At 47.9% G+C, this 71,370-nt stretch overlaps 1 protein-coding gene across 2 annotated transcripts; it reads right to left on the reverse strand.

Moving 5' to 3' along the window:
• Positions 1-16,356: 16,356 nt before the first annotated feature.
• Positions 16,357-30,940, reverse strand: GATA5 (GATA binding protein 5). 2 transcript variants are annotated; one of them, XM_084217900.1, is made up of 8 exons: positions 30,640-30,940; positions 29,530-29,583; positions 28,330-28,929; positions 26,084-26,250; positions 21,099-21,224; positions 20,177-20,264; positions 19,568-19,686; positions 16,357-17,197 (listed from the first exon to the last, which is right to left on the reverse strand). In XM_084217900.1, exons 3-8 carry the CDS (start codon positions 28,847-28,849, stop codon positions 17,051-17,053), a joined length of 1,167 nt encoding a protein of 388 aa, XP_084074026.1. In that variant the 5' UTR covers positions 28,850-28,929; positions 29,530-29,583; positions 30,640-30,940; the 3' UTR covers positions 16,357-17,050. The 2 variants fall into 2 exon arrangements, with proteins under 2 accessions (XP_084074026.1, XP_084074027.1); XM_084217901.1 differs by lacking the exon at positions 30,640-30,940 and adding an exon at positions 30,187-30,525.
• Positions 30,941-71,370: the final 40,430 nt, after the last annotated feature.

Below are 71,370 nucleotides of genomic sequence, written 5' to 3' on the forward strand. Positions count from 1 at the left end.
CGGGCAGCAGGAACCTCTGTCAGCACTGGTGATGGATGGGTTCAGTGGGAGAGAGGCCTTCAGACAAAAAGTCTCTCAAACACAGCGACAGGGAAAAGTAAAATAGACCCTGAGCAGCAGCAGCAGCTTGTGGCAAGCAGAGCTTGTGGTTCAGAGCTGCAAAGGACTGTCCCTCCTCGGGGTCACTGGATAGTCACCATCCTTTTCTGCAGGCCGTGGTGTGCATGGAAAGCTTTCTGTCTTGCCCAGGTATATGTTGGCTTTCAGGCTTTCCCACCCTTCATCCTAACCACCAAGAGCTGGAAATAAATCAAACAGCAGCAAATGTTTCTCTTGTGTGTTGAGAAGCACAGATGTGCAGGGACTGCCCAGGTGGAGGAACTGCCACCAGAGGCACAAACACCTGCCTGATGCCACAGCTCTGGTTCTGCACAAATGAACCCCCAGGAATGATGATGGTCCATGGGTATCTCCAACTAATTGTGATCAGCCTGGCTTGACCAGCAGAGAACTTTATTACGTCAAGACAACTTCTGGATGGGATCCATCTCCTCAGAGCTGTGCTATCTGCAAGATGTCACCGAACTTAAGGTGATCTGGCATCCCTGTCCAGCACCCACCCCTCACAGCCCTGGCTTGGGGTGGTGGCTTGCACTGCAGGAATCCTGGAAGAGAGACAGCCTGGTCTTGGGGACATCAATCTCTTGACTCCTCTGCAGTGTTGGGGAAGCCAGCGCAGCCAGAAGAGGAAATGAGGGCAGAGGAGAGAGGATCTGACCTTGTGTTTCTGCCTCCTTTTCCAGATTAAGCCATTTCCTTATAAGAGACACACACCCTGCAGTCCAAATATTAGCTGAGTTTCCGTTTCAGGCAATGCCATCAGCAGCAAACCCAACCCCAGCATGTGCCTATGCCTGCTCTCCATTGCATGACGCCTGAACGTTGCAACCCCATTAATTGTTCAGACAAGCCTTTCACTTGTGCCTGCAGTGCAGATGGCAAGGTCCTTCACAGCACCAGCACTGGACTGGGACAAGTGACAGCAGCCCTCTGCTGCTGCCCTGACTGCACATGGAGCAGAGCAGCTTCTGGGGACAGCTGAATTCATGTCACTCCTTCCTCCAGCACCAGAGCTGCAGGGAGCAGCCCCGTTGTGCAAGCATTTCCTTCAGGCAGGGGTTCAAGGCTGAGGACCAATCCTTTGGGAATATTGGCTGTGACCAAGGAGTAGGGGTTGCTGCTGGATGTGACTGTGCAGGCTCCAAACCCTTGCCCTTATTGCCCGTGCCACTCATTCACCTGGTGCTTTATGATGGGCTTTGCTAGCATACATGAAATTTAATTTCCGGTTATTAACCCACAGAAAGGTATTGCTGTTTTCAGAATTACACTGCTTCCAATTAGTGTTGCCCTTTGGTTTATGGTACGTTGTTTTTCTGGAAAACCTTTGAACCAGGCTGTGCACCAGCTGAAGGGCATTCTGGGGCAGTTAATAAAGATTAACTCTTTGGAGCAAATACCTGTTCTGATTCTGATTGCACCCTCTCAAGGGAAAGGGATTGCAGGAAATCCTAGATGTCTCTTTATATTCCCTTTTTTTTCTCCATATATATTTTCATTCTTCCCAGTTCTCATTTTCCTGCCTTGGCAAAGGCAGTGTCCTTCTTTCCATTGTCACAGTAGAATGGTCATGACAAAGTAAGAATTTCCTTCAGAAGCTGGACATTCAGCCACTGCACTTCTGCTAGAGAAAGACTTTGGGCTGGCTTTGCCCTCTGTAAAACCTGTACAGAGAAGAAAAACTTGTGACAGCAAGAGGAGAGAAAGTGCTTATTGTCACTTAGGAACAGTGATACACAAATTTATTTGATGTCTTGCTCACTGTTGACTCTCACTGCTCACCTTTTCCCGTGCAACCATGAAATTTTATGCCTCAGAGTCAGCTTTAGTGTTCCTGCTTTCTGTAGTGTTTCTTATAATTTACTCACCTCCTTACCTTCAAACTACCAAATACAAAGACAAAAGTGTCCTCAATGTATGTATTTTCACTCTGACTGGCCTTCAGCTTGTGGTCGTTGTTACATTACACTTCTATCATGCTGCAAAGGCTGTAGTCTCCCATGTTCATTTATTTTGTTCCTACATTGGACCATCCCCAGGCAAAACATTTAAAACCAATGGAAAAAAAAAAAAAAGAAAATTTACCTTAGGAAATGTAGCTTTCATTGCTGACTTTCAGCCAAACAGTTCTCTAGGCTTCTTGCAGCAGGAGACAGATGGTTTGCAGTGTGGGTGTTTGTGCTGTACCTCTGCAAGGCAAGGTTCTCCTCTGAAAACCCACTGCTGAGTTCTGAGAGTTCCAATGTGTGCAGAACTCCATTATCTCTATTATCAATTAGCGTAATTTGTGAACAGGTTTGATGTTTAGAAAGACCAGATCCTCATGGATTTAACTGCAGTTCAGGAGCATCTCACCCCTCAGACGCAAACCCCAGACGAGATCTATGTTCTGGACAGCTGTGGATCAATATAATCCTTGGCCATGCTCCTTCCTTATGGAAATGGGTGCCTCACTCCCTGTCTGTTTGAACAGCATGGTTTAATCAGCTCCCCTGGGCCAGCACTGCTCCTAAAATCTGCTCTATAAAGCGAGGAGCCCAAGATTCCTGAGCGGGAATTCTTGGCAGCTCCCCGCTTTCAGCGTGGCTGTGTGTCTGCAAGGATGTGCAGCGAGCTGAATGACTGCAGCCTTGGTGGGTCTGAGAACATTTATTGTGAAAAGCAGCTGGGGAACCATCAAAGTAATTGCTCTGGGCTGATGTACGTGTTTCCAACGAGTCCCACTGCAGAGGGACTTATTCAGTGTCTGCGTTATTTACACAGGACAGCACTATCAGTAAAAGGCCTTATTATCTTCTCTGTATTTGTTTCTGTATCTTTCAGTTTAGCAACTCTCAAATTCAGTGTGGCTTGTGTTTTTTTATTATTTTTATAGCTTGTTTCCTCTTTAGTGATATTATCATGGAGCCAATAAAACTGCTTTCCTTCTACATCTGGTCAAGGGAAGATTTTGCTGGGTACACGAGTCATATTTCTGTAAATGCCTCCAAGTGAATATAAAAAGCTGTTGGAAGCAATTGAGTTTACTGTTGCCTTATGTACTGTCATTAATTAGGAAATAAAGTGAACTGCATTTTATATCACTTGTAATCAAAATGTTACAGTCTTATTGTGAAGTCTTCCAAGTGCGGAGCTTCAAAGCAGGCTCTGTTCTAGTACAAATGAGCAGTGAGGAGAAAGGATACAGAGATTCTTTAAATTTTAAAATTCATGGCCCAGATTTTCTGAGTGCTACCCTGCAGGGAGGCAGTACGGAAGCAACTGCACCAATAGGGTGGGCAGGCAGGATAACTGCACCTGGATAACCTTTGCCATTGTGTTTTATTCCACCACTGCAGCATCCCAGTAGCTCTGGTAACTGGGGATGGCTCCTCTGTTGGGAGGAGCACAATAACAGAGCACCCATCATCAGCAACCATCCTTTACTTCAGATAAAACCAATGCTTTCACCCCCTAAACCTGTTTTCATAAAATTCAGAGTTTTCTTGATCCCCTTTCCTACCTCCCCGTTAAACACCGAGCAAGATAAAATATAAATACTAAAAGAAACACAAACAAAATACTTGAAAAGAAAAGAAGGCAAAAAAAAAAAAAAAAAAAGGATTTCATCAGCAACCCCTTTTTTCCTAACCTTTAACATTAGGTGCCTTTGTCAAGTCCATTAGGACCATATCTGCACTTTCCGGAGTTTGAATGCTTTCATATATTTGGCTCCATATGAACAAACTGGTGGAGCAAACATATTAGTAGATCATTTGCCATGTACATGATTCAGATACCCAGACATGTACAAAACCCAGGCAGGGATTAAGCAAGTCTGACAGCACTGAAGTGACTCCAGTTCTGTGTATGCACAAGCGATAATGAAGCAAAGGCCCTGTTTGCCTTCAAATAACACACCAAATGATTAATTAGACAGAGGGCATGAGTAATAATCACAATATTATATGCTCCACCATAATGGAACGCTGCTCTCTTCTTGCTTTGTTCCTCTAATCTCTGAGAGGCAAATATCCACTGGGTGTTACCAGCAGAGTGGGAGGCAGATTGTTGTTGCTCACAGGTTATGAGCAGCACTTCTTTCCCACTGTGATTTTATACCCCCGGGACACACAGAAAACCTCTTTGGAAAATACACGATTGCTAAAGGATTAAAGGGATCTGCAGGGGAAAAAAAGCAGAGTTCTAGCTGCAGATTACAGATTTGAACATGTTCCCATTAATTTAAATGGGAAACTTTTCTTTGATTCGGTGCTGAATCCTGAATGCTTTATCATTAAGACATTCTTTGCTAAAAGTCATAGTTTGTCCTAGACATACATAAAAGAGAGAACAGTTGCTCAACCCCTTATTTCCTGTTTATTCATCTCTTTCTGCTGTGAGGAAAACTGCCCTTTTGAGCATTTACCGAGCAGCTCTTCAGGCAGGGGTTCCCAGCCTGGCGATGCTGGTGGTGAGCTGGGCACAGGCACTGCTGGGTCCCAGCCTGGAGTCAGCAGGCAGAGCAGCAGCCTTGGCTTGCTCCTGTCTCCTTGTGCCTCCAAGGAGCAGCACGGATGGCACATTTCCAGCAGGGACTGGAGAGCTAAAGATGATGTCAGGAGCCACCTTACTGCCCAGAGACCAGGCAGCAGCACTTGCACCAGCACAGTTCCAAACTGTCTCTGCAATCCCAGCCCTGCCTCCCTACTTGGCTAAACAGGACCAGGGGATAAAATCCCCCATTAACACTCAGTGCCCTTCTGGTGTGGTCCATGCTTCTCCCCAGTTCCCCCACACACCACACCCCAGCCCCAGGGGAAGTGCACACAGGTACAGAGCCAGAAAATGTTGTCACGTTTGAAATTCAACTGATGCTAAACCCAACCACACAGACACACTCTTTGTTTTCCTCATTGAAGCAACAAAACACATTTTTCTGTATTAGATATATATATATATAACTTTGCCATCCTACCAGGTTAAAAATATTATAGGCAAATTCCTGTCTTTGCCTATTTTTAGTTGCTATTGTCCCCTCTGACATTTTGGTGCACATATTGACTTGGATGCTCGTGGAGCTGGCAGAGGTTCTGCAGGGGTTGTTCAGTAGGAAGTCACCAGGGAACACAAGCTGTGATGCATTTCTGCATTTTAATTCATTAATTAGAGCCCAGCCCAAGGGAAACTGGTGCACTTCCTCAAGAACCACTTTATCTTCTCCCCCAGGGACCCTTGGTTTTGGAGGGAGGGAGGGAGGAGGTGATCACACTGCCTGCGTGGGAGCAGCCCTAGACAGCGGAGTTTGCAAATGAATATTTGCTTTTTGCTACTGTATTTTCCTCCTTCAAATGACTCCCACCTCTCTTTCCTCAAACATCACCTGGCTGGGGGTGGACTGTACAAGCAGGCTGTGCTAAAGTGAAGCAGCATCAAGTTTTTCAGTCCCCAGGGTATTTTTGTTGCATCATCACTTTCTGGTGAGAATTTTTATCTAGGATTGCAAAAAGTGCTTTCTCATTCAGTCAGTGCAGTACAGTGTTTCCAACATCAGCTCTTGGTCCCTCTCTGCCTTTGGAGCACATTTTGAAGCCACTGATGGATGGTGTCAATGGAGATGTGAGAGACCCTCACAAGCTGCACCAAGCTCCTGCTTTCAGTAGAACCTGTGAAAATAAGGAGTGAAGGCGTCTACCAGACACTCCAGAAACACTGCCTGGATAAGCTTGGGAAAACTGGTAACTATTAATGATTTAACTGGCTTTGTAACATTGCAGCAACCTCTGAAACACAGAGCCAGGCAGCTCTGCCAGCATGAGTCATGAAAATCAGACTTATCCTCACCACGTCTGGATCCACATTATCCCATTCCCTGCCACTTCCCTTCCCACAGCTCTGCAGCACCCTGCACCCCACAACTGCTCTCCTTGCCAGACAAATGTCTCCCTGACATTTGCACACCCTCTCCTGTGACCAACCTCGGCAAAGTTGGAGTCTGATGCAGAAGGGAAAATATTCCCTTCACTTGACATACCTAGGTGTTAAAATGGAACAGGCTCGCACAGGGAAAAACCCTGGCCCTTATCAGTGTGACATTGTGGAGTCTCAGGAACATAATCCAATATTAGTGTGTGATAGAGGTCCTGCTGGTGGTGCAGCCCATGCTGGGGGAGAGGTGGGACCTTGTGAGTGACCTCTGCCAGGGTCACCTGCCTTAAGCCCCCAGCACCTCCGTCAGGTGGGGATTTGTGACTTTGGGAGGGGAGAGGAAGGTCTGGGACACCTTCTTCCCAGTCACTGCCCTTGTGCTCTGACCTTGTGCAAGCCATGGGAATAATCAGATCTCTCCTACGTGCCCCAAAAGCTTCACAAATTTACACCAGGAAGGAGTGTGGGAAGTGGGGAGAACTCTATGCTGGAGAGGGGCTGAAGAGGAGGTTGGATGCAAATCAGCGTCTCTGTCCATCAATCCAACCACCAAACCCACCCTTTCCCCCACTCTGTGAGCCACAATCTCAGCTGGGTTCCTGCCCTTTATTCTAGAATTTCTCAATTACTCCAGGTTTCAAGGACCTCACCTTTTTGGCACCTGGATAATCCATTCAGGGGCAATCTCTGCACTCTGTGCACAGTGATGGCAGCCCTTGGCTCAAAGGTTATTGTGTGAAGCAGTGTTTGGCCCCTGGTCATGCTTCTGGGTAAGGATGTTGGACATCAGGAGGCAGCTTTCCATGGTCTCTCTCTGCTCTGAGCATGTCAAGGCTTTGCTAAGAAGAACAAAGCTTAAGGCCATCAAACTCCCCCATCCAACTGGGATCCACGAAATTCACCTTGTTCCCTTATCCTGCCATCAAATCCCAGCCAACAGGACCCAAAGGGACTCTGAATATTTCCTCTTTTTGAAAACAAGGCATTGTACTTGGATGTGAACCTGGAACAGCCCCGTGCCAAATAATGGCTCACAAGCATTAAATCTGCTGGGAGGGCTGCACTTCAGTCCCTCTGGCACCCTGGCATCCCCCAAGACTCCCCCAAAGCCCTGCCTGTAGCTGTCAGAGCCAAACTGGCCACATGTGCCTGCTCATGTTTATCTTTCTCTAATCACTCTGGCTCAAGGAAGGACATTTAACATGTCAGTCATATTCCCATTACTGTAGCACTTCATTAGTGCCGTGGAATGAAATCCTGAGAGAAATTCTCTTGAAGGAAAGGGGTGGAGAAACAGGCTGGGGATTCTGCAAGGTTAATTCCCGGGGGAATTGCTTTATTTTTTAACTCAGTGCAAATTCAATCACGTTTGGCAGCTATTTGAAGGAAAAAACAATTACCTTGGGTGCTAAGACCCCATGGAGACGAGGATAACTTGGGACTGGTTTGAGTTATATCCCTAAATAAAAACCAGATTAAAGGTGTTCCAAACCAGGGGCAGGAGAAACAGGACAACAAATGGCACTGCTCACACAGGCAGCCACACACCACCTCCCCCAGTGGTGAGACCTAAACCTAATATTAAAGTTTAGTGTGACTGTGGGTAGATGATGCTAGAAATCCTTCTTTTCCTTTATTTTCACAGTCTGTACCAGATGATTCCATCAAAACAGCACCCCCTGCTTATTCACACCCCACCCAGATCCATGGGATGCACAAGAGCTCCTCAAAGCCCAGCATTTGTCCCTGGCCCAGACTCCAGCAGCTGCTGAGAGCATCCATTTATAACAGAGACAGTGGAGATCCCTCTCAGCGCTCCAGAAAGGCTCTTTACGTCATAAATTGTGTTTAAAGACTCTTTCAAGGAGACAAGCAAATTTAAGAGGGCAGTTAGCTCCTGGCACTTAGATGCATAACTTTATTTGAGTATTCAATTTCCTCCTTCATTCATAAAGTAAACAATCTGAGTTATCTGAAAGTGACTGTATACTCCTGCAGTGTTTTCTTAAAAGAGTCAATAGGAGCAAGGCGACATAAAATGCTTCAGAGAGCATGACACAGGAAAACACCAGCCTTTAAATTATACACATTCAGGAAACGGTTGAATTCAGCATTTTAGATGGAAAGGTTAAAATGTTTGTGCTGAATTGTATTAAATCTTTCACCAGTAAATCCTGTAGGAAGCAGAACATTTGAAGGAACCTACTTATTCCCAGTGTCTAGGAAAGACTCCCAGAGTTTCAAAGGAAAACGTCCATTAATCTCATTGGACAAGTGCAACCTAATAAAAGCTGTTGTTAAGTTAAGGCAACTTGGGTAAGTGTTTTCCAAATTTAGGTTATTCCCCCACACCCCCAAAAAAATCCCTTTTTGGTCTGAAATGGAGAAGCTTTGTTGCTTTTCAGACTGAAATGATCTTTTTTAGGAAGGTTTTGCCAGTCCTTGGGGAATTACAGCTGGGTGCTGGCAGGGGTGGCCAGGGCTCCTCAACAGCAGCTCAGCTCCACTCTAGGATGGGTTTGTGGCTTCAGGTCCCTCAGCAGGACAAACCCACTGTCCCCCAGCAGTGGTTTCACCTCTCAGACACAATCCAAACTTTATTACATGGGTTGCTTTTACCCCAATTCCACAACAAAACCCAGAGCCAAGGAAGCAGGGCAATTTCTGCCCCTGACCTCCTGCTGAACCTTTTCCAGGTCACTTTGCCTCGTGACTTCCCAGTCACTGACGAAATGTGGATGTGACAGATGACTTCTGACATGAGGATGACACCAGAAAGTGCCCTCATGACTACAGGGTTAAAAATGGGGAGCCAAGCTTGAAAGTCTGATAGAGTTTAAATATTTTACCTCTGTTTGACCAAAAATCTCTCTGGGGAAAGGAAGGAAATCAACAAGGCAGCATATTCACAGCCTCTTTCCAAATTAGAACAGAATTGATAATTTCAGTGGAGGAGTGAAAATGCACAGCTATACTTTTTCAAAAGGAATTCAGCACTTGTGGAGTCTGGAGTGCCTGACGATCCAAAGCAGAAATTTGTGAGCTTCCCTATGGTCAGTTCAGCCTTGGCTGGGAAGGGAAATTCTCAGCTTTCTTACAAAACAAACTAAAAGCAAAACAAACCACTTTTCCTGGTGAGACTTTCATTCAATTCAGCAGACTCAGGAAGCTCCTGAGATAAGGCTCCACTCCAGGGATACACTCCACACTGAAGCCTAGACCTGACCTGGCAATCAGCAGGAGCAGAACATGCTTAATGAGCTACCACATTTGGGCAGCCTGGCTCAGGAGGGAGAAATAACCTAAACCTTTGCCTTGTGTTTTCTGCAGTTCAATAAAAGGCATCAGTGATAATGAAAAGCATGTCAGTCTCCCAGGAAACCTTCTGAGGAGTTTCCTGCTTCTGAGCAAGATTGAGACATCACAGGGATTTCTCCCTGACATTTTTTTTCTTTAACTCCTAGTTTTGGGTTTCAGTGAGACGTTCAGAAGCACTTAAATACTGAGTTAGTTTAAAAAAGCTTATAAACCTCAGATCAGATTCTGGTTTTGTTTGGATTTGTTTTCTGATTAAGAGGTAAGTAGATTTTTGTTTTATCCAAACCAATTTGCCATGAATTAGGGACTGATCTTTAGCCAGTTGCTCTTTGAAAAAATCAAAACTAAATTTAATTACAGGAGTGGAAGCCAGCTATTTTAGAAATTGTGGATGCTATTGTGGTTTTATTTTTGGCTTTTGCCTCTTGCAAGTGGAAGTGGGTTTGGTTGCCATTTATCCAGGCTGCCTTTCAAAACCAAAACCAACTCCATCTCCAGTGAGCTCGCTCAGCTTTCTCCAGATGTGTCTGATTTTGTGGTTGTGTTCCAAGCCTCACTGACACCACTGTGGCCAAAATGATTGGTGTGGCACCAACCAAGCCACAAAGGCAAAGCAAGCCAAGAAAAGTGAAGAGGTATCTACATGTCAGAGCAACTGTAGGCTTCAGAAAGTCAAAGAAAACTTTTAGTGTGAGCAGAGATCTTCTGAAAGCTGGGGCTCCTGAGGAGAAGGTGCCAACACCTCAAGGCAGCTCGTGGTGCCTCCAGCCTGCCCTGGCTGTCCCAAAATGCTGTAAAGCAGTGCTTTGTAAAAGTCCTGTTTGCACTTTGGTTTAGGTATGTCTAAACTTTCCAGGGGCAGGAAACAAGGGCAGGTCCAGCCCCCACGAGCAGCCCAGGGCGCTCCTGCTCTCCCAGCTTGGCCACCTCCAGGTGATGGGGCAGGTGTGGCTCTTGTCTGCCCAGGTTTGGTGCCATCATCAGAGGTGTCACTGTCCCTGAAATGGGAGTGCCCAGGGCAGAGCAGGGAGAGGGGGAACACGAGGCCACAGCCCTGCATTCCTGTCAGGAGGTGAGGCAAGGTCAGAGTCAGTGACCTCGAGCACAGCCCACCCGAGGAGGGGCACTGTGATAAAGCTGTCTGCTCAGAAATGAGCTACCCATTATTAATATTTTAAACTGCTAAATCCTCTCTAGCCGGGTGTTAATATGAGGCAAAGCTGCATGATTTAAAAGGAAAGCTCAAGCCACTGTCAATCAGTCCTGGGCACGTGGCAAAGCATGCTGCAGGAATACTGATGGGACCAACTCTCCTTCTGGGAGAGATGCTTCTGGAACAGCTCTGCTGGGTCCTCAGCCTCCTTCCAGAGAAGGTGAGGGATCTTTCCTGTGTTGGGACTGTCCTGTGACCCACAGACACTGCATTCCCCCTGAGAGCAGGGCGCAGGACAGGGTTTGCACACCAGGCTCCTGCTCACAGACCCCTTCCTGTGGAGGTAGGGTTGGATTTAGGAGCAAGCTCTGCAATGAGCCGAGAGAGAAACACACCCAGGAATGGTGTCACGTCCCTCCACTGTCTGTTTTTATCATGGGCTTTCTACAGACACCCATGGAGCTCCAAGATCCATCTGGCACCTCTGCACAGAGGAAGGGTTTCCCCAGGGGCAAAGCCTGGTTTTGGGCAGGAACTGAAGAAACCCAACTGAAGACAGGAAGTTCTGGGTTGCTGTTGGCTGGGATGAGTGTAGAGGTGGAGGAATGACAGCCTGTATTTATAATTTTTTCCTCCTGAAGGAAGGTGATGGCAACATGTTCAGCTACACCTGGGTGTCAACTCAATCCCAAATCTTGGCTCCTGGTTATAGCTGCATTATTTAATAAGAAATATACACACATTATATCCGTGATGACCTAATTTGTTAAAAATGCTTTAGCACAGCAGAAAAGCCAGCTCACAATGCTTCCTAAGCCATTCCCCTGGAGTGAGGCTCAAACACCACCATCATTCCTGACTCACCAGTAGCTATCAGCTTCCCTGTAAGTGCCCTGCTCCTGTTTGGTGCTGTGACATTATCAGCCAGGGAGGAAAGATGTCAAGGTCAGGCTCAGGAGTGGCAATCACCCTGCAGCCCCCAGGCAGTGACGGCCCTGCCAGTGACAGAGCACCCACAGCACAGGAAAGGTGCTCCCACAAAGCAAACAAAGGTGGATCTGAATCAACTGCCTCCCCAAAAGGCACTCTCTGGTGCCCTTTGAGCAGCAGCAGCTTCCCTGTAGAACATTCCCTCTGCAGATCCCTACAGACACACTCACAGAGTCTGTTACAGCCTCCAGGGGTAAATGATTAACACCCATTCCACCTTGGCACTCACCTTAGTCCTGCTCATGCAGGAGGGGTGGGGGCTCCAGCAGTGGGTCCCAACCCTCTGGCTGAGACCACAGCACTAAAAGTAGCTCCAGCACCCCCCAGTCAGGTGTCACAGGGGACTCCTGGGGCTAAATTCCCATCATTTCCACTCTTTTAATGAGCTGGAGCTGTCCTTACTGCAAGCAAGGAGGGAACAGATGGCAGGAATGACACCAACACTGCAATAACAGTGACAAAGGGCCCTGCTCCACGTCCTGTCTGTGCCCACTTCTCTTTTCCTCCCAACAGTTCTCAGGTGGTCCCACAGAAGGGTCAGCCCTTCCCTTGGAAAGGGAAATGTGAGCACAGGTGAACCTGGAGCAAGGGCTGGAAGTTTCCACCAGTGTTTGCTTAGAGCCATTTGCTTGGTTGGGAGGAAAAAAATTACAAGATGCATCTAACTTTGCTGTTTTCTCTCCAGCTGTCCCCCCATGTGTGCTTATTTGCACTCATCCCCAATACAAGGGCTTCCAAAGCTGTCCCAGGCATGAAACAAAGGGTTTTGCACCCAAACCAAGACAGAACCTTCTACTTGGATGATAAAATTTTCCTACTTCCTCCTGTTTTCTTCTAGGTCATCAGGAAATGCAGATGGCATCCCCTTTTTGAGGATAATTGTTTCTAGGGAAGAGCTGCTGAGCAGTATCACCTTGCACCAGCTGAGAAATTGGCCCTGGAAGCAGCTCAGCCTCCAACATCTTCAAACAGCACAATGATCAAATTCTGCTGTTGGCCACATTTAACACTGCTGTGAAAATACTTGCTAGAGAATCCTTTTTGAAGTTCCAATATTAATGCATTTCCTAACGGTGTTAAGGGGAGCCTGCAAGTACAGGGCAAAGTACAGGGCAGTCCCAGGGCATCAGAAAAGTGCAGGTGAAGATGCTTTTTTGCCAAGTTTGACCATAAAAACTGCCCAAAACTTCTCCCCATCCTTCTTCTTAGCACCTGCTGCATCCCTGGCGTGTTACCTGTGATGGTGCTCTTGGGTAGAAGTTTTACTGGAACATGGAATTTCAGAGAAGACAGCTGGATGAGGAAAATCTCCCTTTAACAAGAGCCTTTCTGGAATGTGCTGCTCAACGAGCTCCCCTTTGAGGAGGGACTTCTTTGAAATAAAATCACTTTGCAGAAGGTGTTATTGCTCCTCATTAAGTGTATTCTATGTAAATTTGATGCTGAACAGAAGAAATTCTTGGGGACACCACCTCCTACCAATCCCTGGCCACAAAGCTTTCTCCAGGAAGGACCACCTGATGTGATGAAAGGACTGGTGTTGTTTGTTTTCTTCCTCTATGCATACAATGGTGAGATTGAATATTCAGCTCTGCTTTAGCTGCTGCACAAGTAAATAGCCTAGATATTTAATTACTGCAGCACATTGACCTGGAAAGCAACGTGAGTTTTTTTCCTGGCTGGCACACGACACCAACTTGGCAAAAAAACCCCAAAACATTGGAGAGGAGCAGTGAAACAGTGGGCTGGGAGTGGGAAGGAACACTGAATTTACCTCTGTGTATCACCAATCACTTCCAGAGAGATAAAAACCAGCAACAGAGCCCTACACCCCTTCATCCCCTAGAGCACTGCTGTGCCTGGCTTCCACCTTCTTTCCAGGAGAAATCTCTTGGATCCAGTAATGCTTCACAGATTTTTCAACCACAGGACCAAGGAGAGGAAGTTTGATGCCCCCATCCCTCATGACCATGGTGGGGGTGTTCCCCAGCTGGCACAAAGCAGCCAAAGCAGAGACCTGGTGCACAAACCAGAGACCCGGTGTGCAGCTTCTCCTGGGGGCTGTGTCCCCCCAAGGAGCACCTGGGCAAGGAACACCCAGAGCCCTCACCAGCTGGGTGGTGTTTGCAGCTTAGGCAGAGCTCAGGCAGCAGCTGAGCTGCCACACAAGTTGTGCTGAACATTTCTGTGTGCAGCACAGGAAAAATGATGGTTCTGTGCTCCAGCATAAATGATACCCCATTAGAGAGTCTGGGGCTCTGGGGGTCCGGCAGACATGAAACCACAACTTTCCATTTTCCATGCAGAAACCTAAAAGAAACAAACTAATTTTTTTTTTTAAGCAACTGCTTGGGTGAGCAATGATTTTATTGTGCTATTAATATGACCATAAACAAGAACAACATGTGTTTATAGGCTCAAGTGCTTCATTACTCCCTCGCTGACATGGTAGAAATCACCGTGGCATCAGTTTAAAGTGCAAAATGGAGCAAATCATTGTAGCCACGTTGTAAAATCATCTGGGCAGGCAACCTTTGAACAAAGGCAATTGATAGCTCTGAGGCAGCTGTACAACAGCAGTAAACAGAATAGTTGTCCACAAGCCACCAGACCTGCAGGAGAGCAAATACCCCCCATACCTTGGAAGGGGAGGGAGCACCAAGGGGGCAGAGAAGGGTTTGGGAAAGAGAAGTAAAAGTTGTTCTCTGAAGGTGACAGAGCTGCTGTTGGCTCAGAAAGTGGGCAGAGCCCAAGGCTGGAGCTAGGAGGGGTGGGACAGTGCCTGCTCTGGGGGTCAGCTGCAGGGTCTGGTTCTCCCAGACCTCAGTTTTGTGTCTGATCTCCTCCAATCCTGCCACCCCAAACATTCAAATTCCTGTGACAAACTGTGTGGGCTGAGCTGGGCTGTGCCACCAGGAGGCTGTAGGAGCAGGATTCAGGACATACCCTGAGCTGGGAAGACCCAAACTTTCCCATGGTTTTTATTCACACCTTGCTGGGGCAAATGCCCCTTTTTGCCATGCAGTGGGGGGTACAAAGGGACGTGGATCCCCCAGGGAAGGACTTCAAAGTGGAATCTGGGGGAAGAATGGCTAAATATTGCGTGGATCCCCTGGATGTGGGTCTGCAAGCCGGGGACTGGCACAGGGGTGCTGGTTGCTCTGTGGGTGCCAAGACCTGGAGGGAAGGAATTTCCTGTGTCCCACAGGGCTGGGCAGATGCTGCCTCTGCCACGAGGAGACCAAGGGACAGAAGCCTGCAGGAGTGGCTCCTGCCCTGGGAATGGGAGTGAAAGATTGGAAAACGCTGCCAAGAAGTGAAAAACCCACACTGTGGGTGATGTCACCAGCGAGGGCAGGGAGTGAGCAGGAAGGAAAAATTACACATGTCCCAGTTGTTTCACTTCTTGTCCCTCTGCCTCGTTTCGTCTGTCACCAGCCCCCGGCGCATCCTGACGCTCGCTCGACGGTTACCAACAGGCAATAAATAAAACCTCTGGAGCCACTGGTGTCAACATCTTGGCATTGTTTAGGTCTCCTTGTTTGCCTTTAAAATAACTCTCCTCCTCGGGGTCACGCAGATGAAAAAGCGAGGACCCCCTGCCATCATCCCTAGAAATCATCCTGCCATCATTGCTGCTGGGCTGCCTTCTTTTCCTGCCTGCAAAGTTTGGGGTTTGGGAGCTGCCTGGGAGCTCTGCTCATTACCCAGGGCTCTGCTGCCTCTTGCCAGCCTGAGCTGGGGTCACATCACTCAGGGCTGGATTTGGGATGGTGCACCCTGTGCTGCTGGCTTATCTGCTGCCTGGCTGTGCCTGGCTCTGCTGCAGATGTTGGCCGGCCAGAGAGTGGAAAAACAAACGGTGGAGATGTGGATCCGTGGTCAGAGCTGGCCCTGCAAACATGGTGTGCCACTGGTGTGCCTGGCACTGGAGGGAGGCCATTCCATGACAGCCTTTGCCCTGGCACTGGAGCTTGGCACCGTGCAGGCTGCTAATGAGGCTCTGGGGGCACAAGAAATCCTCCTCCAGAGACAGTTTTTGTCCGTGGGCTGTGATAAAAGGCTGGCTTGAACCCCCACCATGCCTGCAAAGACCAACCCCTGCAGGGCACCAGTGCTCCCCAGTGCCTGGAGCATCTCCTTTCCTCCAGCAAAGGTTGCATGGTGGAAAGCATCATCCTCCATCCCAGCTGAGTTGTGACTTGATGTCAGATTCACTCTCCCTGATCCTCCTTAGCCTGTTGTTTATAATAAAAATCAAGTGATCCATCTCTTCTGACAAGAGGAAGAGTTGCTCCAGGAAGCCCTGGACAGGTCAACTTCTATATAAAGGAACTATTACTTGACAGTTTCCTGGCCATAAATAGCTGTACAGCGAGGCTGGGGATTTTATTTAGAAATAACAAATAAAGTAGGCCATAAGTAACTTCATGACCTTGCTCCCCCCTCATTTCCCACCCGTGTCTCTCCTTCAGCAGGGTCTATTCCTCATCCCCAGGTTCCTTGGGACTTACAGGAGCCCCATTTCCCACTTCTGAGATGTTGCAGGAACATGCTGTTGCCAGCTTTTGGAAGTGTGGTTTTGCATCACTGAAGATTTTTTGCTACAGCTCAGCTCCAATATATTGTTTTTTACCTGACCTTCATTAAAATAATTAAAAAGCAATTTGCTCTGCATGGCTGAAAGCTGGGAATCTTTCACTCAAAACATCCCCAAAACTGGATTCAAACAATTACACCTCCAACACACCCCTTGTTTTTCAGTCCCTCAAGCCTGTTTCTTACATTTTGGACAACTAACTTCTGATTTTCTAATGCTCACACTTGGCAACATCAAAACCAATCAGGAAATACAGAAGAAAAACCCAGCATTTTAGTATTTGTTTATTATTGGGAGGTTTTGACCATTTTTGTCATGTCGTTTGCCTAAAATAATAATAAAAACCTCTTTGTTTGGAGCTGGAAAGGGAAGAGCAGCGTGTTTATTTCATGTATGACTCATCAGCTCAGTGTTGATACGCGAAACGCTTCAGAAGCTAACACTCTATAGAGATGATTGTTTTTAATATAAAACAGTAAATGTTTAAAACAACCATTCTTTTTTTTTTTCCTCTCTTTTCTTCCTGTTGTGGCCAATGAAACATAAGGCAGGCCACGTAGCTTACATTTAATAAAATTAAGTTATTCGGTGCCACGTTATTACAGTCTTTTATTGGAAAGTGGAATAAATTGCACACGGTGGAGTCATAGGAGGGAGAAATCACTGCGAATAAACAGATTCTGGGATGCATTTATTTGCTGGTTTCATCTCAGAGGAGGAAGGCTTTCCCCAGCAAATCGGAGGTCCCGGCCTTGGGGAAGGATGAGTTTTTGGGGACCTGGTGCCACAGTTGGGCCATCCCAGCCCCATCCAGCCGGCGTTTCCCATGGGCATCCTCCAAGAGAAGCCTGTCCCGCGGCCGTGCTGGGTGCTGCGCAGTCCGGGGCGCTGGGGCGGCGCGTCCCCCTGCCCGTCCCCGGCCACAAGCGTTGGTCCCGAGGCTGTCTGCGGGCTGGCGGTGCCTAGGCCAGCGCCAGGGCGCACCAGGAGTCCTGCCGGAGGGGCACGCTCAGCCCGGGCTGCGGGGCCATGCTGCCCGCAGAGAAGCTGTAGTCCTCGGGCTCGAACTTGAACTCGCCGGGCAGCGCCTCGTCCGACTGGCTCTGTGCCTGCGGAGGGGAGAGAGGGGTGAGCGGGGCGGGCATCAGCCACCGGCCGGGGCTCGCAGGGAGCGCTGGGGTGGGCTGGGAACAGCGCGGGTATGGTGTGTGGGCAGCCTCAAGGAGGGCAGAGAATGATGTGTCTGAGTCTGTTTTATCAGAAGGTTAAACATTATATTGTATTATGATGTACTGTATTGTATTGTATTGCATTGTATTGCATTGCATTGTATTGCATTGTATTGCATTGCATTGCATTGTATTGCATTGCATTGCATTGCATTGCATTGCATTGCATTGCATTGCATTGCATTGCATTGCATTGCATTGTATTGTAATATATTGTATTATATTGTATTATATTATATTATATTATATTATATTATATTATATTATATTATATTATATTATATTATATTATATTATATTATATTATATTATATTATATTATATTATATTATATTATATTATATTATATTATATTATATTATATTATATTATATTATATTATATTATATTATATTATATTATATTATATTATATTATATTATATTATATTATATTATATTATATTATATTATATTATATTATATTATATTATATTATATTATATTATATTATATTATATTATATTATATTATATTATTCTATTAAATTATATTATATTATATTATATTATATTATATTATATTATATTATATTATATTATATTATTCTATTAAATTATATTATATTATTATATTATATTATATTATATTATATTATATTATATTATATTATATTATATTATATTATATTATATTATTCTATTAAATTATATTGTATCATATCATATAATATTATTCTATATTCTATTCTACTATTCTATTATTCTATTCTATTCTGTTATTCTATATTATTTTTTATTCTATTCTATTATATTCTATTCTTCTATATGATATATGATATGATATTATATTATTCTATATTCTATTCTATTCTATTCTATTCTATTATTCTATATTCTTTTCTATTCTATCCTATTCTATTCTATTTTTCTATATTCTATTCTATTCTATTATTCTATATTCTTTTCTATTCTATTCTATTCTATTTTTCTATATTCTATTCTATCCTATTCTTCTATATTATTTTCTATTCTATTATTCTATTCTATTCTATTCTATTCTTCTATATTATTCTATATTATTCTATATTTTTCTATATTATTCTATATTATATTGTATTATTCTATATTATATTACACTATGTTATATTCCATCTAAACTGAATCTGCTCAGCACTCAACTGCACACAACTCATGACTGTCACCCGACAGTCCCGACTCACACACACACTTGGCCCTGATAGGCCAAGGAAACAAAACCCCATCACTTTGGGTAGACAATCTCCATATTGCATTCTGCTTTTGCACAAACACGGGCACAGCAAATGATAAGAATTGTTTCTCCTTTCTCTGAGGTTCAGAGAATGTGAAACCCAGAGATATTCTTGGGAAGGATTGTGCCTTGCTTTTCTCTGTGAAGAGAAATGTGGCTACAGGTGGGTTATCCCTGATGCTAAAATTCCCTTCAGAGCATCCAGAGCAGGGCAGGACAGACCCTGCAAGTAAAATGATAAAGAGGAGACATCCCAGGGCCTATCTGCATTTATTCATTGATTAAGTATGTCCAGTTTGGAGATCTTTAGGTGTGTGCATATTTTTTCAGAGCACAACACAAACCAGATTTCTTGGTTTCAAACAAAAACTTCACCCTATGTGGTGTGGCCAGTGCTGCACCAGTCCCTTGGGTGCTGGGGCTGAGCTTCCTATCCATACAGACATATCCAGCTCAGGGAGAGCTTAGACTCAGCACAGGGTTCAGCCCCAAAATTTTGATGTGTTGGTCGATTTAGAGCCTTTTTCTTCCTATATCAAGGTGAAATAGCAACCAGCCCCTAAGAAAAGCTGGGGACAGAAGGGGGGCTTCTGACAGATCACAGCTCTGAGGTCACTGAGCACCTCAGGGCTAAAAGGCACAGGTGACACATGCCCAGGGAGCCTTTTCTTGGGAGCTACAGAGGATTCCACCCTGGGCTGATCTCATCAACTCAGCAGTGTTGTGCTTTCACTGCAGGAGGTGGGAATTAACCTCAGCTCTGCACTGAAGCCACAGCAGAGCTTGGACACACCAGTTCTCCACTGCAGCATGGAAGATCCCACGGGAAGCCACAGGCTGGAGACCTTTCTCATCCACAGCATCCTGGGAGCTCACGCTCCCTGCTCTCCTCAGCAGGCTGGTGGCCACAGTGCAATGCATTAATTGCCCCAGGAGAGCAGCCAAGGAGGGGTGTGGGTCTCCCAGCCCAGCAGGAGGTGGCTCTGGCCCTGTCCCTTACCTGGGACACGATGGTTTGTCCGGGGTACTGTGAGGTTGTGCTGGGCTCTGACTTTAAAGTGACCGTGCTGTCTGAGGTGGTGATGGAAGAAGGGGAGTTCGTGGCTGAAGTCGTGGATCCTGGAAGACAATTGGGAGAGGGCAGTGGAGCAATGTAGGTGTAAATCTGCTTTAAAGAAATTTTTACTTTAACAGCGACCATGACATCTCAGAGCATGACTCCACTGTTTTCTTTCTAACACATCTGTGTCAGAAAACACTTTGTATTAGGCTGATGCTGATGGAGGAGGAGCAACCCTTTCCCAGTCTGGCAGTGTTTATTTCCTATTACTCAATTTAGCCCAAATCTGCTCACATGTGAGCACTGCTCACTGGAGCCAAGTGCCCACAGCCCAGAGGAACCTCACAAGAATATGACAACACCGAGATTTCCCACCAAGCATCTTCCTATCACACGAGGTCTGTGCAGAAATACAGACCCCAGATCTAAAGCAATCACCAAGGAAAAATTCTTATTATTTTCTAATTATCATAATCTCCTGCAGAAGAGGAAACATTGTGAAGTGAACTGTGCTCCAAGACCCCAGGATGGATCATAACAGTGCTGTACCTGTTGAGGCTTTGCCTTTGGTAATGTTTTTAGGCTTCCTTTTCCTCGTCTGGATGCTTTCTTTTTTCATGGCCAGAGGTCGTGGTACCTTGACATTCATAAAGTTTGGAATCATTAATATTGTATTTTATTCAGCTCCTTCCCACACGTGTTGCTCTCCTATTTCTGCGCTGTAGCTCATGCAAAGCGCCTAAAGTCCTTGTCCTTCACTAGGAGCTATTTTTCTCTGCATCAGGCCTTGGCTGGAAGATATATAAGGCTAACAGCTAAGGCTTTCCCACAAATTTTGTTTTTTCCTTTATTTCCTATTTTTCTTTTCCTGATTTATTAGTGACCTTTGCGACAGGGCCCCATTAATTACATTGACAGACTGAGAGAGAGGGAGTGGGCACGGGGTAAAGAGGCTTCAGACTTTTCGGAGGGATGGAGTCTCCTCCTGGGCTGGTGGACATGTCACCAACAGCTCCCATCCTCTATGGGTAAGTGTTATCACCCAGCCTCCATGTGGGCTCCTCAGCCTCCTCCACACATTCTTAACTGGGACATGGAAAAGAAACATGCTCCTTATCTCAGCCTGGGTTTGGGGTTGGAAGGGATCGTAATGATCATGTACTTCAGCTTCTCTGCCGTAGGCAGGGATACCTTCCACTACCCCAGGCTGCTCCCAGCCCCATCCAGCCTGGCCTTGGACACTTGCAGGGATGGAGCATCCACATCTCTGGGCAAGCTGAGAGCATTCCAGCATGCCCTCAGCCTCACCCTGGAGAACCCCCGCAGACTGAGCTTTAAACTGTTCAGGGAGATGCGACTGTGGCACAGCTCTGCTGGGTCCAGTCTACAGGCTTCCAGCTGATCTCCTAGCCCTGCTGGGCAGTGATCCCAGGGCCCAGAGGGTCCCTCCCGGGGTGGACAGGCTCCTCACCCCGTGGAGCTTCATGTACAAGCCGCAGGCGTTGCAGACGGGCTCGCCCTCGGCGTTCCTCCTCCACAGCGTGGTGTTGGTGGTGTGGCAGTTAGTGCAACAGAGGCCAGCACGTCTCGAGGAAGACTTCAAAACAAGCAGACAAACACGTGAGTGCACACACAGGATGATGGACTGGGAAGTTTCCCTTCATATCAGAATGAAATCTCCAAGTACACCATGTTCACGGAAAACGTGAAACGCGCAAGAGGCAAATTCAGATCAAAGAAATGACATTCAAATGAGATCACTCTAATTTGCAAGTGTTTGTTTGGTTTGGGTTTTTTAAACTTGTTTTTGCTTGGAGGTTTTGTTTTGGGTTTTTTTTGAGATTGATAAACCTGGAATATATCCTTGCAACTCATTTCACAAACTTCCAACAAATCTGCTGGAAGTGATCAGGACTCTGAGCATGGAGAACTTCCCTCCAGGCCATCCACTCAGAGGGAGAAAGAGTTGGAAAATGCCAGCTGGGCTTTAAACATATGAAGAAAACTCATGCTTTAAGTGAACTCTTCTGTTTTCCTGCACTCAGAACTACCACTAAAGTTAGAAACACCCAAATTAATCTCTGGGTTATGACAACTGGAATCAGTTGGCTGAACTGGGCAGAACCAAACTGAACTGGTCCATGATGAGACCAGGGAGGTTATTCCTCAAGTCTCACAGATAATCTGTTCTCTTACAGGCTGTAGAAACACCCTGCAGACGTATTTTGTGAGTACAGTGATTTCTGGCTCTTAAACCTTAATAATTCCAAATGGAGAAGGAAAATATTCTGGCAGAAGCAGCAAACTAATTTCTGACAACTTCCCTCCAAAGCCAATGGAAAATTCACATCTCTTTATACACACTTGTCAGCTCAATAGGCATTTCATTGGAGAGTCTTTTAACACAAGATATTGAAACTATTTGAATAAAAGTCCTCACTAAGTGTAAGATACCTCTGGCATAAGTAATAGCTCAGGCTCTCCACATTCAGGGGTCTAAATATGTTCTTCAGCCACCAGAAAAATAGTTTTGAATCCACTCAAAGGCAGACAAAAGGTGATGGAGGCAATAAAGAACTCCCTGTTTGTTTATTTTTCCATTATTGCTTGATATCCTGACTGAACAATATAACAAATGAGGTGGGAAGAGGAGGATTAAAAATTAAATGTTTTTACAAGGTTACCAGTCAAATAGAGATCAGCTTTGAATTCCAAGAGGCACAAGTGACATGACCTAGGTTGATTCACTTGTTGCTCAGCAAAGAGGTCTCAGCAACTATTTCCAAATAATGGCACCACTTTGGGAATTATTCAGCTTGCAAGAAATAACCAGGAAAAAATAACAATACACCAAAGCGTGAGCTGACAAGCCTGGCACAGAGGATGAGACAACAATCTTTGTCCCTGACATGGTGTCACAGCAAGATCCTGGGGCAGCTACACAGTGCTCTGTAGAGCCTTTCAGCTGCCAGGGCTGTGCTGCTCTTCCCTGCAGCCAGGAGGGACCTCGGCTCCCACGGGAGCAGAGGGAGGTGCTGAGCACCTGAAGGATGCAAGGATTCTAAAGTCCAACTCCTGCTGTGGGCACGGAGGGGAATTTGGAGCCACTCAGCCCTGGGATAACTGCCTGCTGCAATCTGTCCTCGCCTGCAGATGGGGAAAGACCAGGGCAAAGCCCTCTGGAAAGTCTCAAATTTTCCAGGCCACCACAGGTCCCTGTGAGGGAGTGACACACTCTCCCTGTCTCACAGAATGCTTGGTTGGCAGCTTGCAGATGAGGTGGCATTGGGACCTGTGCCTTTGGTGGCCCAAGGGCGATGCCAGCCCTGCCAGAGCCCTGCCCGCCCTGCCAGCACTGCGTCACAACCTGCTGGTGGCCTTCCTGCAGGGACAGTGACAAGTGCCCTCTATGCATCCTGAACGTCACCCTGCAGGCTGGCTCCTCCTCACGCAGCAAGGAGAGGAGAAACCAACCTACACCAGCAATATTGCAATTTAAACCTCAGAAACCCCATGAGAACGTGCCCCTCACAGAACCTGCCAGCTTAGCAAGAGACAGTCAAGGCTACCCCTGCTCACTGAAGGACAGGGTACAATACATTATTGCTGGTTTCCCAGCAATTCTCCTGAAAGAAAATGCATTTCTGCCTGCCTCCACCCCACTGCCTTTGTACCATTCTGACCTTGTTAGGAAGTTGTTGACTTCAACATTGTGCTCAGTGTTTATTTATACAAATGCACCATACACTCAAACAAAAACTCTTCACAGACCTGGCTTGACAGCCAAGTGCTGCTGATAAGCTCAAGGAATGGTGACTTGGTGCCTATTGAATTTACTGCGTGTGAGAGCTGCTTGGAGAGCCCAAAAAATTCAAAGCCAGCAGGGAAGATCCTTCTGAGGGAGACCAAGCTGTCAGGGACTTTGCTTCACCTCCTTTTCAAACATGAAAAAGAAACCACTGGGTTTCACAGGATAAAAAAAAGCACTGAACCCTCTGAGTTAATCAGTGCTTCTATGCTCCCATTTCCAACAGATTTGAGGGGACCTGTGGTTTGCAGGAAAAAAGTCAAGCAAAGTGTGCTGAGATATGTGGGCTCAACTCCTGGAAGTGGGGAACTCAGAGGGTCAGAGGCAAAGGCAGCAGCATCCTCTGAGATTGGCCTTTGTTACTACAGCTCTGGGCAAGCCTGCACCTTGGGGGATGAGGGAGCAGTAAAAAAAAAGAAAGAAAGAAAAAAAAAAAGAAACAAAAAATGAAGTAGAAACTACACAACTGCTGCTCTCCCCCTCCCATGCAGGAGCAGGCTGAGCTGCAGGACATCACTCCTGCGGTGCTATCTGGGCTGTGTTGTGTCCTCTTCTGGGGGACTTTGCTTTGTGAAAGCAGAAGTCAGGATAACTCCCAGAGCAGTGGCTACGTACAGAACAAAGGTCATAACGTAAAGGATGAAAGCGACCATTTTTTTCCCTGTGTCTGTATTTCACCTCACTGAGAAAATGGATTTCACTGTTACTACAGTCACTGCATTCACTGCTCTGCTCCCAGAGCTGGCATCCTCTTGCCCATCACCAGTAGATCCCTCTTCTTCCAAAAGGGCAGAACTTGATGCAACAAGACATTTCACATCCTCGGGAAAACCCAAGGTTGCAAAATGTTAGAATGGAAAGTCAAAATTGCAGCCTCTTCTCTAATCCATAAACCAAAATCCCCTCAAGTGTTTCAACCCTAGCAAAAAAAAAAAAAAAAACAACAAAAATTTGCTCCCCTGGACGAAAATCAGCTCTTTCATTTAAGCTTTATCATTGTTGCATTTATTGCCAAAATGATAAAAAAGTTTGGAAGTACTTTGGTAATTCCCAACAATATTTGCTCATCCCTGGGAAAAGGTCTTAATTCTGCAAACAAGTGTTTTCCATCAGAAAACTTTATTGAAATGTTTGTTGAAAAATGCCTGATGGGTGCTATAGATGAGGCTCAGGCAGGCAATGCACGGCCGTGTCTCTTCCCATGTGCTGAAATAAAATACGGAATAGCAGCAAGATGTCTCCAATTTCCTCAGGGAAAAGCTGCTCAAAAATCCCCTAGAAATTCATCCAGTGACACATTTGGATGCCAGTCTGAAATGCAGAGTTGGATTTGAACTGGTTTGCACCTCTCTGCATGCACGGGTCGTGTTTGCCCTGAAGAGTCAGCAGCGCAACTCTGAGATTTGCGCCACAGCAGCGACCGGGGGTTCAGATTTAATGTCACCAAATTTAAGGAGACAGGAGGGTTTTGAAGGGACAGGAAAATCCTGTTGGATAATCCTGAATTTTACACAAAATGCCTTGATTTTAATGTGATGAACAAAACAGGGGTGTTTTCTGTGGAGCTATTACTCATTTCATTTTGCAAATCCAGAGCTGCCTTTCCGAGGGTCAGAATCAGAATGAAACATCTTGCTCAATCTCAACTTTTTCTTTATTCCTGACCGATTTTCATACACAGGAACTTGCCACTTTTGGGTTATTGCTAATAATATGTTTTGCAATACCAAAAAATAACTGCAGGAATACACCCCTAGTGAAAGCCCAAGGAGCTCCCAGCTGTTCCCCAGAACTGTTCCAACAAACATCCTGTTTGTAATGACGGCGTCTGATGACAAGCTCTAAAACCAAAACTGTTACCACCAAATTTAAACATCCCAGAGCAACTCCGCAAAAAAATAAAAAAAGGATGTGCCTTTCCTCTCTCACCATGGGATCCCAATTGGAGGAAACCCAACATTACATTGACAGAGGGAATTAATGCTCTAACCAGCAGGGAAACTGGGAACTGCCAAACCCCAAGTTTTCCCCTTAGGCAGGAGGGTGAAGGCAATGGGGAGCAGGGCCCCATCCTGCTCCCATTGTGAGCAGCCACAAACCCACTGGGCCAGCTCAGGATCAGCCCTGCCTCCTGTGCAACTGCTCTGCCTAGACCGTGTCTGCCTGCATGGAGGACTAGGAAATAATAATAATAGTAGTAGTAGTAATAATAATAATAATAATAATAATAATAATAATAATAATAATAATAATAATAATAATAATAATAATAATAATAATAGTAAAGTATAAAGCCAAACATTCACTGCAGGGACGGAGCTAGAGGAAGCCTGCAGGGTCCCGACCACAGAGTGATTGTTCCTGCGGGCTCTGGTGCTGCCCTGGGACCTCTCCAGTCCCTTCAGCCCTGTCTCCACTGCCCACCACTTGTGCCAGGGCAGAAATCCCTCTGGCTTTACCCCATTTCCCCTGACCCCAGCCAGTTCTGTGCTGCAACACGGGTGTCCTGGCATTTAATCAATGCGAGCTCAAACAGAGCCCAACACAAGTACAGAGACCCCATCAGCCGCGGTGGCAGACCCCCAGCCCCTGCCCTCCAGCCAGCCCCGGGTGGAGCAGGGGATCCCGGCGGGGTCTCCCTCTCTTACCAGCCTTTTCTGCGGCTTGAGCGGCCGGTTGATGCCGTTCATTTTGTGGTAGAGCCCGCAGGCGTTGCACAGGTAGTGCCCGGTGCCGTCCTTCCTCCAGAGCGGGGTGGACATGGCTCCGCAGTTGACGCATTCGCGGCCGTCCCCGGGGAACTCCTCCAGGTACTCTGGAACGAACAGCCGCCGTGTCAGGGGCAGGAGCATCCCCAGCGCACGGGATGCCCCCGGGGATCCAGCGGGAAAAGGTCCCCAATCCTCTATGTCCCAATACTAGGGGAAATCCCAGTCCGGAGGAGGCTACCTCCACCCTAAAAGTGTGACCCAAATCCCCTTATTTCCTCCACACCTTAAACTTTTAATATTTTGTTCAAAGAGCCCCTATTCCCCCATCCCTTCCCCGAAAGAAGCCAAAGGGCTGAACGGGGCTGGGGTCTCCCTGGGATGGGGAGGCTCAGGGTCATCAGCGGGACAGTGCGATGTTATCCCGGGGTGCAAAAATAAATGGGAGACGGGGGAAAATGGGGCGATTTTCCTGATTTCCATCATAAAATACACCCAGCCTCTGGCCGGGGGGACGGCCCGGCCGGGGAAGGCTCTGAGCGGCCCGCCGAAAGATGCCGGGCTGGCACCCGCGGGCATCCCGGGCTCCCCAGGAGAGAATCACCGGCCGCCCGCGGCCCCAATTCCTGCTAGAGAGGCTCTTCCTCACTTTTTCGGGAAAAAAAGTCCAGGGAAGGAGCCGCAGAGCCCCGTCCGCGGTCCATCCCTGCCCCGAGCGCGGCTCAGCGGCAAGCGGGCAGCCCGGAGCGAAATCGGGACACCTCTCAATGGAGAGTCGGTCTTTTTGTTCCGACCACTTTTTACCCTCTTTTTAAAAAGATCTTATTCTTCTTGTTCTTTTCTTTAGATGAAAAATATATTTTAAATTATTTTAAAAAAAATCTTCGATTGGATTAATAATGATGCAATAGAAAGAAAAATGAAAAAGAGCAAAACTTTAAAAGGGAGGAAATGGAAAATAGAACTAACACGTAAAGAGAAAAGGTAAAAAAATATTGCAATAATTCACTGAATTAAAAAAAAAAGGGGGGGGGAAGAGAATAGTTTAGGCTACTTGAGAGAGTTTACACAATCCAAGAGCAAAAATAAACGGCAGAGAGGACGGCAGCCGCTATTCTGGATCCTAAAGCACCGAATTCAAAGTGCAGAAAAGATTTCTGAGGCATCACCTCCCTCAGCAGGACGATCTTTTCCCGCACAATGCACTGGATTTTCACAAAGAGAAAACCCTGGAAAGAAAACGCTGCCCAGCACCTCCGGCGTGGCAGGAAAAGCCGAGCCGGGGAGGGAGCTCGGTGGGGAGGGGGCCGCTGCCCTGCTCTAACTTTGTTCTTGGGGTGAAGATGAGATAATTCGGTTCACCGCAGTAAAGATGATAACGCGGCTGAGATCTTGAAGTGGCTTTTAAAGGACTTTGCAAACCACAGCCGGAGGAGGCTGGTGGAGTGCCCCGGGGTTATAAACCCCGAGCACGAAGAGTCCTGTTAAATCAAGCCCGAAACTTTATTTGCTCAGAGCTTGGTTTAAGGGGACTCTCGGCGCGGGTGCAAAGGAATTGAAGTTTATTGTTCAACGCCTGAGCGCCTTTCGGTGTCTCCCCAAAGGCCGCAGAGCAATGCAGCTGCGGACCTGTTTGGGCGAAGGCAAATGAGGAGACCGAGAGTCTGTTCAAATATAAACTAATTTACCACAATAAATTACTTAAAAGGGAGGGAGCTATAAATCTGCCCCGCTAATTTAAACACAAGGGTAAGTATTGAAGCACAGGCACAAAGTCGATATTGTGGGAAGGAGATATCGCGGGGGTGGTGGTGGGGTGGGGAGGGAAGGGGTTGAACGGCCTCTGCTTCTCTGTCCTGCGGGGGAATTGCTCTGCTTTGAAACGCGGTCTTTGCCCCCTCCCTTATCCCACCTCTGTCCGGGGTCAGCCGCACATATCCCATTCCCTGACCATCTCCCCATCCCTGGATAAAATCATCCTCTCCTCTTCCCTCGGGGATGCCAGCGGGACAGCTCATCCCGGGGCCGGGCCACCGACACGGAGAGGGGATGGGGTGTAGGATCGGGATGGGATATGGGATCGAGATGGGGTATGGGGTATGGGATTGGGATGGGGTATGGAATTGGGATTGGGATGGCTCCCACCCAGCGCCCCGAGACGTCGCTGAAGGGCGGCGGCGACCTACCGAAAGTGGACCTGCGGCCGGGCAAGGCCGCCTGCCTGGTCTGCAGGCTGTGCAGCACGCTGCTCTCAAAGTGTCCGGCCGTCCAGGAAGGCGGTATCTCGGGGGTCACGTAGGCGGGGTAGGGGCTGGAGTAGGACCCGTTAACGGAGCGCACCAAGGCGTTGCCGTACTGCTCCCGGCCCCCGCCGCCCAGCAGCAGGGGCCCCTGGTAGGCGCCGTCGCGGCCCGAGGGGCTGCTGCCCGGCGGGCTGTGCGAGTACGAGAAGCCCGACGGCGGGTGGGGGCTGCCCGCGTTGAAAGCCGCGGCCTCGCCGCCGCTCTGCCCCCAGCCCGGGGCGTTGCCGAGGTGGCTCTGGTGCGGCTCGCAGCCTTGCAGGTAGGGCAGCGTCTGCAGCACGGAGGGCACCCGGGTGGTGGGCACGTAGACGGGCGAGCCGGCCGACGAGTGGAGGAAGTTGCTGGAGTCGTGGGAATAAGCCGACTGGCCATGGTTGGGGGTGAGGGCCAGACCCTGATACATGTTCCGTCCTCGGCGGCGGCGGCTGCTCAGGGCCCGGCCGGCTGCGGCCCGGCGGTGCCGCGGGGCTCACTCAGAGGAACCTGGAGGGAGAACCGAGAGCAGCGCGCTGAGACCCCGCACACACCGGGCACCCGACGGCCCTTTCCCCGCCGAAAACGCCTCTTCCCTGCCTCAAGCGGGGGCTGAAATTTGTATTTTTTTTTCTTTGTTTTGTTTTTCTTTAAACTTTCCTCTGAGGCGCGGCGAGGAATAACCTCCTTCGAATGGGCAGCGACCCCTCCGGCACCTTCACCTTCCCCGCCGCCTGCCTGGACACCTCCGACGGGCCGGAAAAACACTCCAACAATTAATTTTTTTTTTTCCAATAGTATTTCCCTTCCCGACCTTTTTTTTTTTTTTCTCCCAAACCAGGGCCTGGAGCGCAGCTCGGGGCCTTGTTGGCGAGGACGCAGCCGGCTGCGGCCCCTCGGGTTCCCTGCGGGAGCGGGGTCCCGACGGATCTGGGCAGAGATCCAGGATCGGGAGCATCCCCGTTGTCCCCCAGCCACCAGCGCTGCCGCTTCCCTGTTAAAAAGCGCAGTAACCCTCGGGCAGGCCTCTCCGTGCGAACGGAGGGCTGCAGCCGCCGAACCCCTCAAGAGCATCCCGCCCTGGCCCGCTCCTCCCGCACAGGTACTCACATGGCAGCGTGCCGGGAGCGGAGCCGTGCATGGCCGTGGGGGCATGGAGCTGTGCTAAAACCATCCAGGGAAATCCCAGCAAAAAAGAGTAATAATTAAAAAAAAAAAAATGCAATGAAGTTCACGCGGTAGGCAGGAGAAAAAACACCAGACCAGCAGGACCCCCTGGAAGAGAGGGCCTGCCCTCCCCCGCTGTCCCCCCTGTCGCCTCCCCGTGTCCCGTGGGTGCGTCCCTGGCTGCGCCGGGCGGGGAAGTGGCGGCGGCGGCTCCGGCTCTGGCTCTTTACGGCGGCCCCGGTGCGGGCCGGCCCACGTGACGGCCGGCGGGGCAGCCCCGGTCCCGGCCGGGATTGGGCGCCTCCCGGCAGGGGGGGACGGGATAAGTCCCGGCGGCTCCGCTGCAGCGGGGGGGACGCGCCCGCAGCCTCCCCCTGGCGCGGGGCCGGGCGGAGCGGGGGCAGGATGCGGCCCCCAGAGCGCCCCGGGCCCGCCGGCCGCCCCCGCCGCGGGGCTGGAGGTGTCCGCCCGCCCCCGGGAGGGCTGGGGGGTGGCTCCCTCCTTTGCGGGCCCCGCTGCGGTTTTGGGGTTCGCTCCCACACCCCGTCTGGGGGTGATGCCCCCCCGCCCCGGGCCGCCTGGAGATGCTGGGGAACGCACCGAAAACTTCCCGGCGGGGATCTGCTAGCCGAGGATGAGAGCGGGGGGTTTTCTGCTCCGAGTGAGCGCTCCGGTTCTGTTTCGACATAAACCCCATCCTTACGGGGAAGGGGCGGCTCAGCCTGTCCCCGGCCCGCCCTGGCTCTCTCCAGCGGCCCACGGGCCCGCCGAGGATGCGGCGATGCTCGCAGCCCGCCCGTTCCGCGCCTCTGCCACGTTCGGAGAGCAGCTCCGGCCCCTCACCGTCCCGTCGGGGCTGCCCCGCTTCCCCGGGCTCTGCTGTTCCCCGGGGAAAGCAGCCGAAAGGAGGATCCTCCTCCCTGCAGCCCTCCGGCCGAGTCGCTCTGACCTGGCGACGGGGACAAAAAAGCTTCTCCCAGTTGTTCCCCGTCGGCGCGAGCCGGGAAGGGACTTCGGAGGGGAAGGAGCTCTTAGTCCCACCAGCCCGCTTACCCCGGGTAATTCAGCCGATTTAACTCTCCTCCGGTACCGGCCAGCGAGGAAATAATTCCATCGTTACCGGGATTTGTTCCCCGGAATTATCGCGCTTTTGCACAAAGTCGCCGTGCGTCTATCTCCTCCCCAGAGAAACGGGGGAAAACCCTCGGCGAATCTCGCCCGCCGCTCGCTCCATCCCCGGGCAGACAGAATTTTGTCACCCGCAGGCCTCTACCGGCTGGATCGGGCCCCGCTCGGCCCCGGGAGCGCTCCGGTAACGCGGCCGGCGCTGCCCGTCCGTGCGGTCCCGGCGCCCGGGGGAGCCCGTCCAGCCTCGCCTCCGCAGGGAGCAGGGCTGCGGGAAGGGTGGGAAATTTCAGCTCCAAAATAAACTGGAGCAGGAATGCCAGCTATTTCCCTCGGAATAATGCAAGGCAACTGGCTGGAGATGTATTTATTTGCTCGCGAAAGCGGCCGCTCACGACTCGCAGGGTATCCCTGAGTCCCTGTGCCCGCGGAGCAAAAGAAGAAAACAAAACCAAAACAACTAATTCCCCCCAAACAAACAAAGAAGAAACAAAACAGAATTTTTAAAAGGAGAAAAATAAGGGGGGGGGAAAGGGTGTTTTAATAAGTCAGAAAACCAAAAATTTTTAAATGTGAAAAAGCTATAGAAAGAGAAAATAAAAGCCCGGGAAGCCCGTGGCGGGACGGATAAAACCGTACCTACAGAAAACCAGCCCCAAAGCCTTCGTTGCTGTGGCTGAGCCACCGCTGGAGCTTTATTCGTTTCGTTTCGCGTGGGTTTCTAATTTTCACAATTTCAAAATGTTACTTAACTGTAATTTATTATATGTAATTTTTAAAAAATACGTACGAACTGCCCTCTCCGATCGCTTCTGGAGTTCAAATAAATGTGAAAACGTTGAAATAAACGAGGCGCTGCTAAATCCGGAGGGATGCACCCGGTGAGGAAACCACCGTGCGCGAAAACCTACCCGCGGACCTGTGGCGTGTCTGTGGTCACATCCATCGAGCCGTTGGGGTTTTCTGTTTAATTTTTTTTGTTTTTTAACTAGTTTTTCAACGTATTTTCTCCTCTGGTGCTGTCGGGGCTGCCGAGGCCGCGGCGAGGGGCGGCGGGTCCAAGGAGCGGCTCCTCCCGCAGCCGCGCCAGCAGCGCCCGCGGGCGCGGAGCAGCTCCGGGCAGGTGCTGCGACACCGAGGGTTCCAGCGCCACATCCCAGTCCCCCGGGCCACCGGGCCGTGTTGGTGTCACCCACGCGTAAGGACTGCGTGTGGGAGGCGCCGCGGTTTGGGGTGTTTGTAGGATTTTGGATAAGGGGGCACGCAGGGGGCCCGGGGGTCCTTCTCTGGGAGGAAGGCCCCGCTGGGCGATGCTTTGTATGAAGTGGGAGGGAAGGTGCCAGCGTGGCAGCGGTGGCAGCGGCCATGCCCTCGGGGAAGTCACGCCGGGGTGGGGGACACGGGGACCCCGGGGCTCTCCCGGTGCTCGCTGCCCCACCGAGGGCACCCCGACGTGGCGGCCGCACACCGCTGCCAAGCTCACGGAGAGGATTGGATACAAAAATCGTAACACAGCACGGGTGAGGGTGATGCCCGGCATCCGCGATCCCTCTCTGCCATCCCCGCTGCGAGCTGGGACAGGCGGGAAGGCCTCTCGGGACAGGTACCCTGGCGGTGCCTCGGGAGCTCTGAGCCCGGGGCACGGCCCTTGCCGGGCTCACGGTCCGTTTGACGGGCTGAGTCCGACCCGGCTCCGCTCTTCCCGGGGCATCAGACCACTTATTTTGAGGGGTTTGGAAAAGGACCGACCTCTTCCTAAAGGCTCCCCGTGCCCCCTCACCGCCCCGTCCAGGCACAGCTTGACTCCGGCTGAGTTCCAGAGGGGCCGGTGCGGCTCGACACGGCCCCGAGGGAGCCCTGACCCCTCCAGGTGAGGCTCCCCCGGGCCGGGACAGACTGCCCGGCGCCCCGGCCCCTCGTCCCTAATCCTGCTCCGGCTGATTTGTGAGTCCTGCGCGGGCCGGACGCGTGGGAGCGTCCTGCGCCGTCCCGGAGGGGGCTGTTAGCTCCCCCTCCCCCCACGGAAAAGCCAAGGGGGAAAAAAAATAAAAGACAAGTGGAGAGAGAAGGGCAGGAACGTTCCCGCTCCTGCTGCACCGGGCAGGGCAGCAAGGCTCACCCCGAGCGGGGAAACTTCGGTTACCTTTCCCCTCAGTGCACCGGGAGGCGACAATTGATGATGCCCCCTTTTCTTCCTCTGCTTCCTCCGGGCTGCAGCATCCTTCCCCGGGGCTCAGAGGTGTTTCACAGCCCGCTGCCCTCGGGGATGCCGGGCAGGGTGAGCCCCGACCTCCGAATCGAGCCGCGCCGGGCTTTGCCCTGGATGCCCGCCCCGCCGGCACCGGGACCCTCCGATCCTCCCCCCCCGAGCCACCCGGTGAAAAGGGAAAAAAAACCATCGCGTATTTCGGCCTTTCAGCCCCCACGGGTGGCATCGGGCTGCTCCCCGGCTCTGCTCCCAGCTCCCAAGGAAGGACAAACTGCCCGGGGGCACAGGGATCTCCCAGGAGCTGCTTCCCCTGCCTGTGTATGAGGGAGATGGACAGGAGGGGACCAACAGGGCCTGCATCTCCTGCATCCCCTGGTCCCCATCGCTGACACATTCCCAAATCCACATTCCCAGGTCTGTATCCCCCCATCCTACCCCCAGCCCCTTCCTGCCCACTCTCCAAGGGACTGCAGGTACCTCCTGCAGTCGAGGCCAGGCTGATCCCAAAGGCAGGGCTGTGATGGACACAGCCAGGGCTGGGCGAGATCCTGTCCAGCAAGAGGCTGTGGGCAAGGACTGAGCTGGCCCAGCTCAGCCAGGCAGGGACAGACTGGTTTTGTGCCTGGAAGCGTGAGGGGATGCAGAGAGCTGCGTCTCAAAAGGGTTAAATAAACAGCAGGGTCTGCCAAAAATATTTATCTCCTGTTATATGCATGTGGCTGTGGCTCTCAGCAAGGGGGGCTGTGATAGAGGTGGGGGAAAGTATTTGGTTTTTTCCCCCTCTTGCTTTGAGATCTTGTTTTCTTCCTTGGCCCACAAGGATTTCACCAGCATGGGAAATAAAAGGTGTCCTGCAGAGATGATGTTGCCTGCTGTCCCCTACAGATCCTTTATAGTGGGATGCTTCAATCTCAGCCATTCCTCCAGCCTCTCACAAGCCAAAAATGACAACACAAATCAGCCCTTTTCCTTCAATATTTAAAGGGTACAAAATGCCAACTGCAGCGCATGCCCCCCTGCATGTGCCTCCTAAAAGTGACCTTTGCTTGCATGATTTGGACCTAAATTGCTTAAAATTCATTTTCCTTCTGGGCAGATTGAACAGAAGCTCCAAGTTGCAGAGCAGTCAGGAAATCCTCAGGCTGACATGGCAGGCCCAGTGAGCACAGGAACACCCTGTGAGGGACAGACCACACCATTTTTTTGCAGATGGCCAAACTGGTCTCCATGTCTGTTGTATGCAGGGGACTCTGAGGGCTCTAACTTTGCCCCAAACCCAAAGGACAAGGATTTTACAGCCCAAGGAGGATACACAGGTCTAGGAGGGCTCAGACCTTGCAAGGGGTGAGGGTCTGGCCCCAGCTGGGAGGTTCTCCAGGACTTGTGTCACGGGAGGGAGCAGCAGGTGACTCAGGACCCAGCCATGTGGGCACGCTGGGGACGCCCTGGGTAAACGTTGGTGGGGTTGAGGGCACAGAAAGGCACCAGCCAGGCAAGGAGAGGCAAAAATCTTCTGTATTCTGTAATGGAAACTATTTCCCTGTGCAAACTCCAGCCTGGTGGGCTGATGCTGGGCATGCCAGCCCGGTCCTGGCAGATCTCTGATATCAAACCACTTCCAGAGCCTGCCCAGCCAGGCAGGGTGTTCACCGTGCTCCACGCTGCCATTATGGGCAGTAAATGGGGGAAGGAAAAAAAAAAAAAGGGCTATTTTGGTATATTAACCTCTTTGTGGCCAGGTGAAAGGTTAAATTCACATGATTCATTGGCGGCTGAGAGACAGCACTTTGTTGCTAGGATTTTGGGGAATGCGGAGGGCTCCAGAGAAGGAGTCTCGCTAATCTTTAAGGGAGGGAGCCAGGCTCCTGTCTGACGGCTGCAGGCCCAGCAGCTCTGTGTTTCATTTCAGACTGTCACTCTCCTATCTCTCAGCTCACTCCCAGCTCCAGCTTGCTGCCAGATCTTGGGAACTGTTAACTCAGACAAATTTATAGATGGAAAAAGAACAGTTAGCCATTGTTCCTGGGGTGGGGGAGGGAGGAAAGCGAGGAGCTTCGGCCACCAAAGTCATGATGTAACCTGGTTGTTGCTTGGTTGGGAGAAACGTGCAAAGGACCTTCCTCTTCCCATGCCAGGGAAGGAAATTGGGACCATTATGTTACTGCTAAATGTTGGGAGGTGTGATGCTGGTGCCCAAGTCGTTTGTACAGTATTTCCATAAAGTGGAATCTCCCAGCTGGACATCTCTGGGGTATGAGCTCATTTTCTTCATCTCAAGTCTCATGATACTGGGTGTTTTTCCTTAAAGCTTTGGGCTCTGGAGTAATGAGCTCTAATATCAACAGCAGTGTTCTCATAAACAGAGCCCCTCACTATGTGGGATGCTGGGAGGAAACTGGAAATGGGAACATGTCAAGGATTAAAAGAGAAAAATCCATCTGGCAAATAGGGAGACCCTCAGATTCGTTATTCCTTAAAGTGCAATGACTTTGAGGAAGCATTGCTGATTTCATCTACCTTGGAGAAAAGTGGCAGACTGAGAAGCTGTTGTCAGACTGGTGCTGTGGCCCTGATCTCTATCTGGATACACTTCCAACCAGCCTGCAGGGTGGAGAGACTTTAAATTTTCAATACAACATTAAACCCCAAACCTTGAAAATGAGACAGCACTCACCTTAAGGTTTGCTTTATAGATTTTAGATGGTGTGTGGCTCCTGGACATGGTCTCTTTTGGAGGTTTGCCTTCCCAAAGTTCCCAAAGAACACAGGTACAGATTTTGGTTGTGTTCACCCCCTACACAAGTGTCCCTGCAGCAAGGGGCACCTGTGTTACCTGGCTTTCTGGAGCCTTTGCCCATCTGGAATCATTCCTGGTTCTTTGAGCATTTTTGCTTGGAGGGAAGGATTGTGAAAGGTCTGGAGGCTGTCACCCACAGGTGAATCTACCTGGACACTTCTACTTGTAGCTCAGGACAGGAGTCTCTGCATCACTGTGGGATAAATCAGTGTGTTTTTTATAGCTGCCTTGAATCCTGATCTCCACTTTTTAAATCCTTTCACGTGTGTACAGAGTAGAAGGAAGCAAGAGATTTTTGATTTAAAATATAAATAGTGAGAAGTTATGCACTTAGTAAATCCAACCACTTGAGAATCTGGCTACAAAGAAGGTGGCTTCTTTCTTCCAAGATCTGAAGGTCTGCAGAAGCCTGTTGTTTTAATCAGGAGACTGCATGGATTTGATTCTGCAGGCCCAGAATACGGCACGGTCCCAAAACGTGGCTCTCCCTCATTTTACTTACTGGAGTTTTATTTAACTCTGCACTAACAGAATTTCACATCTTATAAAATTTCTGCTCTAAATAACCTAATCTACTAATGCTTGCTTTCTGCTTTATTTGGTATCTGTAACTTTCCCATTTCAGGCTTGGTGTGAAGCTCCTGACTCAAAAGCCCAGCATTATGCAGATGTGTATTCCTAAATACAGGTCTGAATGAACCCCTGGTGGAGTTGGTACTGGCGCCCTAGGGATGAATTTAGAATACTATCTGCATTATGGGCTACTTTTCATTTTACATCTCTCTCCTCATGTGTTTTGTGAGTCTAAACCAAATTTTCATGAGGGAGAAATGGCACTGTGGCTTCTCATAAGCAAGGTACTGAAAGGATGTGACGAATGAATGGTGTGGGCCTCTCTACCTGCTAGAACTAAATTTAATGTTCCCTGCATTGCTTTGCTGTGCTGTATTTGAATATCCCCGTGCCCATTATTCTTCCTGCCCTCACTCACTGCAGGCTGTGCTGTCCTTTCACAGCTTCTCTGCCACATCTGAACTGCCTGGCTTTGGGTCAGCAAATCTCTTCTACCTCATGGAACTTCCCTTCCCAGTCCCCTCTGCCTCTTTGGTTGCATCCCTGACCTCTCCCAGCCTCACTTTTCAGCTCCTCAGCAACCTCTCAGCCCTCACTGGCTGCATTTTTCATCTGCTTTGGCATGAAAACTTGGCTCCAATTAGTTGGAGAGGTGGTATGGAGAGGGAGAGGTGGAGAGCAGCTGGTTTGGCCAGAGTGGGAAGCAAAGCACCTCTTTGTCGCTCTGGGCTGCCCAAGAGATGCAGTGGCTTCCATGGTTGAAAGCTCTGCAATTGGGAAGTGAGAGATGAAAGCTTTTTATTGCTTTTGCAAGTAGAAAGTCAAGGCAGAACCTGGGCTTTGCACCATGAGAGTTTTAGTCCTGGAGCACAGCTGGTCCTGCCCAGCTGCTTTCTCCCAGCACAGTGGAAGCCCACCAGCGCTGTGGCCAGGGAGAACACAGCAAAAGGCCACTCACAATCTCCTGATGGCCCTTGAGATTTCACAGGAACAGCCTGAACAAAGCCATGTGTTACAAGAAACCCCTGGAATGGTTTTAAGAGAGCAGAGATATGCAGAAGCAGAAGTCCTGGCAAGCTTTCATTCAGTTCCCCATGGAAGGGAAGAAAATTATGAGCACGTATATCCCATCTGACTGTAGCCAGGCCAATCTCTAGGTAGAGTTTAACCATTGTCCAGCTCTTCCAAACCTTCAGCCTCACATCTGGTCAGCTGGTCCCTTCCTGCAGCCAAAAACTGGGGCTCTTCCTTTCAGGGGCCAGTGGCCAATCTGCATACAATGGGTGCTGGGGGTTGAAAGGGAGGTCACCATTGAAATCCTGGGTTTCCAGGAGTCGTTTGGCCAAACAGAATTTACAGACCAGGACAGTTATTGACAGAGCTGACAAAAGAGATGCTCCAGTGATTTACAGTCCAGGTGTGTTGTCAGAGCAATATATTTACCTGAGATCCCAAGAACTGTTAAAATTTAATCCCTGGAGACCTTCTCTGCAGCCCCTCGAAGGGTCACGCCTCCAGGACCATTTGAAGTCACCACGCAAATAGCCAAAACTTCAGGAATTTCCAGGGGAAACAAGAGCAGATACAGTGATTTAAAATGGTTTTAATGGGTATAAAATTGGAGAGGTGAGCTGATATGGGATGCCCTTTCCCTTAACCCAAATGTACAATTCTCCACAATAAAACTCTTTGAATATATACACATTAGTCAGGATTATCTCTGAATGTCTAGCAGGCTAAGAGTATGGATCCTGGAGATGTCAGCAGGAGGATTCATTAGAGGAGATGGCAAGTGCTTGGAAATGGGAAATGTATTCTCTTATAAACACAGTCTGCACTGGGGCTGACCTTAAGACTGAACAGAATTGGCTGGAGAGATGGAGAAGGCAGGGAAGGAAAACAAAGTTCATGCAAAGTTGTCTGAATTGTTTTGCAACAAAACTACCTTACTGAGGTTCCTGTAACTTCTCTTTGTGTTCCAAATTAGGGGAACTCTTACCATCAGAGCTGAGACTGCTGAAAAGGTGGTGTCAAAGCAGCCCAGGCTTATTCTTTCCTGGTGTGACAGATTTTGTAGGGTTTGGGGGTACCTGATGTGACTTCTGGAGGGATCCTCCCTCTGCTGATGTGATGGAGCTTCCACAAGGTCAAAGCACTCCACACTTCTTGTCCCACACACCAGGTAACTTGTTATTGTCTCTTAGCTCTTACTTTCCATTTCAGCTCTTGGATATCAAAGTTCATGTGTTTGAGGGAGTTCTTGTACTCAAAGCAAAAGATGCTGAATTCAAAGCTGCTTGGGCTGGTTTCCCCTTTATTGCTGCCTCTCCTTGCTCCCTCATTTGCCTACTGAGCAAAATGAGGGCAGCTAGCACGGAGTATGAAAGGAACTCAGCGAGCCAACGTTGACTCCTACCTCATATCTATTAGCTGTAAATTACTTTAACATGAGTGACATCACACTTGACTCTTGGTAAAACAGTGTTAAGTTAGTGGGTAATAAAACAGCTTGACACTAATGATGGGTTCTGTGTGATAAATTACTGTCAGTGATCAGATAAGGGTTCTTGAGACTAACCTTGAACTAAATCTATTTTGTTGCTACATCTTGTGTGCAGTGTTCCCCTTCTCACTGCGGGGATTAAGGGCTCAGAGCCCAATCCTGTGCTCTGCTGAAGGGGCAGCTTGTGTGCAGGAGCATTTCCAGAAGCTGCTTCCAAGCATCAGGCTGCTCCCACGAGTGGAGCAGGGAGGGTTTGGCCTCAACCTTGAGAGCAGCATCCAGCTCCATGGGCCTCATGGTCACTGAGATGCTGGAACAGTTTCCAACAGTGACTTCAGTATTCAAATCTCTGCTATTTTTAATTAAAAAAAAAAAAAGCAAAACAACAAAAAAAAAAAACATTACACAACTAAGGGGTGGGTCCTGAAAGTTTCATTATTTTGGGAGTTTCATGTGATGGATTTCATGATGGAATATGTTTTTGACCTATTCATTAGGTCTGTCCTGCAAACCGTGGATGTAGATGACCTCAGTGAGAATGGAGAATGCTCAGCAGCTGGCTGGATCAAGTCCTCATTCAAAGAAGTTGTTTTACTTGCAAAACTTTGGGACAAAGCTTTATACCCAAGAACTGGGAGCTGGCCAAAGTCAATGTAAAGCATGGGATTTTGAATATATTTTTGCATGTATTTTCTTTGGACTCTAACCAGGGTGCTGCTTAGAAAAGGCTTCCCAAATTGTTTTACATTGTTATTGTTATTTGAGGCTCTGTTTTCATTTATCATTCAGGTAAGATGCCTGGGAGGTGTTTTTTTACACTACTTCTTGTGTAAACCATTGTATTAAAACGTTTGCCATCATTCATTTTCATGATTTTCATGGATAATCACTGTTGTCCTGGCCTGTTTATTGCCTGGAATAATCCTGGAATACTTGTGTGTTAGAAATGGCTGCAACAAAGGGAAGTTTTCACTGTGCACATCCAGATTCCTCATTCATCTGTGGTTATGACAGAGCTTATATTAAGACACAGTGGTTTCAATGCTAGTTGTAATTAATTTTGGAGAGGAGAATGCTTGAGAGGGTGGCTCCAGTGCAGGAGAGAGGAGTGTGGGGAGAATGGCTGGATCTGTCTGGCTCTTCCAAGGAACAGGCTGAAGCAGGGACACACAGCAGGGGTTAACTGCTCCTGCTCTCAGTTCTGTGCTAAAACACAACATTTTTATTGGTGAGAGCCCTGAGACACCATTTAGGTCAAATTATTAATTAATCCCTGTATCAATCTATGGGCAATGGTTGGTTCTGCACAGAGGGGGATCTCAAGGATGGAGATGAGGGCTGGGCTCTGTCTGTGCCCCTGATCCCTGCTCTATTATCTATAATAGAGCAAAATCTATTCTGTTCCCTGCACTTCTCCCATTGAATCCCATTTTTCTCAGAATTTTCTTGGCTGTTCAGTTCCATTTGAAAGGAGGGGGCCTTTTTCTGCATGATTCAATGCAAAAATAATTTCTCTTGGCTTTTTGTTTGTTCATTTGTGTTCCTTCCTATCCTCTATCTTGATTCCCTCTGGAAAAAGAAAAAAAAAGGTAAGGAAAGAGAAGGAAAGTAGCACTTCTGCTTGGAACAAAAGGGAGGAGCCTGTGTGGGAGATGTCAGATGGAGGAGAAAATCCCTGGACTTTTTCCAGAAACCTCCATCCACTTGAGTTGTGGATACAACCAGTTTATCAAAACACCCTCTGGTGCATGGCTGTGAGGGAGTGGAGATGTCCCTTCACCAGGAGAGGTTTTTAAACGGGTTTATACGGCAGAGGTGAGGTTCTCATCTCTGTCACAGCCCCCTATGCAAAGCAGAAAGGTGCAAGGGGAGGCAGAGAGCAGCTGGCACAGTGGAGCTGGGAGGAGATTTGGGCGTGGTGGCACTGGTGACACTGGGCACGCTGGCACTGCCACTGTTTGCTGACCCTCTGTGGAGGTGCAGCCCTGCTCCCTCCTGATGTCCCTCACAAAACTGCCCACTCCAAAACTCCCCCATGCCCGAGCCCTCATGTCCCTGCTCTCCCTGCTCTCCCCTCTGCCTCCCAGCCAGCTGCTGGCCCCAGGGAGAGCCCCAGAGCTCCCTTGGTCTCTGACAATTTGCCCCCATCAGCGCTGAGGAGCACCTGCAGCATCCTCCCTGCACTCAGGGCTGAGCCAGGCTCCTGCAGGGAGGGCTTGGGGGGCACTGGGGACATGAAATCCTCACTGGGGGCAGCTCTGCTCCCCAGACTGACCTGGGAGGGGGTGGGAGGCATGCCAGCAACATTTGGGCAAGATCTGCAGGTGTAGCCAGAGCTGAGGAATTCCTCCTTTCTTCCATTCCGCCCTTTGATTTACTGAGCACGACTGGGGGCACAGATTTTACATCCCTGCTTCTGACAGAGCAGCCCATGAATGTGCCACACACATGCTCACAAACGTGTCTGGGCTTAAGTGCTTTTGTCTTCAACATTTTCCATTTTTTTCCCCCCCTTCTTTCCCTTCTCTTCCCTCCCTTCCCAGACATAACAGCCCAACCAACCAGAGACACTGTGACTACCATGATGTAGGAAAGAAACAATCCCTGGATGGAGCAGCAGGCTCCAAACTGCTTTTCCAGCAGATGCACGAGCAGGAAATGCAGTCTCATGTCCAATTTCTCATACCTTATCCATGACTGCTGCACTCACAGAACACGTGCAGCCCAGCCATCCGTGGTGCAGAACAGTTTTGGTGTGAGCCTTTCCCTTCTGCTCCAAACCTGGCACTTTTTCTGGGAGGGAAGAGGGTTTTGGAGAGGTGCTGATTTGGCTGGGATGGGAAATTCCCCTGGGCTTAGGTAAAACAGCCCAGGCACCGGGAATGGAGCCGTGCCCACGTTTGCTTTGCTAATTAAGCTTAGCCTGGGCTCAGAGGGACTTGTTTTGGAGGGGTAAGTGAGATGAGATGGAGCAGAGCCCAAACGCTCTTGCTGCTCTGTGGAGCTGCCTCTGGGGCTCAGGGAGGTATTTGTCTTATCCTGTTGGACCTGGGTCTGGTCTCTCCTTCCCCAGAAGCACCCTGAGTCCATCAAGCAGCGAAAACACTTGATGTCACAATTCCCAAGGCACAGGCAGGACCTCCTGCCCCAGACAGCCCAAGCTCTCCCCAGCCAGCCTTATCCTAAAGACAGAGCAAGGAGCAGAGGCCAGAGTTCCACAGCAGCAGTGCACTCCAATATTCCTGGATTGGTGCAAGGAAAATGTTTTCTATCCCCATCTCCTGCACGACAGCAGCTTCAGGTCAGGTACCCAGACTGCATCCTACACAAACTGTTCCCCTGCTTTGCAAGGGGAGCTTTTCAAAGAGCAGTAAAAATATTTTGGTTTGTTGGGGACTCTGATGTGGTCTGGACAGAGCAGCATGAGGCAGCACCCTAAGAAACAAACTGGGACCAATTTCCATGCTGGAATATTGGTGTAAAACACCTTTTAGTTTGACTCTGTGTCTCCTTGACCTCTCCAACACCCAGCTTCAGCAAAAATCTTTTCATCATCTAATATTTTTTTCCTTATTGCACTGTGCCATAGAAAAAAAGGATTGAGTGACTAGTCCAATCCAAATGAAATTCCTCTGGCAACAAGAGCAGGAGAGCAAGGATTGTGCCCTGAAACACAGCGCTGTGCAAGGCTGCAGTAATAAAATCATTGAGAACTGTGGGAAAGATGAGTTCAAAGTTTTAGAGAAATCCCACCTGGGTGTGTTTGTGGAACACCTATTTATGCATGTCAGCACCACTTGCACAAGATAAAAATAGCAAATCTCAGCCCTGACCACTGTTTTAAAACCTTATTTCTGCAGTTTAACCCACACAGTGAAGTTTTTTTTTCTGAGTAGAGTTCACTGGTGCTTTAAAAAGGTGCCCACAAATTTAATAACTATCATGACAGAGTTTCTACATTCTTGCCTAGATTCCAGGGCTTTCCTCTAAGCTGGCTGGCCATACTGTAAAAGTTGGTCATAAATATCTGTCTTTGGTATAATAAAAGCAATGTTTATATTCTTGACAGAATGCATTTGTGAACTTACAGTCATTAGAGATGTAAACTGAAGGCAAGAAGATAACCTCTCTCCCAAATGTTCTATTTATTTCTGTAAAGTAATTTGTATGATTTATCTTATGGACTAAGGTTTATGGCTCACTTTGAACTCCAGGTTCTTAACTCAGCAATTGCCTGTTTGGGCTGAAGCGTATAAGTGATGGCATGACCCAAAGTGCTAGATGAAAGGGAAAAGACAAAAACAAGGCAGGCTTCTGGGATTTTAACCATCATTTCTATATTCCATTGGCATCTCTGGGTTAAATATTTTCCTTTGGAGGCCAATATGATCATCCCATCTGTGTGCCATATCTCCTAGTGACAGGGCAGAGCACGGGCACCTCCAACAGGCCATGCCAGGACTGGGGTGCCAGAGGGTCAAACCTGGCTTCAGTCAGAGCTCCCAGTTTACAAACACCCATAAGCATTAAGGCAGCATCTATTTCATGATTCATAAAAGAAGAATTTGGTGTAGCCTCGTGTCCTGCTGCTGTGCTGGACTGGAAAGCCCATGGTTTTTAAAGCCCACAGTTTTTAAAGCCCACAGTTTTTAAACAGGCTCCTAATTCTTCTTTGCAGGAGATAATATTTAATACTGCATAGACACAATCTTCCTGACTTTGCAAAGTCTGAAATGAATCTCTGAGAGCTGTGACCTGCCCCATTCATCCAACACCAGCCAGAGAAAGCTGTTGATGCAGCAGGAAAGCTCCTACAAGGCTCAGGTTTGGGGCAGGGGCTCCAGAGCAGGGCTGGGGGGTCTGCAAAGCTCAGCACAGAGCAGTGCTGGAAAGGGGGGGGTGACCCCAAGCTTCTGTTTGGTTTTGTGGTTTTAGCACCATTTTTAAAGTAATGTCTCATTCTGACACCTTGTGAGAAGGCAGTGGATGTGCTGTGCTAAAATGTTTAAGGTTGGTTTAGCTGTCCCCACCCCCGAGTGTCTTTCTGTAGACAGGGGTGACATCCTCGGGGAGAATTGCTGGAGGCAGTGAAGGACCTACCTGTTCCCACCATGCTGTGGGTGCTGAGTGCAGTTCCTGGGGAAATGTTTGTTTTCTTTCAGCCCAAATTTTAATTTTAGCAGATTCCTGATAGAAGGATGTAATTAAACACAGCTCGTTTCTCAGCATCTCCACCAGTGCCATCAGAAGGGATGAAGCAATTTCTCCATCACTTAGCCTGGCAAAAATGTAAGAGACTCAAGTGTATATCATGAAATTTATCTTTTTTGAATAAGTGAGAAAATCTGGAGTAAGAGGAAAATTATCATTCCCAGACCTGGCTGGAAGGTGGAGTTTATATTCTGTAGGAAACTTGGATTATTCAAACCATTTTTCATTCCAAATCAGTGTCAAAAAGTCACCTCTCCTCCAAGAACAGCTCATAAACTGGAAATTTTGAACATTTTCCATTGAGAAACATCTGAACAGGTCAATAATGGAATAATATATATCATATATAGATATGAGATATAGATATGAAATATATACCAAAATAAAACCACGAAAGTCAAACGATTCATTTTGTTGCATTCCTCCTGCCTGTTCTCAGAGCAGTGGGGTATCTTCATGTTTTCAAGATGACTAAAAACAAAAGCAGCTGACTTTAGGCAGATTATTGTGCTTTGAAAAACAGTCATGTGAATTTTCAGTTGTTCTGGGCAGCTCTAACAAAGGAGAGTGAGATGGCTTTGAGAGCTGTGGGTAAATTTAGGAGATTTTTATAAAAGGTGCTGGCTCAGCATGCATGGAAAGTGTTCAGCCACCAAACACAACCAGGGTGCAGGAACAGCCCCATCCTCTCCACAACTCTGCCATAATTTTGTTTAACACCAGCACTTGTGGTTTTTCTCTGGTGGCACTGGAATGTAATTCCAGTTGGGAGCTGTCAGGGTGCCTGCAGAAATCTCTCCTGATTGTTGCAAGATTTGGCCCCTGGCTTTCACCAGATTAACAGGAAAAGATGCTCTTTGTACCAGATAGGCAGCAAGGCTGGAACTTACTGAGGCCATTTAATCTCCTAATTGTTCTCTTATGAATTACCTGCCCTGCTGGGCACTTGTGCTGTCTGACCCAGCTGAATGTGATTCCTGAGAGTGAAGAAGGGCTGTGTGCTAAGTGCTGCCTATATTTTGGTGCATTTAGTTATCAATATGTGGAATTCTGTCCAGTCCTGGACATGAAAAATCCGTATCTTATCTGGCCTCTGCCAGGTCAACATTACTCACAATTCAGACACCATTTACTCTGCAGGGCTGAGACCTGTGTGATGCCTGGCTCTGACCAGTACTATTATTCACTTACTCTTGAGAACACTGTAATTAATCAGAAATACATGTTAACACCCTGTCTTCTCTCCCCTGCCTCCACCAAAAGTCCCCACCAGCCACCCAGCTTCTGAAAACCAGGATTAAACCCTTAGTGAAGTTAATGGGGAAAAGCTCAGCAGGAATTCATCACGCTGGGGGTCAGCCTTCTGCTTTTTCTTGTCTCCTAGGTAGGCAGAAAGCCTGGAAAATGGGAGCAGGGTTAGGAGCTACCAGCTGCCTGTGTCTGGTGTTTGCTGTGCTGGATGTGGCCAGTGCCTGCTGTGCAGAAGTGAAACAGAAACTTCTCTGGAGTTGGGCTGATTGGAGGCAGAGTTTGATACTGAAGCTGATGTTGTGTCAATGGATTATTATATAGTACAATAAAAGTTGGGAAGGGAAGGTGGTAACACACAGTTCTTTGCAGATGTAAAAATCACCCCCCTTTTTTTTTTTTGTGATAGACGTAATCCACTGATATCAAAAATCATACTTCAGAATTTTCCAGCTGTTGTAGCACCCCAGATGTTTCTCAGTGATTAATAGGGCTGACAAAAGGTCACCTGCAGGCCCCCCAGGGGCTCCTGGCTCAAGGACACCCATCCCTGCCCCAGGGATTGCCTCCCACCCAATTTCTTCAGCTCTAGCAGGGAAACCAAGCCAAAGCAGGGGGTGGCTGAGGTGCTCCCCCCTCAGGAACACAAACTGTCCTGCCCACATTCCTCTGAGCACATGCATTTAACCTGAAACATGGAAAATAAGAGGCAAGACCTGGCCCCAGCAGCCGGTTGTTGGGAGCTGGTGCAGGCAGGAGCAGAGTGTACAATGGACCATCTGTTTCCCTCTGTTTTTATTCCCAGATTGGATCAGCTGGGCTAAAGGAAAAATAGGGGGAGATGGAGCCCCAGCACAGCAGCTCTGACAAGGGGCACGGGCACTAGGGAAGGTGCAGGACTGAAACAGCCTCTTCCAGAGGCAAGTGGAATGGAGACAGTTCACCAGAACCCAGGAAAAATGAGAAATCCTCCAAAACACTGAGTGTTGCATTCATTTTAGACAGCTGCTTTACCCCAGCTCTGGATGTTACTGAGTTTTCTGTAAACCCCAGGCTGCTTCTCAGAGATGAAATTGTGCCCAGTTGTCCCAAAATGTCTCTGAGCAGGGCTGCAGAAGGGCTCTATCTGTCCCAACCCAGCAGGCTGTGGCTTGGTGCTCCACATGGGAATAATTTCTTCAGTGTCAGGGAAACCACTGGTGGCCTTGATGTTAAGCACAGGATTAAATGCTTTGTTCTCTTAAGCCTTGAATATATAAATAGTCGCAGGTTGCAAGGTGCGGGAGAATAAAAACGGGCAGGATTCAGAGCCTTCCACAGGGTTATCCTGTGCACCAGCAAAACTTCACTCTCTGCTGGGTCAGGCATGAAAACTGACACAATTCTGGCTGGAAAAGCACCTTTTTTTGGGTGGGGCAGCTCCTTGCCGTCGCTCAGTGTACATTGGCTCCGTGTCAGAGCTGTAAGGATGTGGGAGCTGGGCACCGACCGCGACTGAGCTGCCCGGAGCTCTCGTTCCCCGCCAGAGCCGCTGGGTGGTCACCCAGGGGTGACCCCGGGCCATCCCCACGGGTGTCCCTCCCCAGGCGCTGATAAGGGCAGCGATCGCTGTTTTCTCTCTTCGGGGCTGACCCGCGGCTGACCCTGCTCTTGACAGGTCACGCTGCGGAGCTGGCGCTGCGGGGACAGCGGCACAGGGACAGGCGGGCTGTGCCAGCCCGGGGATGTCCCTCGGGGGGACAGCGGCACAGGGACAGGCGGGCTGTGCCAGCCCGGGGATGCTCCTCGCAGGGACACCGGCACAGGGACAGGCGGGCTGTGCCAGCCCGGGGATGCTCCTCGCAGGGACAGCGACACAGGGACGGGCGGGCTGTGCCAGCCCGGGGATGCTCCTCGGGGGACAGCGGCACAGGGACAGGCGGGCTGTGCCAGCCCGGGGATGCTCCTGGCGGGGACAGCGGCACAGGGACAGGCGGGCTGTGCCAGCCCGGGGATGCTCCTCGGGGCTCTCTGCGCGCTCCCTGCGCTGCGCCTGGGGAGGGCTTGGGAAGCTGCGGCTGCTGCTCCTGAGGTGTTTGCTGGGTCCTCAGGAGGAACTGAGAATCTGACTCCGTGTTCTTGGAAGGCTAATTTATTATTTTATGGTAATATCATATCATATCATCATATCATGTTATATTGTATAATATACCATAGTATACCATAGCATACCATAGTATACCATAATACACCATAATACAATATAATATAATATAATATAATATAATATAATATAATATAATATAATATAATATAATATAATATAATATAATATAATATAATATAATATAATATAATATAATATAATATAATATAATATAATATAATATAATATAATATAATATAATATAATATAATATAATATAATATAATATAATATAATATAATATAATATAATATAATATAATATAATATAATATAATATAATATAATATAATATAATATAATATAATATAACATAACATAAACATAACATAAACATAACATAAACATAACATAAACATAACATAAACATAACATAAACATAACATAATATTACATTACATTATATTATATATAATATTACTTGTTATATTATATTATATTACATTACATTACATTATTCCATTAAATTATATTCTATCGTATCATATAATATTATATTATTCTACTATTCTATTCTACTATTCTACTATTCTATTATATTCTATTATATTATTATATCCTATTCTATTCTATTTTATTCTATTATTCTAGTCTATCATATTCTAGTCTATCATATTCTATTCTATATCATATCATATCATATCATATCATATCATATCATATCATATCATATCATATTATATTTTACTAAAACTGCACTAAAGAATAGAGAAAGGATACTCACAGAAGGCTTAACAAGAATGAGAATGAAAACTCGTGACTGACTCCTCAGAGTCCAGCACAGCCGGACCATGATTGGTCATTAAGTAAAAACAATTCACATGTTGGATAAACAAACTCCCGACCACATTCTAAAGCAGCAAGACAGAGAGTAGTGAATCAGTCAATTATTATTTTCCTTTTTCTCTGAGGCTCCTCAGCTTCTCAGGAGAAGCAATCCTGGTGAAAGGATTTTTCCAGAAAATATGACAGTGACACTTCCCCATCCTCTGTGCATGTTCCTGGCATCCTGCAGCCTCGCCCAAGCGTTCAGCCCTCTTTGAGGGGTGTTTTAAGCGAAAAAACCCCACTGGTTCACAACATCCTGGCAGAACCCACTAACTGTGGGTCTCAGTGGACATCTGGCTGCACTCAGAGGGAAAGGCTGGGGGAGAGCCAGCCTGGGGGGCACAAGGCTGGACCCTACAGCAAATTCCTGCCCAAGCTGGAGGCAGGACCCCCAGTGCTGTAGAAGAGCCCCAACAGCTCCCCTGGGATGGTGGAGAAGGGGCCCTCACTCTGCCTCAGCCCCATGAACCCTGCCTCGGGACCTCCCCCTGCTCAACACCTTGGAGTCCCTGAAACAGCAGAGCTCGCCATTTCAAGCTCTTCTTGGCAGCCACCAGGTATAAAAAGATGATAACAAATAAAAGCTGAGATAATTGCACAATCACACAACTCTAGGAGTAGTGGAAAAGGAAAAAAAAAAGAGAAACACTTGTTGCAAGATTTCGGGTTTTATCATCAGAGCTGGAATCGTTATCATTAAAAGCAAATATTGCAGAGCAGAAATATCTCTGTTATAAAGTCAGATGGGAATTTTGCCCTAAAAATACCTGGCATTTCTCTGAGCTGTGCCATGGGACAACCTCTGGACCTGAGCTGTAAATGTGTGAGGTGTCTTATAAACAAATAATATCAATATCTCCTTTGTGGTATTTATAACCTGCATAACACAACAGAAATGAAAGCCTTTGCAAAAAAGGGTAAGGAAGCTAAAAGAGATTATAAAATGTGCAGAAGAACTCACTGGCAGAGATGTGAGTGAATACAGAGTGTTTTATCACTAATATCGTGCCTCTTAGAGGCACAGACTATTTAAATATGTATTTTGAATGCAGCTAAGAAATATAAAAGCGACATAGCAAACTGATTTTAAATAAACAAGTAATAATAAATAGCTTGAATATATCAACAATGAGAGCACAACAAAAGGCTCATATAAATGAAGGTATTGATGGCAGAAATGCATTTTGCACAATGGTAAATATAATAGAAATGCTAACACTTATTAGTAGCATAGAAAGATTTGCAGGAATACTGTTGGGGGACCAGGAGGTTACTCATTTCAGAGCTTTTGACTGTCAAACTCCTTCAGAAAAATTACACACTTCATTTCAGCTCCTGAAAATTACATACACTTTTTTTTTCATTAAAAATAATCTCATTCAGGTTTTCAGAAATGCTTTTTTGTCTTGTAAGTGCTTCAAGCAAACTTTCATAAATAATCCCTCGTTTTGGCTTGTGTTGTTCTGATAAATCACTGAAACAACACTCTAAATTATTAGACTCAGTTGACTCAAGGAGTTAAACACTTAGAATTGAGATAAGAACCAAAAAGTCACCAAAGGCAACTTTGAGTCCAGGAGTAAAACCAAGGGAAATGTGTAAAGGGAGTGTGGTGTTAATGGAAACACCACTTGAAATATTTACCTAGTCACTTACAGCATTTTCCCTATAGTTTTTTTTGCATGTCCAGACAAACACCAGCCTCTCTGGCTGACGACCTTTTCCAGAGCTTATCTCCTCCAGCAACCCCGTGTCCTTGGATCTGTGCTCCTGCTGCCTTTGGACCCCTGTGCACACTCCTGGCTGTGCTGTGGGAGGGCAGGGGACTGTCCTGCCTCTGCCAGGACTGCGTCCATGGCCACCCCAGCCCAGGGAGCCGCAGCCCCTGCAGCTGGGATGATGGGGGCAGCTGGGCAGGGCACCATGGAGTGATCTGGGCTCTGCCTGCTCCCTGCTCCCCTCCATCCCTGGGCTGTCTCTGCAGGGAGGAGCAGCTGTGTCAGGCAGCTGCTGGCAGCGTGGCTGCTGCTCTGCTGCTGAGCCACCCCATGTGAGCTCCAGGCGGGTGCTCAGCCCTGGGTTTTGCCTGATGAGTGGTTTCTCCCAGCCATATCCTTTCATGACCCCATTTCCAAGGCTTTCCCCTCACCCAGGAACATGTGCATCCCTGCTTGGGGCTGGGGAGAAACCCCCTGCCTTATTTGAACCAGATCGAGAGGGTGTGAGCGGATTAGGGGAGGATGTAAAGGGGCTCTGCCCGTGCTGCAGCTGCCCTTCATATGGGACCTGATGGAAAATGCGAGAGCTGCTGTCTGTTCCTGCTTTGACCCATCCCAAAACCAGTTCAGCTGGAGGCACCCATGGGAACCCCACAGCCCACAGGGTGGTAGGTGCCCATCATACCCTCTGCACTGCTCTGCACCCAAGAAAACTGAACTTAACATCATTTCCTGGCATCTGGGAAGCTTGAACCCATATCTATTCCTGCCCTCTGCTTTTTATTAATTAGTTCCCAGCATCAAAATACATGTTCAGAACTTTCCAAACACTTTATTTATCCAAAGGATCATGCAGGAATAATCAATCCCCTGAGCATCTGGTTTCTTTTGATTTCTTTTTGGTGTTTCCACCCCCGCTCTAATCTGGAAACCTGCTGGGGAGCCAGCAGGAGACGTGTATGATACTGAGCAATTTCATTTATGGGGCTTCTTTAGTAAAAGCTCTCCCAAATGCATCCTGCTGGTAGAGGCCAAGCAAGGAGAGAAAGAGAAGGGAAGGAGGCTGGGCAGGGAAGAGATGTTCATCTGAGATGGTGTGTTGAGAACAGGCATGGACATAGAGGAGAAATTGTGGACATAAAATGTAGCTGAGGACAGGGGTTGTGCACAGGCAAGGAGAAGCTGAAAGGTGAGCACTGGGAGGCAGGCAGAAGAGGCTGAGAAGAACAAAGGCACAAGAGTGGGGAGGAAATTACTGAGTGACAACAGGGTTTTCCATTACAACCCTGGTGCACACAGTGTGGGGTGAAATGATACTTAAAGCTTTGGAGACTCCATGGATGGGGCAGGTCTTTGGTTCACAGCAAACGTGGCTGCTCGTGCTGGGTGAGCTCATGCCATTTTTCTGCCAAAGTTGTACAAAACCAGCTCTATTATGATGACAGCACCTTCTCCAAATTTAGCTGATTTTACTTCAAAAAGGGATTAGGATAAGCCAGGAAAATGCCATCATGAATATGGAATGAGCATCCATACAGAGCATTTGTCATTTCAGATGATGTAAACATCAGAAGTTATGTTGGTATGGTGTTAAAGAAAATTCCCTTTTTGGGATGTGGTCTTTCCACCTTGGGGAGATGGAAATGCTTCTTAAAATCTTGTCCCAGCTGAGCCTCTGGGTACCTGACCCAGTGTCACCCCAGACAGCGGAGCTGCTGCACATCCAGCCCTGCTCCAACACGTCATCCTGCCTCATCCTGTCACATCCATTGACTGTACTTGGGCAGGATCCATCAGCCCAACGCATTTGAAGGTTAAAAAGCAAAAGTCCCACCCACTCTCTTCAGCTCAAGGGCTTTCACCCCATTTTCTTGGAAGGTCGATCTTGGTGAAATGACTCCCATTCAGCCATAAAATAAATACGTGTGTAAATCGCCGGGGCACACTTCAGACTTTGACCCGCGGAGCCGCGGAGCCCGCACCGGTGTTTTCACAAGCTCACGACTGAGCTCTAGCCCTTTGTAAACTTTTACTGGATTGCCTTGGACGTGGCAGGAGCAAACAGTCTGCCTCAGCAATCGCAAACACGCGGGGAGGCTGCGGCGGCCGGGGAGCCGTGCATGGCACCGCCAGACACGGGGCCGGTGACTCACGGCCTCCCCGGGCCATAAACCCCCGGGGGCTGGTAGGAATTGCATCCTGGCGGGGCTGGGACCGGGACTGCTTCGGAGCAGCTCCACCGAGAGGGCATCTGGGCCGTGCTGCTGCTCCCCGAGCCGCCTCATTGACCGCTTAAATCCTCTGCAGATCAAAGCCGGGCTGAGAGTTTCTTCCTAATGCTGCTTGAACTACACTGACCTTTTCCTCTGGAACCTCTGTTAACTCCTGCCCATTACTCATTGTAAACAAAAGGGAGATCCAAAGGGTTTCCAACGGCCGAGATGGATGGGAAATGTTAGGAAGCTGGTGAAGGATGCTCAGGCAGATGACATGATTTAGGGAAAGGAAGGAATTCAGACCCACACGGGCTGGCAGCCCCACTCTTCATTGTGGCACCTTTAACTGTGTCCATGTCTCATGCAGAAATGGCTTAGAAACTGTGAGGAGTTAGAATGCTGGAGCGGCTCAAATGCAGACTTTATAACTCAGTCGTGGGTCAGACTGGAAGGCGATCCCCAGCCCTGCTGAGCACATGCCAGTGCCCATGGCATGGTTTGCAGCTCTAGCTGACAAAATCATGCCATCAAGTGGGAGGGACCTTGAACTCTGGAGCAGCTCTGCTTGGAGCTTTGAACTTTGTGGCTTGTCTCTGCCTCCAACGCAAATGCTGTGCTGCCATATGGATACTTGGCACTGTGGTTTATCCTCTCCTTTCATATCTTATCCTCTTTGGGAAGTCCTCTGGTAATACCTCACGTGCTCTTTGCATTGGGAAGACCATGTGTACAGGCTTGCAACAACATGAAACCCCATCATGGTCCATTACTAGTGTTGCAAAGATGTCTTTTTTCACATAATGCATCAGAAATATCTGCTTAAACTTCAAGGAAGTTTCTGCACGGGCTGTAGAGGGGAGGAACAGCAATACACTCAACTTCCCACATGAGTCCATGTCACCCTGCAGCATGGAGGTGACAGCTGCTGATGGACAGCAGCCACAGCCAGCCCTGGACTGGACTCAGATTCTCCTGAGACCTTCCTGGTGGTGAGAAAAGTGCTGGTAATGGACAGCGAGATGGGTTTTGTGTACTATGGCTTCTCAGGTTCACATTCAGGAATGTGACTTATCTGACAGTTCAGATCAATTCTTCACCCTCTCCACTAAGCTGATGTCGAGCTAAGCCTGGCAGGCTGGGCTCCTGCCTGCAGTCAAAATCTTGATGAGGAGGACTGGGGGTGCCCTCCTGGAGCAAGCATCCTTCTCCTGGCCACCTCCAGCATCCCTGCTTCCCGGGTTGGATTTAAGCAGGCCTTTCCCTGGCCATAACTCCCACCCTGTGCTCGGCCGAGCCCTTTTTCTGCCCTCTCCTGGAACGGCCGATGGCGAGCGATAGCGCGGAGCCGCTCCCGCCGCTGTCACTGTCACCAGAGAGTGGCGCTGGCCAGGCGGCTGCCCCGTGCCCGGGCTCGCTGCCTCCACCGGGCCTCTCTGGACAAAGATCAATTAATCTCTGACTTTTCCCCATTCCCTCCCTATTGCATCCTGGCCCTTGGCCCAGGAATTTCCCCCTGGCTGCCCATGGAGTCTGCTGGAAACCCTCAGGAAAGCGCTTTTGAAACATCTCGGCCTGGGCAACCTCAGGGCTGTGGGGGTTTTTGGCATTGATGCCTGGGGATTTACATCATTTGGGAGCCACAGTTCCTGGGCCGGAACAGAGGGAAGGAGAGGATTCTCTGTGTGAGGCTGGGTGGTTTGGTAACTCCTTCCTGTTGTGTCTCTTTTAATGGAGCTACATGCATGGGATAGGGAAGGAGAGGGGGAATGACCGTCCCACCGTGCTGCCCTGAAATGAGGGGGTTTGAGATCATTCAGCGCTGCAACTGCCCCTGTGAGCTCCTGCAGTGTCATCCATGGGGGAAACTAAAATTGCTGCTGCAGTTTCACCAAGTCAGGAGCGAGACTGATAAAACTCATGAACACAAAATGCAAGAGCTCTGTTTTGCTTTGGGAAGCCCGAGTTTTGCAGGGAACAAGGAGAGCTCAGCTTTCTCCCGAGGATTTGGGGGTGTGTCTGTCGGGCACAGAGTGACCTCTGCTGTCCTTTCCCCCGGCAGACCCCAGCCCGGCTAATGGGCACGCATTTTATGGGAATAGGAGCTGGGATGGTGGCCGGTCAGCGCGGGATGAATGGCTCCGGTGCCGCACGCTCGCCCCGGCCATTCTGTAGTGCCATCTTCAGGCAAAGCCTCACCACTGCCGAGACCGAAGAGCCGAGCGTGGCACCAGCCCGGCAGCGCCTGCCTCCCTCTGCCCTGCCCTCGGGAAGGGCTTTGGGGTCCGCACAGGGCAGTGGTCAAGGTCAGCAGGGACTTTCCGAGGACTTGGTGATGGGCATAATGTCTCTCGCTTGAGATTAGATGAGAAGTTTTTCCAGGAGCCGGAGCCCCCAGCGAGCTGGAAGCTGGGGTAATGAAAGTATTAATTCTGAATAAGGGACTCAGCAGCAAAAGCTGCCTTTGGGATCCTGTTTAGAAAGGGAGTGGCAGACAGGGCTGAGGAGTCCCACTCAGGGAATGGATTCAGGGGAGGATGCAGCCCTGTTCGAGCTCCAAGGACAGCAGCCCTGGCACTTCAATCCCTTTATTGCGCCTCGCTTCACTCAGACTGCTCCCAGGAATATTTGCTGGTGTGCTGCAGGTCTGGCTGCACAGCCTGGATGGCCAGGAATGATCTCTGCTCCCTTAGGGACCTCGGAGGCTCTGGAGCAGGCAAGGGCTGTGTGGAGCAGCATCCCAGCTGTGCATGGGAGCAGCACACAGAGCTGAGGATTCCATCCGGATCCAGAGCTTGCAGCAACTCCTGGGGGGCTCCCCAAAGTTTCCAGGGCTCTGGTACCATCGTGTCTTAAAGCTGTGGCCAGTTTTGTTGGCTTAGGGCTGCAGGATGAGGAAGGCTCCAGCCTGCCCTGCCTGCCGCACACATCTGGCACAGACATGGAGCCGATCCTGCAAACTGCGCTCGTGTTCCTCTTCCGCTCGAGGAGTTTTCAAAGACCAGGCTTCCTCCAGCTGATTTACAGCACTTTTTAGAGCAAAGGGGCAACTCCAGAGAAGCCACCAATTATGTTGATGAAGAGCCTGACAGTAAACAGTGTCTTTTCTCCCTCTAAAAGAAAAAGACACGGAGGGAATTCAGCATCTTCCCAACATCAAAGCTAATAACAGAAGTGAAGTGAGACTCTGACCTTTAACAGCCTGCCTGTTAGTGTGGATTATATCATGTCAGCAGCCATCTGCAATATAAACTATACCTGGCTTTGATGAGACCTCTTATAGACCTTTAAAGGGGTGGAAATACTGCACAGCTTTCTGCAGAGAGGAAACCACTGGAATACCAAGGCTTTAGCTCTGCAGCACATGGGATGAGAGTGTCCTGCCAAACTGCTGGATCATCAACCTGTCTGGGATGCTGGAGCCAGAGCAGGTTGTGGCTATGCCTGCCAGTCCCAAGGTTCAGATATCATGGAGTTTTTGGGCCGCTGTCACCTCTGGGGCATTTTCCTGGGAGCAGAATGATGTTGTGTCCCTGCTCTTATATGGAGAGATTGGATATCTGGAGACTGTAAGGGTTTGTCAACTCTCCTGACAAATGAGTCTGTTTGCCAGCCAGCAGCCTTCATCCTCTTTTCTTTTTTTTTTTTAGTATCTATTTTCTTTCCATCCAAAATGCCACCCTTCAGATGTTATGGGGATGGATGGGCACCTGAGATTCAGAATCCCTCTCCCTGCAGCATTGTCTCTGAATCCATCAGGTGCTGCAGTAAACCCCAAGTTCAAACTCAGCATTTGCCCCCACCCTGTTTGTTCTGGGTGCTGATTTGTGACCCTGGCAGCACAGGGCTCAGTGATGGGGCATCCTGGCACTGCTCCAGGATGTAAAAGGTCTGAACTGAAGCTTGGGGGTACGTGAGAGCAGGGATTGCAGGAGATGGTGGCAGGAACCTTCATTCCACACAGAAGCATCTCAGTGCACTGGAAGGTGATAGCCATTGCTCCCCAAAGAGTATCCAGAAATAGCAGGTCTGATGGAGCCACAGAACATCACTGAGAACATGATCTCATTTCCTAATATGCTGAAATATCTCACCAACTTCTCAGGGGACTTATGCCTAGAAAGGAAGTTTTCTTAGCCCTATCAGGAAGAAAAGAAAAATGGAGGAATGAAAAAAGTCATCATTACTCTGACACCTGGAGATAACATTCAAAGCTAAGCCTTGGGCAGGATAACTCTGCTCCTAAACAAAGCTGATTTATTGGGAAAACTCATCCATTTACAGTCCATAAGTTAAGGGCTCAGGCTCTTTGCACAGAGGTGCTTCAGTCATCAAGGAATATGGTAATAATGTTTTATGGGATTGTCTAAGACTTCCTCTCCAAAGGACCCTGGCCATTGCTGGTATGAAATACACAATACTTTAGCATCCTGAAGTCCTACACACTGAGCCATAAAGGCAAACATGAGTGATCTTGTATCTTCTGGGGCTTTATGGCATTATAAAATATGTTTTATGTTCCAATCAGCAGCGACAATTTATGAACAGAGAGGCTCGAGAAGATGTAACATCAGACTATGTATTTTAATATAGTTTGAGAGAACTGTAATGCCTTGAATGACATTTGCTCTCAGCACACACGGAAAATGAATAGTAATGCAGTGGAGATTGATGGTTTATTTCATCACGAAGGGTCTTCTCTGCAAAGAGTTTTATGAACGTTATAGACAATAACTAGTTGGCTTAAGGAACAGGATTTATTGGCCGTGTGGCCACCTTCTCCTGGAGTGCTCGCATTTTCTCAGTGTCTTGTTTGTGAAATTTGTTAGCATCACTTCCAGGAGGTTTGGGTTTTTTCGTCCCTGCCTGTAAGCATTTAAATTAGAGCTGGAGATAGCCACCAACCATTTTTATTAATGTTTAGTTTTATTTACACAATGTATCAGTTATAAGAAGGTATTATGGAGTAACACTAAAATGATCTATTTTATATGCAACTCCTCTGGGGAATGAAAATAAAGCTGCTCAGAACTGGAAGCAAGGCAGGCGTCAGACAAGAGTTAGAACATGCTCTTTGCAGAGTATTGGTCACATTTAAACATCCTGTTCTTAAGATTATGCTGAGAATTTATTGCTGGTGCTGGATTTTTGTGAGTTCAGCATGTTTTCATTAAAAAATCCCCTCAGCTCTTCTGTCATAATTCATCTTTGGTTATGCATTGCTGCAAAGAATGATATCCAAAAGGATGTGCAGGCTGGCAGTGACTTGGGGATTGACTCTGCCAATAGAAGGCAGCTGTTGAGCCTGCAGTGACCAGCCTGTGCTTCTGCTCCTGTGCCCAAAATATGGGTTTTTTTAGCCAGGTGTGGGGAAGTTTCTCCATCTCACTCCTGCTCATCTTTTTCCTGCCATTTACTTGTGCCCGAACCACTACCCAACACCATTTCCAAGAGTCCTGTGACAAGAGGAGTCATCCTCAGTCTCAAATTGCATCCTGTAGCAGGGAAAATTTGGAAAACGTGTTTCTGTAAAGCCTCCTTGCGAGAAAGCAGGGAGAAAGATGAGAGCATTGAGCTTTTGGGGATGCTCTGAAAGGACCAGCAGCAATTTGTGGAATGCTGGGCACCACATATATAATTTTTTTAGCCTGCAGTGAAGCAGAGGAGAAGGTGACAGGTTTCCATGGAGGAGAGAGGGCTTGGATGCAGGTGGGTCACTGCACAGGCAGGGATGCAGGGAGCAGGGTGGGTTTTGTCTCCTCCTCCTGCTCTTGGAACAAGCTGAGGATGGCCAGGACCTGTCCCATCCCACACCTGCCCTGGTTCCCACCTCTGATGCATTTATGTGAAACTTCCAGCACAGATTGATTCTTCCAAATCAGTGGGAAATTGTCAGGAATCAATGAGGAGAATCCCAGCTCTGTGGTAAGGGCAGCATTTCAGGCACGGAGGGATTTTAGGCAACAATGGGATGGGTCAACAACATCTTCACAGGAGAAAGGTGTCCACGAAACACTGCAGGGATGAGATGTCTCAGTGACACCCTGGTGTCCCCTCAGGGCAATGCCAGAGGTGAACATTTCACTCCTTAGTGTCCCCCTTCTTGTACCTCCTGATTTATTTTTCCTTTCAGAGTTTTATTAATGCTGTTGACTCTCCTGTGCTTAGTACCTGCCCCTCCACAGTAATTAAGCATTAGCTAATATCTGCTCATTGAAAACCATAAAGAGAGCTTTATTATCGGGCAGGAAAAGGCTTCATTGATTTAGAAGACAGTTCAGGTGGTAATTTCCATGCCACCTTAAAAATCACTGCAAAGTGATCTCTAGAAGGTAATAAACAAGATGCAAAATCACCATGATAACATAAATCACCTTGAACTCACTTGATAAGGGCAGTGCCATGGATCCATCCAAGGGAATTGCTTTGCAATGCAGTATCAATGTCCCATTATTTTAAAGTGTTACTAAAGTAAAAGTGAAAATGGGATTCTTTATAGGATATGTGGGATTTTATTAAGCTCTTGTGTGTGGAGAGGAATGGGAGTGCATGGGTGACATCTGCCAAGGGTGATCAGTTTGTCCTTTCAAACCTCTGTTACCTGAGTCCCCCCACACAACAGCCTGTCCTTAAAACCAGGGCAGGAGAACTGAACAGGAAAAAAATAACCCTGGACAACAACTTTGTGGCTGCAGAGCCCAGCTCTGATGGGGAAAGGGCTGTGGAAGCACCTCCCCTCCTGCTGCCTGCCTTGGGTGCTCACGGTGCAGCCCCAGCTCCTGGGATGTCACGAGGAGCTCGGAGCAGAGGAGATGGATTAGGCCCTTCTGGCTGGCATGCCATGAATTATGTGTTAGCTCCACATCCAGCCATTCATTAGAGATTTACCAGCTGCTTTTTGCCTAAATATTTGCTTAAAACCCTTGGCATAACTCATTCCATAGATTATTTTTTCCTACCAGTTATGAATCAGGGCTAAAAGTGTTTTAGAAAGAAAACACATTTTGCTGGAGTCAGATATTGCATTCAGTCAAAATCCATGAGAAATGTAAGAGCAGTTGGAAATATGAAGGGGGTCATTCAAAATTTTGGCTGGGACCAGTGACTGGGACAGAAACAGACAGAGTAGAGATGAGCTCATTTCTGCGATTTGCAGGGTCTCCTACTCCAGCACAATCAGTAAGAAAAATTTTCATTATAATTTTTATTTTCACTGTGTAATTTTTCCTTTTCAGTAGTCTAAGTAAATTTTTCTGCCATTCTTCCACAAGGATTTGGTAAATTTTGCTGTCACTTTGGGAGCTCTTCTCCAGCAGCATGGGTGCTCTCAGCTGGTGCCCATCTTTCCTTGAGAAGGGTCTGTTGAAGGAAGTTGTTTTGACCCAAATTGCGGTTGGAATCACTGCAATCAGGGATATGGGAAGGCTGCTCTGTTTTATATGTCTATTTAATTTTGTTTCTATTATAAAGTCAAAATTGCAAACTTGCACTGAAGTTCTTAATTCTGCCCAGTAGTGGCAAACAAACTTGTAAGAGGTTGAAAAACCTGTGCATCTGTCTCAGCTCTCCTTGGAAATTTCTGAACAGAGCAAAGTTTGTAGCAACATTTAGTTCAATCTGATTTTAAATTATTTCAGGATAATTAGATGAGTAAATAATTTTAGAAGTTTTTCTTTTTAGTACAGCCTGAATTTTTATGCCATTCCTGCAGATTGAAAAGAAATGGAGATAACTTAGAGAAACTTCAAATTCCAAATAAAAACTTCCAGAACCTGCATCCAAAGTCAGGGCTGGTGAGGAACCAGACCTTGCTCTCATGTAAGTCAACACAACCATCAAACAATAAACCTGGATGAATTAATTTGTGGAGCAATGCCAATGCTCCTGCAGTAGGGGAACTGGTACCAGCGTGTGCTGCAGGAGCTTTCCCAACTCAAACCAGCTGCAAATCTGCTCTAAGTGATTTTTTTTTTTTCCTTACAGGTCCTTAATCCACTGGGTTAAAGCTTTACAGTGAACAGAGTACTGAGCAGGACAGACCAGCACTTCAGATTGCAGCTGCTAAAGGCAGCCATCCCACTCATCTCAGTGTTTGAAATAAATCCTTACATGGGGATCTTAAAGAGCTGGACTAACTCCCCAAAGCATTAATGGGTGTTAAGTGGTGTGCTGAGATAAGAGTACATCCCATTGTTAGGGGTGACCGATAGAGTTCAGGGGTCAAGTGAAATTGGGCTTATCTGCTGGCAATTCAGCCTTTTTTCTTCCTGTGTTTGCAGTCTAGAATTTTCTTCTGCGGGAGGAAAAAAAAAAAAGAAAAAAAAAAGAAGTGTAAAGCCGCCCGTATTTCACTCAGGAGTCAAGCAAAAGGTTCTTCAGGGCAGATGAAAGACAGGCACAGCACTTTCTGTGGAAAAGCCAGGAGATGATGCCCTCCCTGCATGGTGAAACCCTTGGGACCACCGACTATCCCAGGGAAGGCAGAGCTCCTTTCATGAAGGCAGCAGTGCAGGAGAATTCCTTTTCCCATTAAACGCGAGCAGACAGAAGTCTCCTCATTAGTTCCTTTGGTGCACAGGAGCTGGCACCTGAACCTGCCAGATTTCCTGGTGCCTCCTGCATGGCTCAGCCTCCCAAGGATGCTGTGGTCAGTCTCTGGAAATGGCTCTGGCTCTGGAAAAGCAAGGACAGTGCAGCAATTCAGAGGAAAGCTCCACTTTCCCACACTTTGCTGGACTCAAAGGGTTTTGTAGCTGTAGCCAACATGTTTTGGAGTGAATTGGGTGGGTCAAGTCCCCGTTTCTGGAATGGACTCACTGTTCTTGGCACAACCAAGTCCATTCTTGCCACCTGGGACAGTCGCCCAAGATTTGATTAAAAGGTTGATGTAACCAGGGTGAGGTGACATTCTTAGTACTGGGATAGGTCCCAGCAGATCCATTTCATGGTGCTGGCTTTCAGGGGGAGCAGTGGGAATGGTCTGGGTCTGCCTCACCCGAGGGCACCTTCACTGCCCTTACAGGAGCACCTTACCACTGAGGTGGCATCAGAAGAAAGGCCCATTAAAAACAAATATCTATAATTTCTGCTTTTGTGGAAAGGGACCAGCTTTTGTTTAAAATGAGGAACTTGAAGTCACAAGAGAAACCAGCAGCTGAACTCTTTATTGTGGTTCTCATGACAAAAACCTGAGGGGTTTGGATCACCGTGAAACGGTTCAGACTGCTGGGCTGCACACAATTTCTTTTAAATAATCCCCCCTAGTTTCCCAAGCTTTGTAGTCCTTCTGAAACCCAAATCACATTTAGCTGGCTGGGCAAATTCCCAGTCCCACTGAGGTCAAGGGATGCTGTGCACTCACCTGCAGCAGTACCAGGATCTCTCCTCCCTGTGTTCCACTCTTTTTCCCTGCTGGCTGCCAAACCAGAAGGTTCCTAGATTTGTCATGACCACAGAAATGCATTTTAACATGAGTGGTCTAATTCCTCACTACCAGAGCTGAGTTTTGAGTTGTAAATGCAACCCTCTGAGCTCTTGGCTCTGACCCACTTTCTGCCTGGAGCCCAGCAGGAAGGCAACAGCTCCATCCCTCCCTCACTGGAATCAGATGGATCCCTGTAAAATATTATTGGAAGGCTAGAACAATTAAATGTGTTCTCCCCTGTGCATGAAAATATAATATCCATATCCAGTGGCAAAGAACAGGCCTCTCCAACACAGTGTGTTAAGGCAATTTGTTTATAAATCTGAAAGAGCCCAGGATTTCCCTGCATCTCTCTAATTTCAGCAGTGAGGGAACCCTGGAGTGTTGCAAAGCTGGGTAGAGAGGCTTTTACTGAGCTATCAAGTCTGAGAGCAGGAATAAAAATGTATATTTTCCTTCTTTCTGATTAATAGTTCCAGTCAACATCAGCTAACTTATTCCTATTGACAGATCTATGAAATACTTGCAGAATCAACAGCCATAAAGTGGATGGCAAATCTCTGGCACCATAAAGCCGTAACGTCCGTGTCTATTGCAATCAAGGCTTTTAAAACCTAATTACTTCTGGGTGACATCAGTCATATATTTTCGTGTGAAATTACAGTGGCATGCAAGTGCCCAGCAAAATAAAAGAAAACAAATGATGCCCTATAATAACAGAGAAGTGAACTGTCATTTTTAATCTGGCATGAAAGCTCCAACTGATGAAGCTTAATACAACTTGTTAAAACACCTAACAAGTGAGGAAGTGATTAAGTATTGTCCTTTTGCCTCTGGGAAATAGGATCTGCTCTCAGCAAGCACAGAGTGACTGAGATAGCCCTTTGGAGCTGATTGAGCTGCACATAAAGTAACTTCTAATGATCTCAGTCCACTTTGAGCCATAAAGATTTAGAAGGGACAATATTTTAGAAATGATCAAGTTCCACTCTTTTTATTAGTGAGGATAAAACACCTTTGTGGAGGAAATTAAACAGAATAAATTGCTGAAGCCTTTTGCAGCTTCCCTCATTTAGTGGTGTCAGAAGAGTGCAGCAGACACCAGCCTGGAGCAGGAGCTCATCCACAGCAGAGGGCACTGAGAAGGGAAACTGCCCCTTGCTTCCAAAGAACTTCCAGGCTGGGTAAAATCCTTCATGTGGCAAAACCCTTTGGAAGAACTCCACTCATCTGATTCTTTTAGCTCCATCACTTCACTGTGTGCCAGTGTTGTCTCCATCCCTGTGGGGAAAGGAGGGATTTGGGGGCAGCAGGGCAGTTTGGGGCTGGGCAGGGCAGACAGAGCCTGTGGCTGCCCAGGATGCCTCTGCAGCCCTGGTGGTGGAGGAGCATCCTTTGGAGCAGCACTCAGAGAGCTCCAGGCATGCTCTGCTCTGCCCTCCAAATTCCTGCCTCCCTGCCAAGTCACCTCCAGCACTAATCCCTCCTCAGGGACAAACCCGCTGAAGTTCCCAGTTCCTGCAACGGACCATGGCAGAACCTGCTACAGTTTGTGCTTCTGGCTTTTATTAAGGACACGTTTTTCAGGAGATGTTTCTTTTATGGTGCTTAAATTAAGTTTTCAAGGTTAATTGTCCAATTTGATGACTTTGGTTCAATAAATAATTCAGAGACAGTTTACGTCCTCCCATGTAAAGATGCCTGCTGAGGTTACAGTCGCAGCCAGGCACTTCCTCTGATGTGCTATTAGCTAATGTGCTGGAGGTTTTTCCACTTCTGTTTGGAAGCATTTGTGCTCTTTGAGAGGAAATTTGAATGGAACTGAAGTTCAGTGGAAGGGATCATAGAAAAGACAGCCAAAGCCACCAAGCTATCGATAAAGTCATTGCCAATGTCCATTGTCCAGAGATTTTCCTGTTGTCATCCACCAAGCAGCAATAGCACAGCAATAATTTTAGGTCTTAATAACAACTTCGGTTCAGCAGGTCAAACTGAGAAGTCTTTACATGCTCTTTGGGGACTCATCTTAGAGCAGCTAACTCAGACAAACCTTTTCTCTGAGGCTCTGAATTTGAGACTCCAAGCTGATAGAGGTGCCATTAGAAATTTCCCTGCTAAACTGCTGTGTGGGACAGGTGAAGTTGCTTCTCTTAGTCACATTTTTATAGCTCTCTTGCAAACAATCTACAAGACTGGTTTTCCTATTTGCTGTGTATAATGGGATCATAACCCTGCAGGGAGTCCCAGGTATCAATACAAAAAACCTCTATAAATCATAAATATTCCTGTGGTGTGTTAGTGTGAGTTCCAGGGCTGGGAAGTCCCAAGGGAGGGTAGCTGGGAATGGTGTTTGCTCCTACCCCAGGGACCTAAAACTGACAAAAGAGAGGGGTACTCATCTGCTACCAACACTGGAGGAATCTTGGGGGAACAATCAGTTAATATCCCTACCATGCTACCAATAAATAAAGCAAAATATTTGCAGTGCTTATTAAACACCATCTTCTCCCTGTTAGTCAAACTCCAGCATGAGTTAACAGCATCAGACTTCCAGCAAACCCCCATCCCCAGTGTCTGTAGGTGCTTGGCAATCCCCAAACCCGCTGTCCCCCTCCAGCAGCAGTGCAGGGCTGTGGCACCACTCTCCCCAAGGTGTCAGTGGGTCGTGGTGCATTCAGGTGAGAGCTGGAGCTGGAGCAGCCCTGCTGCTGACACTGCAATGCAGCTCCAATGCAGAGCTCCTGGCAGAGGGACATTGATTCAATGGTACAGTTGCTGTCCTTTAAGCAAAGGTCACATTGCAGGGCTGGCTCTGCCTGTGTGTGCCCAGAGAGGATGGCTGGAGCAGGAGTTGGAGTTGGAGTGAGATGCTGTGCCTGCTGCTCGTGCCTGCGCTGGGCTGGAGCCCGTGGCCCGTTCACCTGTGCTGAGGATGCCCAGCTCTCCCAGGGTACCCAGCCAGAGGGCACAGGTGTGCCCTCACCTGCAAGGGCTGGGGGCTCAGCACAGCAAAATCTGGTACCCAGAGGATGCTCTTTCCACAGCTGTCTGCTTACCCCACCACCTATTTTCGATCTGCTCGCGGAGTAAAAATATAATCTGAATTTCGCCTGCTAGAGCAAATTGTGGCTACAAATATTCTCACTTATTAAAAAAAAAAAAAAAAAGAAGAAGAAGCAGTTATTGGCAACCTGGCTCAGAGCTTAGCAGGGCTTGCAGAGCAGCAGACTGTGAGGTTTGTTACCGGCAATGTATTCAGAAGGCATCTGATCAAAGCTATAAAAGGGGAAAAAAAAAATCATCAAGGCAACATTGTAAAAGATGATAGTTGTTAAATCTAATTTCAATACTCTGTGTGCATAACCTCTAACTCGGAGGCATCTAAGCATTCCAGACATGGCCGGTGCATTGTAATTTTTGCATCGTTTCACATTACTCACAAGGTGCATTAGATGGACACTGAAGGATGAATTATTCTTTTCAGCAAAACATTTTTGTGGAGTAAGTAAATTTATCTTGCGGGGAGAGTAAAAGGAAGAAATATGGCATTAAAATGTGCAGATCTGAGTTGAACACATCTCTCTTTTACAGGGAAACCATGATTTAAGTGCACTCTATTACTAATGTTTAATAAAAGCCATAATTCAGAATGTCAGGCTGAGGCTGTGTGCATTGAAACTATGATTTGGGGAAAAAATGACACGGCCATTTTTCAGTACAGTAGCTCTTCTTTAAGCCATTTGTCTGCAGGCCTAAATTAGCTTTGAAGTGTACTTTATCTTTTCTAAAAAAGGCATTGATACAGCGATTATGCTTTATCAATTAATTTTACACACAGCCCCGCAGAGGACAGAAGTTCTTGGGGCTGGGTGCCTGTTACCCCCCCATCCCAGAGCAGGGCTATGTCACCTGCATCCTGCAGCACCCTGCACTTCGAGGGACCCTGGGACAGTCTGAGTGCACAGGCTGAGCTTCCCCCTTTCTGTGAGATATTCTCCCCAGGTATTTGCTGTTCAGTGGGTGTCTCCCCACGTTCCCAAGGTGGAGACCCTCTGTGCTGTCTGTAGAGCTGGCATCAGGCTGCCCACTGCTCCATCAGTGCTGGCTCTCAGGGGAATGTGGACCTGACTAAGGGATGGTGTCCCTTCCTCTGACTTCACAAACCTGCACCTGACCACCAGCTGGCCTCCACTTGCTGTGCAGTTGATATCCATTCTCCTGAAAATTGTGAAGATTTTGGTGCAGAGCAAACCCCCAGCAGTACCTGAGGAGCTGCAGAGCAGCAGTGCTGAGCTCAGAGCTGCACCGTGGTGCTGCAGCAGCCTGGTGGGACACCAGCTTGGGAGCACAGCTGGAGTGTTCTATTCTCTAACCACAGCCTCCGAGAGGGCAGTTGAGCTGGAGGTGCTCCTGCAGCTCCATCAGACGTGCCACTGATGTCTGCATGTCCCCCATAGGGGTCAGCCAGGCTTATCAGGGCCTCAGGGTCCATCAGATGGCTGTCAAGTGGGAGTTTGTTGCACCCAGGCTGCAAACAGGCTGGGAAAGCCCAGCTGGAGCCCCAGGGTGTTCAGGGATGAGTAGCTGTTAAAAGCATTTTGGATTTTGTTCTGCTTTCTTTTACTCTGCTTCCCCTCAATGACAGCTTTTTTCTAGATTAAATAAAAGCAATAAACCAGCAGCTTGTCTGATCCCTGCTCTGCACCATCACGTGTGCAGCTGTCACTGAGCCTGCCCAGCTCCTGCTTCGTGATGCTTTGCTGAATCCCACTGCCTTAACAAGGCTGGGGACAGCTCTCCCTTGTGACATCCCCAAGGGCACCCACTGTGCCCAGCACAGCCCTCCTGGGACACTGTGCCAGCTCTGCAGGTGGCCACAGATTCATCTGTGCTTTCATCTGCATGACTAAAAGTCACACCAGAAGGGAAAAAATAATATAAATCTGCTTTTTTCTTCTCTTCCATTTTCCTTTTCCCAGGATGCAGAGTGCTGAGACCTGCCTTGGGGTGAGCAGGCAGGCACTGAGGGGTTCTTGTGCATCTGCTCAGGCTCCTTGCAACTGCTCCATCCTTGGGAGTGTTATAAACCATCATCAGGCTCCAAAGAACTTCCCAAAGTCACACCCACAGGTCAGTAACACCTGGATTTAAACCAAGCCCGAGCCCCTGCGAGCATCACAGAGGGCTGCTTTACACCAGTGGAAGATCTGGGCCATTAAATATCACTTTCATTTACAATCTGACCTGCAGCTGGGACATTTATTAGCACAAACCAATTCCCCTCGGGGCAGGCAAAGCCTCAGAGCTGGATGCTGAGCCTGGCCCTGGCTGAGTGTCTCCCGAGGAAACACTACCTGTGCCGGGCTCTGCTCCCAGGCACCCCAGCGCCCGCAATTAAACTCTCCTTAAACTTTAAAGGCACACTTAAATGGGTGTTTATGGCCCCATTACTTTCTCTTTATAGCCCGAGGTGAAGGCTGGAATCCTGTCCGAGACGTCTTAAAGGTTATATGTACAATTAGCCGGTTCTCATCACGTCCTTTCATATTTCACTTCATAAGCCAAAACAAACCCCGGTGAATCAGCTGGGGGCACCGCTGGGACGAGGGGACTGTCACTGTCACCCCTCCCGGACACCCAGCCACAGGGAAAACGATGCTGGGTGAGAGCTGGAGCTGCCTCATCGGAATTTCAGGGGGGATCCAGGCTCCCCTCCGCAGCTCCCTGACCTGCCTGGGATGTTGGGGCAGAGTCATTAATGACAGATGTGTAAACTTTTGCATGGAGGGATGCCAATATTTTGCATACTTACACAGCGCTGCCATAAATATTAATGTGGTGCTAATATGGGAAGTTCCACCAGCTGTGTCCATTCTCGGGGGATCCTTCAACTATTTATATTCGGGGTAATGAGCAAGCTGTTATTATATAATCAGGCTGTTGGAGAAGCCTTTGGAATAAAAGTCTCGCTGAGAATTAGCCAACAACAGGAGCGTGCTTGGAGCCACGAGGCATCACAGATTGAGTGATGGAAGGTTTGGCAGAGCAGAGGCAGGACGGGAGAAAAACGGGACAGGAGGAGAAAGGTGCTGAGACTGAAGCTCCTGAGGAATTCTGATTGAGATGAGGGTTTTTTTGCACCCAAACACCAAAATTCTCTGCCTGCAAAGTAATCCCAGATTTCTTGTATGAAAGATTAAGTCACAAAAGGAGGCAAAAATGAGCAATGTTTGCTCAGTGCTGAAAACCACAAGCAAGAACAAACTTTGTTACGGTCTCCTCTCTACAAGCAAAACCTGCTTGCTTTAATCAGAGTTAGAATGATGCTGCTTTCATCTGACTCGAGAATCAGCCTCTCTTCTCACACTGAAGTTGGATTTGTGTTGATTTTATTACTCTTTTGGACTCCCATAACACAAATGACTGATGAGCCAAATCTGTGCCGCATCTCTGGTTGTATTAGGCTCCTATTGTCTTTTTTGCATCAAATCTATGCTTTTTATAAGGCAGACTTCTTCTTCTTTAAAAATAAAAAAAATCTGGAGAGCAGTTTGGAAGTGATTTAAATCCTCTCCCCCCTGTTTTGGGGAACGATGAATATTTAATTGAGTTGAAGGTGGATAAATGATCATTTTCTTCATCCTATATGGTAGTGAGTAGTAAATTACTTTACCAGGGAACCCAGTTATAATTGCAAAATTGATAACAGAGGTGTGAAAATTTACACCTGTGATAATAAAGACTAGCTTCCCATCCTACATCGACATTATATCTTGTGAGTTATCTCTTGTGCATGATCTAAATATTTCATATACCCAGCAATCAGAGCCTTCAGCTGCCCAAGTAAGAAATAACCTCCTTTTATATTTAATAGGCATACATATATATATATATGTATGTATATTACAAATAACAGCACGTTCTGCATGCACCTACACACCTGCACAGCAGTGCTCCAGGGGTGGCTGTTTGTGTTCCTGAAAACTGATGGAGAAACCCAACATTGTGCTGCAATGCAGGGTTTGGAGGCAGCATGGCAGGGAGGGGTGGGCAGAGCATCCTAACCTTGGGCAGACCCAGATTAAAAATTGCTATTTGGCATCCTCCAGCTCCGGGCTGGACCCTGGTGAGCTGCTGAACAAGAGGAATCTGCCTCCTCCTCCTCCTCCTCCTCTCTGTCCTACCAGCTTTTCCCCAGGAAACTGCTGAGTAAAGGGAAGCACAGAACTTATGGTCAGTTTTGGCAGGGGCCGTGGAGCTGGGGCAGAATGAGGATCCCGAAGTGCCCTGGGGTCCTACTCAGGGCTCAGGACCCCTCAGGGGCTGGCACGATGCCACCACATGCTAAAGAGATGATACTCAGCTGGTAATTAAGCACTGCAATCAGTGGAGCTCTCAGCAGAGCCCGCTGAAATGAACTCTGTGCAGACTGAAATTAATACTGAGCATCCTAATGGGCAGGAGTGCACTCGCCAGGATTAACCCAGGAGGAAATCAAACCCTTCAGAGGAAGCTTTTGGCAGCAGGAATCGCCCCCTTATTATCCAGCAAAAGTCTCAGCGCTAATTCTGAATTAATCCATAATTTGGGAAGAATTTCTCAAGGTCAAGGCTTTTTTTTTTTTCTTTTGCTAAATCTGGCTGCATTGGATGCAGAAAGGGTTGGGCGTTCCTGGGGATTTCCATGGATTTGGGGTCTGGTGGCAGGCACAGTCATTAAAACACAGGGATCAGAGCCTTCAGCCTGAATCTGAGTGCAATCCATTACCCTGTTCACAGGGAATCACTAGGAACAGGAGCTAATTCCCTCTATTTAGGCTAAAAGAGATGGTCTCTTTTAAAAAGTTTGGTCTGGTTAACAGTGTTGCATCCAAGATCTCTGTTGCTGAGGTGCCAAAGCCATAAAACACATAAATTGCCTCTTTCTCCTAATTTTAGCATGTCATTTCATAGATATAGATAGGCTTTTATATAGATATATATTTTATTATGCTCTATGTGTCTTAAGATATCATTACTTTTATCTTGGCCAGTTTATTAAAGATAATTATATGGAAGTTCCCATGCATTCTCCAAGATTGCAGTTGGCTGAGCTGGATGAGAACATTATGCTAACAAGAACATATTTTGCTGTACATGAGACAATCTTTTCTGGGCAGGAAAAAGTGAATAATTTTCCTTCTCTTTTTCTGCCTTCCAATATTTTTTCTTGAAGCTCATTTCAGTAGCAAGACATCTCCAGCTTCCCCTAGACTAAAGCAAGAGACAAGATGCAAGAGCCATTGATTCACCTCAGGGAATACTTTGGAGAGATCAAAAAGTGCTCGTGTGCAAGCTGTTTCCTGTGGGAGGAGCATGGCAGTACAATCAATCCATGAATGCATTGTAAAATCAATGCTCTGTATAATTAGGGCACTCCAAGGGTAAGAAAAAAAAATAAAAATAGGTTTAAAAAAAAAAAGAAAAAGAAGGGGAATAAAAGAGAAAATGAAAAAGGGAAGACCTTCAGTGTCTACCAGGACTCTTGAAGGCTGGAGGAGTCACAAGCACCTGAACAAACAGATTTTAAGCCTGTTTCAGAGGCAGTGAGGGAAGATCTTGGGGGACTGATGCAAACCCTTTTGTCCTGGTGCTGGCTGTAAAATGCCAAGAGCTTGGAGATGATGATCACAGGTGAGACAACCTCCTCAGTTCTCAGCTGGGACACCGGGGGCTTCAACACCCTGAGCACCACTTTAGGCTGCCAGTGAGAAACCTTTTTGATGGCAAACCCCTTTGGCAGCAGCCAAAAATGATCTGGGAGGAAAAAAGAGACCAGAAACCATCTTGGCTGCGGGTGGGGTGTCCAGGATCAAACCTTGCCCTGCAAATTCAGCCCTGCCCTCTGCCCTGGTGGTGCTGATGGTGGAGATCCTCTCTGTCCCACCTCCACACCCAGCAGTGCAGAAAGGCTCTGACCTGGGAAGATTCCTTTGGCATTTAAATATTTTCAGCCATTTCTCAGAGACCAAACGGTTGTAATTCCCAGCTAAACACAAATGTTAACTATAGATCATGAAATACACCAGGGCGTAAATAGTTCTCTTTTATAAGGCACTAAATTATAAGCAGAGACAATTAAGTTAGAAGACAAAAATTCCTTTAAATTAGCAGTCACTTTTGTAAGCTCTGGGTTAAAGCAATAATGTGTTTCTGCCTGAAAAATTCACTTTTTAGGGTATGTGGAGGCTGTTGCAGATTGCTGACCCTGCTGGAGCTCACTGCAGCTCTTAACAAAGCTTGGCTTGATAAATAAGTCTTCCAAATTTAAAGCCTAAGCCACCTTTCAGCCTGATTTTTAGTTATTCAACACTAAAAGATCTCTGAAGATCCAACTCACCCCCAAAGATCCTCTCCAGAAATTACACTCCCAAGCAGGGGGGCAAAAAACAAACAAACACTGCCTGGAATGGCCTCAGCGCTGGTTAATGTTCCTCAGATGGGTCATTAGGTCTTTTATGGATTGTCAGCATGGAGAGCTGATCCTGGTTCCAGGGCAAAGAAAACTACATCATATTAAAATACATGGCTCTTGTGGGACACAGCACTTTCACAGGGCTGCCCGTGAGTTTGGCAAGAGCCTGAAGTTGAGAAAGACAGATAACCCTGCAAATCAGAAAAGGCAGGATTTCATCAATAGAAAATTACAGATCCCTGGTGAGGACTCGCATCATTATCTATCAGGAAATAAATTGGCCTGAGTTCCTCTTAAC

The sequence above is a fragment of the Fringilla coelebs genome, assembly GCF_963513975.1.
Source record: "Fringilla coelebs genome assembly, chromosome: 18".
In the NCBI taxonomy this organism is placed as follows: domain Eukaryota; kingdom Metazoa; phylum Chordata; class Aves; order Passeriformes; family Fringillidae; genus Fringilla; species Fringilla coelebs.

Coding starts and splice junctions, on each gene's coding strand:
- GATA5 (XM_084217900.1), bottom strand. CDS start 28,849: ATGTATCAGGGTCTGGCCCTCACCCCCAACCATGGCCAGTCGGCTTAT. Junction 20,265..21,098: donor TGTACATGAAGCTCCACGGG/GTGAGGAGCCTG, acceptor ATGAATGTCAAG/GTACCACGACCTCTGGCCAT. Junction 19,687..20,176: donor CAAAGGCAAAGCCTCAACAG/GTACAGCACTGT, acceptor ATTGTCTTCCAG/GATCCACGACTTCAGCCACG.